The 56,066-nt window shown below is 35.5% G+C and overlaps 2 protein-coding genes across 2 annotated transcripts; both read right to left on the reverse strand.

The window, feature by feature from the left end:
- Window positions 1–571: 571 nt before the first annotated feature.
- ABCB1 (ATP binding cassette subfamily B member 1) lies at window positions 572–24,860 on the reverse strand. The gene is given in 21 exon segments (XM_053982611.1): window positions 572–1,882; window positions 3,259–3,405; window positions 4,335–4,541; window positions 6,225–6,422; window positions 6,730–6,886; window positions 8,018–8,158; window positions 9,133–9,233; window positions 11,080–11,283; window positions 12,359–12,442; window positions 13,833–13,910; window positions 15,174–15,278; window positions 15,603–15,749; window positions 16,534–16,746; window positions 18,283–18,444; window positions 19,637–19,807; window positions 20,171–20,428; window positions 20,568–20,693; window positions 21,772–21,882; window positions 22,198–22,311; window positions 23,940–24,111; window positions 24,791–24,860. Coding segments are annotated over 20 exon segments (3,024 nt in total). The 5' UTR covers window positions 24,045–24,111; window positions 24,791–24,860; the 3' UTR covers window positions 572–1,687.
- A 2,012-nt stretch (window positions 24,861–26,872) lies between these two features.
- On the reverse strand, window positions 26,873–35,962 carry LOC128810073 (ATP-dependent translocase ABCB1-like). Its single transcript, XM_053982619.1, has 5 exons — window positions 35,844–35,962; window positions 35,036–35,096; window positions 33,609–33,756; window positions 30,661–30,721; window positions 26,873–27,068 (listed from the first exon to the last, which is right to left on the reverse strand). The coding sequence occupies exons 1-5, from the start codon at window positions 35,930–35,932 to the stop codon at window positions 26,873–26,875; spliced, it is 555 nt and encodes a 184-aa protein (XP_053838594.1). The 5' UTR covers window positions 35,933–35,962.
- Window positions 35,963–56,066: the final 20,104 nt, after the last annotated feature.

The raw sequence follows: 56,066 nt of genomic DNA on the forward strand, positions 1-56,066 counted from the left end.
TGGTAAATCAAGCATCTTTGAAATGAGTTGGGGAAATAACTCAATCATTCCTAATCCAATAATTAGAAAATGTATCATCAACAATTAAAAATAGTTTAAAAACGAAGTACTAACATTCAGAATTTAATAAAAAAATCACTTTAAGTATGTTCTTACTTGAATCTTCAGACTATAATGTTGAAGAGTACCTATCTCATTCTTACAGTTTCAAGTATAATTTATTTATATTATTATGCAGAGTAATATCCTTATTGATGGACAAGAACCTTATTGTATCAAGCAATGCATAAATAGGAAACAAACAAATTTTCCAGGCAAACTGGTTTGCCTGGAAACAAAAGAAAATAGGTATGTGATTCAAGAGGAATACAATGAGTCTACATCAATCAACATTCTGTAGAGTGTAATTAGTACATGGTTGAGCCTAATTGATATGCCTATCTGCCTACAGACTGGTTCTGAGTGAGTAAATATCTAGGTGGAGGTATGACAGACCATATGTATAAATCTCAGGGAAGGAGAAATTGCTATGATGGAAGTGCGGACGATTGATTAATCAAGACAGTTTTAAACTTAAGAACAAAACTTTACTGCATAAATACTGACTAACAAAATACATTTCTACTGTTTAGTCATTAATAAATATTAGTCAATATTACTCCATGTTCAAAGCAGTTAGCCCTTAACAGCCATCCTGTATTAGCAGACAATATACAATATCCCAGAGCCAATGCCAGGAATTCAGCACTGATGGTTACAGTCCTTGAGATTCTCAGTCACGGCAGCACTCAGACTCAAGAGCTCTTCAACCAAGGATGTCAACACTGAAAAGGATGCCTTCCTTTCCCCTCCTCCAAGTCCAAATCCAGGATTTTCACCTTGTATAAAATATTGCAGTCTTCAGAGAGCTCTTAGTCCTTGACCTCTGACCCCTAGGACTTTGAGAGACTTACAGAGAATACTTTCCCAGGCTGCAGCAGATGCCTTGTCTTGCCCATCAGTTATGATCTTGGGTTTTTTCCTTATCTATTGTTTAATTTCTGTTTCATTTCAAGCAGTCTTTTTCCATCTCTTAAGGTTGCAACTCTTCAATGATTAGTAAGGTACTTACAGTTCTGGGACCTTTGTTTTCAGCCTGTACCCATATTTTCAAGGCCTTTACTGACATCCCAGGCTAAAACTCCACATCATAACAAGAGACACCTAGCATAAAGCTTCAGCTGACCTGCAAGTTCTCATAACATATGGTAATGAGCCTAATAGGCCAGGACTGACTGTCTTACACAGGCACAGCGAGGGTAAGGCTTGAGGTTTATTTTTGACAAGAGCAGAACTGTTTTTAATGGGCATGAAAATATTTCCAAATTGCTTACACCGAATTAGTGTGATTTTTGAAATAGTTCAAAGCTAGCTAATATTAATTAAATTTGGCTTGGCATGCTTCTACTTTCATGAGTGCCATGGGCATCTGCTTTGGCCACATAGAAAAGAGGTTTGAATAATGAAAACTAGTAGTGAGAAACTGGTACACATTTACTTAGTATTTCTTGGGTTTGCATAACTTATGAAAGGAATGAAGAAAACCAAAAGTATCGAGACTGACTGTTGATATTGAAATAATTACAATGACAATAGTAGCCACAGTGACAATTCAGAGATAAGTACTGCCTTGAATTGAGATGTTGCATTATCCACTTTGAACATTGACCAGGGAATAGTAGATGCCTTTTTCAGCCAGAAGCTGCTGGTGGGTGCCCTGCTCTACGACCCTGCCATTCTGGACCACGCTGATCTTGTCAGCATTTTGGATGGTGGAGAGGCGATGAGCTATCACAATGCACGTACGACCTTCTCGAGCTTTATCCAGTGCTTCCTGGACAACCTGCACAATGAACAAACCAAAAGGTGAGCTATTCTGGCAGCTGCCATACATATACCTCAATTGCCATCTGTAAACTCTAATATGACAGTGAAGGAAATGGAATACCTGTTGTTCAAACTTCTTGATTTAGAATTAGCCTGTGTCTTGGCAGAGTCCAGATTGTTAGAGTGGATAATGCTGTGATAGTTAAGAGAATTAGAAGGAATCAAGCTCATTACTGAGATGCATGGCAGGAAAAAAAGAGAAAATTATTTTAAATTGTAGGAGGTGTTCTGGCTGGATATAAAAAGGATTCACTGCAAGGATAATTAGGCATTGGAACAGGGACAAAAACATCTCTACTGAATCTCCTTGAGATTTTCAAGTACCCTACCAGACATAGCATAAAGTAATATAAATTTGAGTTCAGTATTGGCCTTTGTGTGAGGAGGAGGTTTAACTGGGGACCTCCACAGCTTCCTTTCATGACTGATTAATTATATATGGCCGTCAATATTCTTGGGCCAACTGATATCATACTAGCTCTCATGATTTCACAGGGAGTCTCATGAATCATGTTTTCTTAAAGCTATCACTGGCAGAAAGCTATTAAAAACAATCTCTGCTTTCATGTATTTATTCCTTATGCTTATTAATGCAGAATAAAGTAAGAGGTTAAATTTAAATACCTAACTGGCATATAATCAAGAAAGCAATAAATCATGGGATTATTTAATGGCATTTTCCCCTTAAACCTCATTTTTTCATGCCTACAATTGATCAAAACTTAGTAGAAATCTTAACTTTCCAGATTATAATATAAGATATAATATTTGCCCCTGTTAATTTTCTACAGCTGGATTGTACTTTTGTAGTATCAAGATTACAGCTTTGGCCTTGAAAAATAAGTAAATGTTTTAGCAACTTTTACCTAAAATTTTCATTTCAGCCATGAACATGTAGGAAGAATCAGAAAGCAATGGGAGAAGGAAGAAAACTTAAGACAGCCACATATCACAGTTTCACAGGAAAAAAAAAACCAAACAAACCAACAGTGTTCTCTGGCAGCATCCTCAATATTTTTGGCTTCTGTAGTTTGTGTGTCCTGATTCAATTTTGATAGCATTTTCTCAGTTGAAGCCTGAAGACTTCTAGGCTAAGGAATGCATTCTTCATAGCAATTTCAATCTGCCTACTGCCATACAGATGTATAAAATACTCTTTTTTTCCCTCAAGGAGGGATAAGACATTTATATTTATCTATTATTTGCCTAAATATGCAATTTGCATAAGACACCATATTTCCAGCTTTTGGCTTTAAACTGTGGATGTAAAAATAGTAATCATGATCCAAAAAAAAGTTTAGATTCCAGATTCCTGGCTCAGACTTAAGTTACCTTTTCACTTTCTGTGTCTAAGGCAGAAGTAGCTTCATCCAGAAGCAGAATTTGGGGCTTGCGTACAAGAGCTCGGGCAATAGCGATACGTTGTTTCTGGCCTCCAGAAAGCTGGGTTCCCTTGTCTCCTACGCGGGTATTGTATTTCTGGAAAAAATGTATTAAGTTCAGGCTGTGAATGAAAATCAGTTTGGATGAATATTGAAGCATATCAACTCTGACACCAGCCTCCCATAATCTGCATATTCCACACAAGTAGCTTTCTGAAAACACCTGACCAGAATTTCTATCTCTCATAGATCTATAGATCTTTTACTAGTAGACTTCTTTATAACATCAAGTGTTTAATAAATTCAAAGCAACATGCCACTCTAAGGTTGAAATGACGATGTTATTCTCAATCAGACAACACAACACCAAAAGTCAGTGAAAGTTGGTGACAATACTGGGGTTCAAACTCTGAAAAATCATGCAAAGTGAGATGAGCATTCAGGGGAAATGTGATTAAATTTTTAGCCTTTCTGAATACTTGTAATTACATCTTCCTGATCACTGCATAAGGACAAGATTTTGTGCATGGCAAACCTTTCATCTGACCCAAGGTGCTCAGTCTTTTATTATTATGTGTTTGTCTCATGCATATAGGTGAAAAATTCTTTGTAGTTTTTAGACCACAAGAATATTTGAAATTCAAATTCTGGCTAGGTATAACTGGAAGAAAGTGTAATCTCATCAGTCTCGCAGAATCTTTTACATATGCTTGAGACAGACAGGAGCTTAAAAAAAAGTTCAATTTTAAAAACCCCACCCCTTAGTAGCAGCTCTCAGTTTGTTATAATTTTGTGTCTTCTTCCCACAGATCTTAAAAGTTCCACTCTTCACCTGACAATGGAATCTCCCGGAGTGAAAATAAGTATGGGAAACACAATTAAGTAAGGAAAATATTTTAAAAAATGTTTCAAATTTATTTTCATCTCAGACAATTATTATACCCCAGGTAATTATAAGTGGACAGTTTTTCCCTGCCACGTAAGTTCATATCCAGTTCTGAGAAGGAAAGAAAGGGAATAACTTACATCTGGCAGTGAGTCAATGAAGGAATGAATATTGGCTTGTTTTGCGGCACTAACAATTTCCTCAAAGGACACCTCCCGACTGTTATCTCCATAGGCGATGTTTTCAGCAATAGTGAAGTCAAACAGGATTGGTTCTTGTGAGACAATACCAATCTGAGCTCTCAACCACTGGATATTCAGTGCCTTTGCATTTTTGCCATCAAAAAGCTGAGAAAGCAAACATTTTAAAATTAGGCACATGGCTATATATGAACTTGAGACTTACTGTAAATTCATACACAGAAGTTGTGCAATTATAGCTCTTTCCTTAGCTCTTTCTTACCAATTGCAAGCCCACATAATCCCTCCCCCTCCTTCTTGTCTATGTTCCAAAATTTTCTAATTCATAGAAGTGAATGCTGCCTCAGTCCTTTTCTTTACTTCAATATTTAATTAGGATTTTGAAGACAGTGGAAGATAGGATATGCTGAAGCAACTTCAAAGAACTTTGGGTAAAGTTCTTTCACTTGTTTCTTCAGCAGGAAAATTTTCCTCTATTTTGTATCTATAAAGAAGAAATTTACTTCCTTAAGATATCATTTGCAGCCAGTTTTCTTTATTGGCAACTCTCTCCTACTTCTGCTAAATATGCCTGCTGAATTGTTATAGTTTTTTATTAGATAAATAAAAACAGATTTTTTTTTTTTTTAATGTATCAGCTTCATAATTACACAAGTCACCTTAACTTGGACACAAATAAACCAGGACATTAAAAGAGCTGTTAAATCTCCACTAGAATGACCCAGTGCAGCACTTAGACTTCGTGTTAGGTGACAAGATCAGCTGGGTAGTTGAAGAATTTCCCCCCTCATAGCATGGCTGTTGGAGGACATTATTTTACTAACTCCACAGTTGGTGCTAGAACAGTCAATTTTCAGCCAATATAACTTTTCCTTCAATGGAAAAGTTGTCATAATGAACCTGATCCAAAATCCAATGAAATGAGGGAACGTTTGTGAACAGCTGTTCGGACAGTTTCTGATTTAAGCTGAACCCCTTTCACTCAGTTCACAGTGCAACTCAGCTTGAGAACTAGTCCAACACTTTTGTGGTTTCTATGGCACAGGTCTGTGCTTTATCCTTCAGTTTAACTGTTGTTGGTTATTTATGGACACAAGGTCAGAAACACTGATAAGGAAGTTGCATTTTGTTAAACACACGTTTGAGGCAACTATGCTGCTTCTTTCTACACATCACTTTGCTAAACTGAACATTTTTGGGCACTTTTAACCTCAAAAAAATATTTTCTATTATATCTAGGCTTTATTTAAGTATAGTTTTATGTTTTGTGAGTATCTTTCCAGAAACAAGCTCTAAAATCCTTCTTATTCTCACCTCATGAAGGTCAAAATGTGTGTTCTATTTCAGACAAAACCTCTGAGCACATTTACATCAAAAAACAATTATCAGCAATTAACAGTACCACTATGTGAAAAAAAAATTGCAAAGTTGCTGAATTAGTAGTATAGGAAACCCTATATTTTAAACCAGTTTTACTGAAAGTATTTACAATCTACCACTTAATAAGCAGGCATAGTCTTTAAGATGTTTCTGACAAGTTAAAATTATGAAAAAAATTACTTTTGCCAATGTTCACCTTTTTTTTGAAAGAACATAGAGGGAAAATGCTATTACTAGATCAAACAAAAGTAGATACATATATTCATTAGTTTTTAAAATGTTCTTATAAAAACCTCAAGAAATTTGTCCTGAATTTAAAGCCTTCATGTGGATCAGTAATTGTAATGTGGAAATAAAACTAGAAATACCTATTGTACTTATAACATCGGAGAAAATTAACGAGGAACACCCTCATTTAACCTGTTGACATGTTCTTGCAAAAATACTTACCATTTCTCCATCAAGTGGGTCATAAAATCTCTCCAGTAGCTGAACAACAGTGCTCTTTCCACAGCCACTGCTGCCAACAAGAGCCAGAGTTTGTCCCTTTTCTACTTTTAGGTTCAACCCTTGGAGAATTTTGACCTCTGGTCGGTTTGGGTAGTTAAATGCCACATCTTTGATTGTTATGTTTCCCTCAAATGTTTCCTATAATGAAAATATTATCACTGTTACCTCTTTAAGACAATTTCACAGATTATTAGAATAGAATTGCAGAAGTATCCCCACCCTCCCAGAAATCAATAGAGATTTTCAAAACAAATACCCTTTTGACTCTATGTGCGACAGCTGGACTCACAATAGAGAATTTGGTCCATATTGTGTTCAGATAGTCTCAAAGATGCATTGTAGTAAGGATGTAATCAGGAGAGGAAGAATCAGTTTGAAGAGAGTGAGGAGAGTGCTGTCCATATCACCAATAAATAGTATCACCCATCACACATGGCTTACTCACAGGCTTGTCTCCTTCCTCACTGTAGCTGTCTATTGAGGGCACTCTTTCAAACAGCAGAAACAAGTGGGCTGCTGATATCTTGGCTTTGGCATAGTCTGGAGCAAAAGAACTGGTTTGTCCTAGTGCCATTGCACCAAATACAACCGCTGAAAACACTCTACAAAGAAATCGGGAAGAAAATATCAACAGACAATGAAGAAAAGAACAGTGGAAATGTGGCTGCAGTCAACTTTTACTCAGAGAAAAAAAGAGGGCTAAATTTAGAAAGAATAAAGTAGTAATCAACTATTATTGCTTTAATTATTCACTTAGCTCCAGAAATTTCTTTTTATCCTCATTTAATCTCATGAGATAAACATGCCTGCATTCCAAATTCAGTCTTTTCATTACTTATTAGCAGTAATTTCTTTGGTTGTTAATCCTGGTTAGTATATTAAGTCTCTGCTGGGGCTATGAGGAAAGAGGTCAATGGATGGAATCATTGTTACTCTAATGCTGTTCCATCCTCACTGTGGCTTCCTCTCTAGGGTTCAATGACCTTTGGGAGATAGTGATCACTTTTTAAGGCATCAATGAAAATAAGAAATCAAGCCTGTAACAAGGTGACAATAAATATTTAATTTTCTACCACATCTCTGCTGGAAAATAATTACAGGATTTACAATACTGATAAAGATTGAAAACTATGTTTTATTGGGTCTTGATGACTTTCATGTCATTTTATGGAATTTTGTGTAATTTATAGGCTACATTAGAATAGTTTAAGAACCTGTTGTCTTCAGCTATTACTTACTGCCACACACCATAGAAACAAAATCATCACCAAGAACAGCTATTTGAGATATGACACATCTTAGCCTGTTTTAAGGCAAAGTAAAATAGATTCATTTTTATTAGCTTTGTCTTTTTTCTTCAGAGCTACATAAAGTGATCTGTTTTATTCTGTGTTTGAACAGCGAAGAAGGGCTCACACAGTTTTTGCTCAAACCCTCCCTTTTAAATCTAACCAAAATTTACTCAGCTGGCTAGAGATGTTCAGCTAGCAGATGAAATGCAGACACTTTCTATCATCTTCTGGTCAAAATGAACTGTGTTAATTATCTTTAATTAGGTTGGCAACAAAAAATCAGTATGGTTGACCTTCTTGGGTATTCAGGTCACTGAAATCCACGCTGGTGGGATCTCAGTCTATCATATTGTTTCCATAGCCCTGTATTGAACTGTTGCTCTTAAATTATAAATAATTTTTCTGAACAGACAGAAAAGGGATTGCAAAAGAGATACTTACAAAAATACACTTTTATACTCCATGTGTCCATTTACCACTAGATAGGCACCAAACCGGAAACAGCCGGCATAGGTAAAGAACATCATTGCTTGTGAAAGGGCGAAACAAAAGCCAAATATATGTGCCTTCTTCACAGAATTTCTGTACAGAAAGAATGCATATTTTCATCAAAGTGTGCAGTCATACTGAAATCCTAGTACACAAAAAACCACTGACTTCAATTGATACTGTTATGAATGCAAAGTTTACATACACCGAAACATTAACTAAAAGCATATCTTCTCTCTTGTAGGGCAATAAGTTCTTATTTATGCTAGAACAACAGAAAGATGAAAGTCTTGGAGCTATCCCATCAATGTCAACCCTGAGAATGGTTAGGAATTGTTCTGCAAATCATGAGATATGAACTCAAAAGCCAGCAGTCTGGGAAAAAAGTCAAGTAATATCTTTTATGTCCTGCACTGTGCTCTAACCACTCATTTATTATGGTAGATGTGTTAGTGGCACCCCTGCTTCTTTCCTATTATATCTGTGTACATATATTTTCATTTCCTTTGCTTTTCTCACAGATGTCTGAAAATGAAACATTCCATTCTGGAACAATAAAACTTTAATTTGTAGAATCTATTTAGTTGTTTACTTTAAGACTTTTAAATTTTGATTTAGTCCAGACAGACTTATATTACTTTATTTCCAGCCCCAAATCAGTAAGTAATTATTCAAATGTTTTCAATCTTACTAACACTTTAAAAAGTGCCTCAATGTAATATTAAATTTACATTTAAATAGTTTTAAATAAATATCCAACAAATCAGGTGGAAATTTAGATTAGAACACTTCAAAAGCTCACTTAAAACCAACATTTTTCCAAACCAAGTAACATTGTAATAGAAGATACCAATATTATCACAGATAATTAATTAAATCAAATTTTAAAAAATGTTAAGTGGTGGTGCTTGCATTTGTCAATACAGATATGCAAAACATTGACATAAATTCTGAGATAACTAAAATATACATTAAATCATACACACTATTAAAAAAAACTATTATTGTTGAAGTAAATATTTGCAATTTATTACAGATTTTTTTAAGCTTAATTATTTTTATTATACCTGTATGGTAGAATCAGATGTTCTCCATACATCGACTCAAATTTTCTTTCTCGGGTTAAGCTAACAACAGTTCTAATATTTTCTATTGCTTCTGTGGCAATCTGCAATAGAAAAACAAATGTTTTAATCAAAAGTATGTTGCATTTCCTTACTCAAAATTAATAGAAGATTCGGTGGGAATATTATTTTATATTTAATACTGGTTATTTAAATCATAGGCTGTTGATGTAAAAATAAGCATTTTACATTTTTCTTTTTAGGACAATGAGATTTTCTTACAATGCTCAGAATTTTCTGATAAGACCTCTTTAATGTTTTACAAATAAATGGTGAAAAACCATTAGACAGCAATAACAAATATAGAGAAGATGCTCAACATGAAAAATGGCATATTAGCATTCAACTTCCAGTCTGCAGAGTTTGGGCTATAATCAAAATGTCCAGGTTATTTAGGTGCCTTTGAGTCTGAGATCTCAGCAGTAAATATTTGCTCTGACACCTTCTTTTAGCTTGCAGATTCTTTAGACTTGAGTCATTTGTATACATAAATGTTCCAGGGGATATTCACATTACATATTAAAAAAAAAAAAAAAAAAAAATCACTGTTAGGGTGGTCAGGCATTCAAATAGATTGCCCAGGTAGGTGGTGGAGTCACTGTCTCTGCAAGTGCTCAAGAGATGGATGTGGTACTTGGGGATATGGTTTAGGGGTCATTATGGTGGTGCTGCATTGATGGTTGGACTTGATTTTGAAGGTCTCTTCCAACCTTGATGATTCTCTCAAAAGACTCTCAAGGCTTTAATGCATTTTGCTATTGTACACATTTACTGTAATTTTAGTTTAATTAAGGCCATAAAGTAAGGTTTTTTAGTAACCTAAGATCAGCAACTCTTTGCAGAAAGTGAATTTTCCAGGTGAACCACTATTTTTACTGAAAAAAAATTCCCATATTTTTTTAAAAAGTGAGAATTAAATAACATGCCTATAGTCCAGTGCTTGCTTAGGTGGCCTTGAGAAGGGAAAAGAAAATATTTAAGTTTCAAAAAAAAAATCATAAATATTTGTAACACCTGTGCTAATTCTTCACAATATGCTACCTTAAGAAAGTCTTTAGTGTTTATTCCAAGAATTGTCAACTACTTTCTATCACATCTTACAACAAAACAACATAAAATAAATGCTCATCCCTCAGAGACAAACAGAAGAAATGTTCTCAATTGAAAGGAAGAGAATGGAATTGCATGATCTTGGATAAATTATTTTCTTTTCAGCAACTTTTAAGAAGAGTAGGACATAGGAAGAGATTTTAGAAAAGTTTTACCTTGAAGAAAGCAGTATCTGGGAAGTGATGAAATAGTTGTTCTGTCCCAAAAGGATTTTTGGAATGAAGTGACATTAAATGCCTTCATTTAATTTGTTAAACAAGAGTCTAGCCTTCTTGCTTTTCAGTTCTCATCTTTCTCTTCCACGCAAGAAACAAAGGAATGGCAAACAGAAACCAGTGGATATATACATATTATCACTGCAAACATTAATAAGATGAAGAAGGAGGAAAAAAAAAAAAAAGCAGTGTAATAAATGTAAGATAGATGGCATGACAAAAAGGGATGACAGGAAAAAAAAAAAAAAAGAATGTCAAAATGAGAGTGGTTGCAAAATAAGGAAAACAAAGATGTCTAGAAAAGGAATGAGAAGAGAATATGCCTGAATTGTCTTTAGCACATTCCAACATTTAACTACAAAAATATTAATTGGTTAATACCATAAGTCTTCAATCGTTATTGAAGAGGTGTGATGCTCTGTAGGTCTACTAGTGTACCTGGCTGTCTTTGGAACTTGCATATTGTGAAAAGTTCTGTACTCAGAAGTCATTCATCCATTAACAATGCTTTGGTAAATATGACTGTATACATTATACAGGAATAGATTAATTTCTCTAGACCCACCTTTCCTGCAGCTTCCAGCTCTCGTTTATCTTTCTTAGCATGCCCAGCCAACATCTTCATTTCAATCATTCCTGCCACTGCAATGATGGGCACAACAGCTAAAAGTAGCAGGGTCAGCTGCCAGCCATAAATTAATGATATAAGAATTCCAGTCCCCAGGTTGGCTATGTTTTGGGCAATTAATGCTAGTCTGACACCAGTTGCCTGGAGAAAGAAAAAAAGGCATTTCTTACCAACATAACTGCATTTTAAATAAGGAAAGCATTTTCACCCACAAAATTCCTGATTCTCAAAGCACTGCTTAGAAAATCTTAACACAGTTTTGCTATTTTTCAAAATGGCAGTTTCTTAAATGCTTTTGTAAAAAAATATCTAGATCATATTTATTTCTTCTCTCCCCATAGTCTGATTACTTCAATTTACTCTTCAATTTCTAAATTCTGTTCTTGAAGCTGAACAAGCTTTACCCTCATCATATACTCACATTTACATCTAAACATTGAAATCTGTCATATTTTCTAGATCACAGAGCTAGCTTTACAAGTCATCACACAGAGCCCAATGAAGAAGAAAATTAAATATTTAACTTCTCCTATGGAAATAAAACCAAAGATACTTCAGAATCCTTCAGTTTATAAAAAAAAATCAAGCATATAACTTCATGTAGTAAAAATTTTCTTAAGCATACACAAATGATTACATTCAGTGTACTTTAGCTTGATATTACAGAAGCTATCTGTAGTAAACGACAGAATTTACTTATAAAGAATCTCCATAAGGTAACAGAAAAAAAGGAAGTGAATTGCTGACAGTTCTTTTTTCTTTAAGAAATCTGTACAACCAAAAAAATAGCAGGAGATTGTAAACTGAATATATTTAGTTGCATGTCTTTAGGTGAATGAGACCTCTTGGAAAAGACTTCTTAGGTAGGATAGTCCCAATAAATTTGTTTAATAATAAAGATCACAATATAGCACAATAGGTTTTTTTTTTAGAAAAATTTATTTGGAAATTAATCTGTAAATACATATTACCATAATTTTCATAAAGTGCATCAGTACATTCTCTACCAGCTATTGGTATATATATATAATTATTATATATACCAATAGCTGGTATAATAATTTATATATAATTTATTTTATTAATAAAATAGACTCTTTTATAGTACATTTTAGTTGTCAAAATCAAGACTGTTATCCAGCTAGTCAAACCTAATCTGCAACTTCATTACATGCCAAACCAAACAGGAAAACTTCCAACCCAAAATTTTACTTACTCCTTTCACTTGAGAGGCATCATTAGCAAGTCTTGTAGTTAATGCTCCAGTGCTATTTTTAGGATTATCAAACCAGGCCATATCCTACAATAAGAAAACTTATTTTTAAGACCAGGTTTTGGACATTTCAAATAAACTGCTAAATAAATCTGGTATGTGGCAGTGCCTCAGTTCTACATATTTAAATAAGTTTGATTCCATCATTGCACATTGAATATATTTAGAAAGAAGTGTAATCTTGTGAATCATTGATGTATTCATTGTCGCTGCTGAGAAGGAAGGGGAGCAGCTGAGAGATTCCCAAAAGCAAAATTTACCCTCCCCCACTGCTGCTCCGTCACTGAATCTGCTTGGAGGAGAGGACTCTTTGGTCACACTCCCTCATGGCTGCAAAGCTGTTTGGGGAGGGGATAAGTGTAAAGCATTTTCAGGTTAAAAAATGAAATATTCCTTGCTTTGTTTCTTCCCATATTGAAGAGGCTTATTTGCAAGCTATGAGACACTGACAAACCAACAAAAACAGCAAAAAACCCCAAACCCAACCAAATGAAAAACTGTTCTACCTGATCAAAGCTAATTGTTGGGATCAGGTACACAGTTTATGATTTATTCACCACCTGACCAAATATCTGATTTAAACTGCAATGTGTAGTATGCATTTAATGAGGTCCTGGTAATGTATTAGAGGCATTTGCAACCTCAAGACTCAATTGTAAGATTGCCTTTTCATTAGATTTTTAGTATGGCTGATCTATAAATTGTGATTTTTCAGACTACAGCAGTTTTCTGTCACATTGAAAATAGTCATGTTCACATGAATCAAATTCGGTGTCTACATGTTGCTTTATTTGCAAGACTTAAAACCCCATATCTATAATATTTTGTATTTCAAAATCTAAAATACTGATCCTGAAATCATGCAAAATTAAGACCAATTTAGAATTACTTCACAACATTACATTCTATTTATATTTTAACTCCCTGAAAGTGGTTTTACTTTCCAGTACACAATTTTATTGTTGCAATAAATAATAACAATTTTAGATTTGGAGGCTTCCATGAAGACTTCCAATAACGTATCTGTACATATCACAATTTAAATCAGACATTTGAAGTAAGAGTTACAGTGTAAGTTGTGTTGCATTTCTTTAGGGGAAAAAGGGCCCAAAGAAAGCAAAGCAGGCAAATGAACAGATAATGGAATACTGCTGGTGCAAATCAACTTGTCAGGCCCTTGTAACTTGGCTGTAAAACTAAGTCTTTGGAAGAAGTACATAAAAAGCTCTTGTATTGATTTAAGACTCTCCCTCTAAGGATACTGTGCATAACCACATGTTATTTGCCAATTAATCAAATTGGTTTCTAGTCTGATTTAAACAATCTTCTCTGTATGATAGAGTGATGTAGAATACAGTTATTTTATACCAATACCATCAATAACCTTAGAAATCATCAAGATATTTATTATCTTTACCTGTCTAAGCATTGCTTTAAATGCCATGAATCGAAGCCTCATTGTAAGAATTTCTCCAGCTTTGCCAAATGTGAAACCCTTTTTGAGAAAAAGCACAATGCTTAGTTTAGTATTACACTGTTTGCATTTATTCAAGAAATATTTTAGATAAATTGCCTCTACAATGTCAAAATAAAAAATATTGTGGTCCTGTTTGCAGAAAGCAAATGTAAAAGCAGGTTTAATATACATAAATTCTAGTAGGTTCACAGTACTGACATTCAAATACTATTAATGAAAAAAAATATAGGGAGCATAGCAATATTTCCTAGCACTGCTTCACCAGTATGCTTTAAGAAGAAGGTTACTAATCAACACTTTGATTTCATTTTTCTGAATCAATGTCAGATTTAAACAAGTACATTTACTAATTTAAACATTTAGGTCATTCATTTTAGATTAAAGGCTTTGTAAGGCAACCTGGGTTTAGTCAAATGCATCAGTCAAATTTTTAAAATTACCTGAACATTTATAAACTGAGCAAACCTATCACAGCCCTGTACTACTCAGCCTTCCATACTCAAGGCCCTTTTCACTTGTGCAACAAGACAATTCCATAAACAAACCAGGTTTCTGCAAGAGGCTGTTTATGCTGCTGTCCCAAGCACGTTATTATTTCACTCCGTGGGCTCACTTAACAGATAAAATTATACCAACATGTTCCTAAATTATAAACTGGACTATATATGGAAATATTTAATATGATTACTACTTTTTTTTTCTTTTTAAGTGGCACTGTTGTAGCAGGTCCAACCCTTCGTATTTCAGCAGGAGGAAATGAATATCAGAGTGATGAGTGTTACATGACAAACTGGGCTTGGGAGTCTTTGGGGACACCCACGGGAGAAATATGGGACATTCCCTTGGACAAGGAAAGGACTAGGGAAGTAAAAAATTGGAGAAGAAAGGCAGGAGATTGATAGATTTTCATTTACTAAGAGATTCAAATAGGAAGGCTTGAGGTGAGAGGGGGGTGGTAGAATGTCAGGACTGGAGAGGTTGCCTGTTAGCTGGCAATGGAAAATGAGTGAGAAAATCCAGAGTTTGGTGCTGAGAAGTGTCTGACTGATGAACAAGATGGGAATTTCTAAAGTTAAGAGGTCTGAATAGAATCAAAAGACTCTTAAACACAAGCAGATCTAGGTCAAAAAAGTTTCAGCACAAGACATATCTAGAACCATTAATACAGGTTCTGGTTTGAGTAGGAGATGTATTATGAAGATGCAAATTTTTAGTATATTTCAGGTCTGGTTTCTAAAATATGATGAACAATTAAAATAAGGTTAAAATATTAAAACATACCTGAAAAAAGAAAGTAAAAAAGGAAATGATCCCAAGTACTAAAAACAGCAGTGAATATAAGTTGCTCTGTTTTCTTAAGACGTTCTTGTCAGTCTCTGAAAAAATCTATAATACAAAATTTGAAACAAAGTTTTTATAAAATTAACTAACAATCTAAAATACTCTCATCTTTCTCAGTAACTTTTTTTGGTAATCAATTGCATTCCTATGAAATTTGATCATATATTACAAAACATTTAATATAACAAGCATATTTCAGGTTGTAGCAAGATTTTTAGCACTTTGTAAGTGTCATAAAATTTTTCAGATTTTTGCAAGAATGCTTCATCCACTCTTCAGCTTCACTGTGCGGTGATAGTTTTTAACCTAATTTTATTAGAAATAAATATTGTGGGCTTATAGTTTTTTGCTTATTTTATTCCAACTTACCCCTATAATTTCAGAAAATATGACTGCAAATGCAGGTTGTAAAGCTCCATTGATAATTGCACACAAGGTTCCAGCTACAAAGTATGGCCATTCAGTTTTGTTCAACTTCATAATTTTCAGAAATGAAGCTGGAGGTACTTCTTCAGCCTAAAAAATGTGAACTGCATTAGGACAAACATGAATGTATTTGGAGAAATACTGAGAAAAGGAGAGATTAATAATCAATTTCCGATTCCCAGAATCTATTCAGGGGAAGCAAAACTGTATAGTTTTTAATAACATGAATAAATGATTGTACTTTTTTTTTGTTTTGTTATTCTAACACAAGGGAGATCTGTACACTCTGTCTACAGCTCTTGTCCTTTTATATTAGTTTACCCATGTAATTTTAGTTAGTGAATACTTCGGTATTGGTCAGTGATAACTGAGCGACTCATTCTGGGCATACTGCTGTGTGCAATCCGTGGCTTGATTAATTCAAGTAATTCTTCATTAAGCAATTTATAATAGTAAAATAATTGCTGTAAACAGGAATGTAATCATTTTTTTGGGGGGTGGGGCGTTGCAGGTTTTGTTGTAATGTGTTGCTAATATTGAGCTAAATATTTTGGCTTTTATCCAAAAATTATTGTTTAACCCATATAGACTATGTTGGTATCACATGTAAATATATGTGAGCATATTTCTTTTAAAGGAAATTTATTTTTGAGAATAAATTCTTCATCTTTGTTATAGATTTTTAAATTACCATTTTATTTCTATATTCATTTATTTGAGACTAAAAAAGCAAGTTATGAATATTATCAGTCAAAGGCTATTTAATATTTAAAAATTCTCATACCTTCTTGTACCTTTTTTCAGCAGGAGAATAAATTTGGCAAACTTTGTTTAAAGGAATTAAGTTCACTAACAGCTCTGCAAAGATACTTACAGGTGAAGCTTTTTCCTCATCGGGACTATCATTTTGCTCTCCTGGCTTTTTCATGCTTCTCCGAGTAGATCGTCTTCTCAATCCCCTAGTTAAGGATTCTTCAGATTCTGGTTCAAATTCACTGTTTATGACACTACATACATTCTCATAATTTTCTGTTGATGGAAGTACATCCTCATAATTTTCTGATGATGGAACTTCAGCTTCTATTGTCTAAAAGTGGGGAGAACATTATGCTAAAATTAAACATGCATATATTACTTCAAACTTTCAAAAATATGAGGTAAAAAAAGTAAAAGTAACTTTGTTTCAGCTGAAAGAGATATGGAGGAACAACATATAATGCCTTAAGGAGATATGAAAATCTGTATAATATTTATTAGAGCTCTATCTTCAGAGCTTTAGTCATATATGAGTTTTGCATCTCTCATGAAAATTCTTACAGTAAGTGGAAGATGAGGACTGAGAGTAGATGCTCTATTTTTTAATGAATTAAATAAAAAGTTTTAAATTGAGAGTAAAGCCTTTGCACTCCTCTTGGGATCTTATAGAATGAGTTCTTGGGGGATATACATTTTATTTATGAAGTGATAAAACATTATCGCTTTTACTGGAAAACACACTGAACAATTCTTGACTTTAAATGGAATAAGGAAGTTCAGCATGAAACAAGTCAAAAAGATTTTGACTGAAAAATTAGAGCAGCCTGGAAAAGAGCCTTACCCTTGGTGGTACTTTTGCTACTTCTTTGAGAGAATAAATAAATGTCTACCCACCCTAAGGTATTTGATAGCAACTGGATTCAAAGTTGCCTTCAACTTGTGTTTTGTTTTTTCCAGAATTTTTTTATTTCTTACTGCTTTTTGTATTACTAATAAAAATATTTTGCTTGCTTTCAATTTTTTAAAATTGTTTTAAAATATTCTTTCCCTTCTATATTTCCTCATTTTCCCCATATTTGCATTTGCTTGGATACAAAGTTACTTTGAATCTAAGGTAACCAAAGGCATTCTCCTATGAAGAAATATTTTAATTGGTCTGGTTAACCTCTTCAGTGTGAGATACTGAGATGGCAGTTTCAGTTTCTTTAATGGACACAGAGGTTATGCAGTAAAACAAAGGCTACAATGAAAATCTGCTATAGCCTGATGGTCACATGGGACATTGGGATGTAAGTATCAAAGTATCTTGGTCTTCATTTAATAACTAACACATTTCAGAAATTTATTATAATATGCAATCTCTTTTTTTTTCTATCTATATAGGTTAAGAACACATTTTTGGTCTTGGCATAGCTGAATTGTTTTTATTTTATTCTATTCCAACACTTTTTTTTTTTCTTTAGAAAGTAATTCAGTATGAAGGATTATAAATAAACAGCTTAAAATATGCATGCTGTATTCCTCCAGTCAGCTACTGTATTTTACCTTTTATCAGACTAAGAACAACCAATGGAATACCAAACTCCTGTAGTTACCTGCTCTACATTAACTGCATAAAAGGAAAACATAAAATAATCTGTTAAGTTTAAATACTTAGAGGATTAAAAATGTACTATCCTGGGTTTAAACATGTCTTGTAGCCAAACTAGTGGTCTCTCTCAAATTATTACTCTCCTTTCAAAGTACATGAGTTTTTTGCATTATCAAAATATGCTGCAGACCTTCTCGTACTTCGGCTAAAATCACTGTGGGTGTGGGAAAAAAAAAAAGCAAAAGAAAATGAGGCAACAGCTAGAGACAGAAGTACCTGCATGTTAACGAGTTTGTAGTAGATTCCCTTTTTCTCAAGCAATTTAGCATGATTCCCTAGCTCTGTGATAACTCCACCTTCAAACACAGCTATCACATCTGCATTTCGGACTGTTGACAGTCGATGAGCTACCACAACCGTGGTGCGTCCTTCCCTTGCCTGAAAACAGCAACATGTATGAGTATTTATAAATAAATGCAAAAACTGTTCATCTTCATAGCAGAGTTGAATAGGACCCAAAAGAAACATTAAAATGGTTCACAGAAAATAGAACTTAAAAAAAAATTAGAAACATATTTCAATGAGTTCCTTAAAACAGAAATGTAATTTAAAGCTTGAAATTTAATATTAAAGATCATCTTTCACTGTGATAAATACATCAAATTTGATCAAAAATATCTAAATAAAAATCTCAATATATAAAGTTTTAGAATGTTACAAGCCATAAAATTTTTAAATGCTGTAATTTTTTTATATTTAGGCCCTTAGTTGCCCACTTAAACCTTAAAATCCATGGAGAATTTATACTTAGAAACATTAGAAAATATTTTACACTCACTTTTAAAGATATCAGTGTTTTAAGCTCTAAGTCATTGCTAACTCAAGTGACTACAATAAAAGTAAAATTCTCTACAGTTTCATATGAATTGTATTTCAACTAAGTACCTTTCTTTGAATATTTATAAGCATAATACACTTAATGTTTCAAACATCACAGCTTGCCATTTTAATTATGAGGTTGTTTCGAAGTGATCAAGCAAATTTTAGTTTAAATAATGAAAGTAATGATCCCAAGCAGTGGAATTCTGTTGGAAGCTGGATGGAGTTCATCTTCAGTGATGTCCCTCAAGAGGTCCATACTGGGACCCATACTACTCAGTATCTTCATCACTGATACTGACAAATGGGACTGAGTGCACACTCAGCAGGTTTAGGGGTGACATCAAGCTGAGCGGTGCAGTTTATTCACTTGAGGGAAGGGATGGCATTCAGGAGGTCTCTGACAGGCCTGAGGAGCAGGCCCAGGAGAACCTCATGAGGCTCAACAAGGACAGGTGGCTGACAACAATATGAAGGGCAGTAAGACAGATAATGGACGAGGATGGTATTTACACCAAGAAAATGTTGATTTAAGCTTAATAATGCAGAATATATGATTCTACCTTCTAATTTGAAATAAGATTTCTCTCTGTAATACCTACAGGAACTCAAAAATTCTCTGTACAAAGAATATTTGCCAGATCAAAGTTTACATTTTGTGGTTTTATATGTCTCTATTTTCAACAAAAGTCCAAGAAAGAAGTAAATATTAGGCTCCTACTTACATGTTTCATTTTAAAACACTACTGACCTTGTCCAGTGCTGCCTGCACAACTGATTCACTCTCAGTATCCAAAGCTGATGTTGCCTCATCAAGCAGAAGAATTTTAGGATTGCGAACCAGAGCTCTGGCAATTGCTATTCTTTGCTTCTGGCCTCCACTGAGCTGTGCCCCTCTTTCTCCAACCACAGTTTCAAACTTCTACAAGACAAACACATGTATTGAAAACACTCGCTGGCACAATCCTTCCACTAAAAGATATCGGTAATGCCAGAAATGCCAGTAACATCTCCTCCTTTCTCTACAGGAATAAACACCTACTTGGATACACCTGACTAATCATTTGTGTTCCTGGAATTCTAGTAGTTCTTCAAATGACACCAAATCATTGCCTGAAGACATAAAATTAACATTATTCTCAAAAGTTACGAGGAAGCTCTGCATAGCTCTGCATATTCACAGGTCCAGGGATAGCTTAGTCTTAACAAGCATTCCTTCTGAGGAACTATTTGGCACAAGAAGTTTTAGAAGAAATTATTTCAGCAGGAGAGCTTATCTGCTTACATTGGGTAGCTTCATGATGAAGTCATAAGCATTTGCCTCTTTGGTGGCTTTTTCAATTTCCTCCATGGTGACATCCTCACGGCCATAACGGATATTTTCTGCAATAGTAGTGGCAAAGAGCACGGGCTCCTGATTCACCACACCAATAACCTCCCGCAGATACCTTACGTTTAAGGTCTTAATATCCTGCCCATCAATGGTAACCTAAACAAAAGAGAGCAGACAAAAACTGGTTACTACTTGTTTTGATCAAGGAACCTCTCTCTCCATGCCAGCATGTGCCATTTTAGGGGAGACTTCACCATGTCACTGGAAAATTGACAAGAGCAGTGAGGCTGGAACTAGGCTTTCAGCACATGTGACATGCAGAGCAGTCATCGCATTTGAGGTGTCTTACCGTGCCTTCCTTGGGATCATAAAATCTCTGGATGAGCTGAACAGTTGTGCTTTTCCCACAGCCACTGCCACCAACCAGGGCCACTGTCTGGCCAGAATTAATCTTGAGATTCAAGCCCTTCAGTATCTGTCCATATAAGAAGGTTGGTCAAAAACATTACAGTATTTAGAAATGTCAAGGTAAATTTGAAAGACTAGAATAAAATAATCTTTATATTTCTAGCATAATTTGGTAAAAATAAAATTTATAAACATGTAGATCAAAATTTTGGATTACTGATGACTTCAGCTTAATTTTCCTTATAATTACATCACAATTGGTTCATTATCAATGTATTATACAACACACTTCTCAATTACCTGTCTCATTAACCAGTTCATATGACAAAATAATAACAATACTACTATTCATAACTAAAATATAATATAGAAACAATAAAATGTAAAATTTCTCCATTATCTTGCCTCGCCTTTTTCTTTAATTTATCATGCTGACTACAGGGAAGCTATATAAAAGTCATGGTTAAAAGATGAGTGTATTTCCTTTCTGCCTATCAAAAGTAAGAAAGGTCACTTTATCAAGGTCAGTGATTTTCCTTCAAGGTAAGGAAGGAAACAGTTATGTATTGCGAAGACACTCTCCATGGAAATGGAATCATTCATATGTTGTCTATCCTTCATATGTTGTCTATCATCACTGCATTGAGATTCTGAATATATGACAATGTTTTAAAAAGGAAACTTATTCTCTGTCTAGACAAATATAGATTCTGATCTCTATTCCATATACAGCAAGTCCTTGCTGGAGCTGCTTTCTTTTTTTCCTGATTCAGACACAGTCATAACAGACCTGCATTGCAATTATTTTAAAACTTATTAGCTCATTATTATTACTACGCATAAACGCTTGAGCTAGGATTGTAAATTTAGATTCTGATAGAAATATATATTTATAGTTTTTTGCATAGCCACACTAACTAGGACATTAGACAAAAAAATTAATCAAGAAACTGCACATGTTTACCTAAGGTGGAAATAAATCTAGCTAAAATGACTGTGATGACAAGGTAGTTTTATATACATTAGAGAATCAATCTGAAATTGTTAGACTTTCGAGAAAAATTAATTTATGTGACATTTTAATGATTTTTTTCCCAACACATGTGTTCAACTATAATATGTATATAAAGTTTCAGTTACAGTACCTCAACATCTGGTCTGGATGGATAATTGAAGTAAACATTTTTTAATTCCAAGTTCCCTTTTATGTGGTCTGGTTTGTAACCTGTCTCTGAATAGCTGTCAATTTGAGGCTCCTGTTCAAAATAAAATACAAAACAAAAAACCCAATATTTTTTTCATAAAGAAGTCCTTGAGTGCACCATTATTCTGCAGAAACATTAAACATGTGTTTTAAGTAATTGAGGTGATATTTCTGAAAGACCTAAATTGTACAATGTTTTGCTCCCTCACTGCTACATTGATGATATGCTCATGCAAGAATACTTATAATTTTTTTCCATTAAGCTTCTTATAAAATTTTTCCATTAATTTAGTTCCTGTTTTTAAAAAGAAGGGTCTCTTACCTTCAAAAAAAGTTTTGAAATGATAGTGAGGGCAATGATACTCACATTGTCTATTATATTAAAGACGGTGTAGGCAGCTCCTCTTGCACTTGCAAATGCCTCTATGCTCGGAGCAGTCTGTCCAATACTGAAAGCTCCAATCAATACAGAGAAAAAGACCTGAAAGAAATGTTTAGAGAGGCATGTATTCATTCTTATTTAAGCAGAAGAATATATTATTTATTTATTTATTTATTTACATTAGGTATTTTTGGGTAAGGAGCTTCCATGTCTGTTAAGGGAAGTTTAAGGAATCTAGAATTAAAACTGAAAAGGTCTCTCTTAAGCAGAGAAAAACATTAAGAAAAGGGCTTTTTAAGGTTCAGATCAGAACTGAGAAGCTGTACAACATTAATTTTGTAAATACTTTGAGAAAAAGTGAAAAAGTGACTCAGACCTGTAAAACCTATGACAAAAAAATTTAGAATTGCATTTGATGTCTCAGGATTTATTGTACTAATTCATTCTTTGGCCAAAGACCAGAAAGTGTATTATATATTTTCCAACAGAACAACAGAAATGCAAAACACTATCATTCTGCTTTCAAAGAGACAGTGAAAGAGAAGTCTAGAAACACAAATTCTTCATCAAAAAGTAATAAAGGATCCCCTGCTTCAATGAAAGAGTGAAGTGCAAGCAAACAAGAAACAGCAGCAGAAGAGAAAAATTAATCATTTTATCAGAATAGCAGTTTATTGCTTTCAGTCAGTATCAAAACAAAAGCAATTAAACCACCCTGCTCAGAGAACATAATAGCCATAGTAGTCAGAGCAAAGTCTGTCACACTCATCCTCTTGAACAGGGGTTATTCACAGATTTTACACATGATAATGCATCATCCATCATCCATGTTCTAAAAACATTGTTAGATGAACTACAACACAGACAATTTGCAATAGAATTTGCAAATACTTTGTACTGAATAAATTACACATAAGGTCATGAACTTCACTCAGAGGTTCCATATGCCAACTTGTACAAAAGGTTCAAAAGAGCCAAAACACATATCAGAGACATTTTTCACAAACTTCAGTGATTCATAAACAAAACAGGGAGTTTAAAAAATATATAAATATATGCATATGGTCAACTGGCAGGGTTTCATTATAGTTAACAAAATTTTTCTTCTTATCCTGTTTACTTCGTATTTCATACAAAATTGGAATGATTCCCACATCAAGAGAACAATTAAATTATGACTTAAGTGTTATGGTTTTCTTCCTTCAATTAGATGGTGACATATTTCCTAGTCACAAGTATATTTTTATCCCCCTCAATTTCTAAAAATACTGAGAAGTGATTCCAACCTCTCATGGTGCAAAATTTAAGTAAAACATTAAGAAAATTATCTGCTTAGATTACACAACAGCTAAAAAAAAGTATTTGTTTCTGCATCCCAAAAATATATTCAGCCCTTGTCAGGGTCCAGAAAGCAAATAGCAACTAGAAAGGGTATTGTACTTCAGTTTTTGATTGAACTGCTTCTATACTTCGATTGAACTGCATCTGATCTTATGAAAATCAGAAAATATATAGGAACAGTTGAAAATCATATATGTTTTAATTGGGTTCATATAGATTTTGAGATCCTATAGAAACAACATGTTTCTTTTGTGATGAGAATCTTTTTGTTAAGAAGGGATGCTACTTTGCCAGTTTTGGGATATAATTCTCATTACAGTCAAATACCCATTTTTAAGGTTTGTTCTTTATTATTTCTCACTGTTATTGAGAACATTAATACTTACTGTAAGAACTTTGCCAATAGTGTAATCATCAGTTAAGATCAAAGTAGTTCCATACCAGAATGCCAGTGCATATGATGCATATATCAGTAAGAAAGCAGCACCCATAGAAATATTAGCTGTAATAGCCTTTCTTATTCCAATCCGTTTAGCATCTTCTAAATTTTTATGGTATCTGGAAGAAAGATAGATGTTCAAAATAGACTCACACTTGTACCACAGCAGACACCACAAAAGCTCTGTGGATGGATTAGAAAAAGAAGCAGTTAGGTACATAAAATATCTAGCCCTAAGACTGTATAAAGGTAAGCCTGCTAGTCAGGCGTGGACTTTCTAAGTTAACCCCTGAAAATGCCAGCATTAGTCAACTTGGTATATAGAAATAAAGGTTATTGCAGATCAGGTACTGGCATTTAAGCTGCTTCTGCAGATCAGTGAACTTTGATTGTCCACCACTCTTGATTAAAGGTTAAAACATATCACCAGATCTATATTTTACAGTACAATGGAAATAGAGATACTGTTCGTTAGCACCTTCTCAACTACTGAGTAATCAGATTAGATTACCAAGGATTTCATCATCTCTTCACAGAACAGGGTCTTGTTTTGTCTAAAGCTCTCAAGGTAAGATATTTGAAGTAGTTTGCATACCTTTTAATGCAGAGACATCAACTCTAGAAAAATAACTAATTGTTTTTCAACATGGAGCAAACCTTGTGACAGCCTCTAACAATTTTTCATTAACTAAGAATGCAGAAAGCACAAGACTTTCAACAGAAAATATACAAGAAAATCTCAAACCATTTGAAGTGACTATTTTAAAATCCACTGATGAAAGCAAATATTGCTCTTACCTTTTAATTTCTTTTTCCTGTCCTCCAAAAGCTATTACAGTACGGATTGCTGCCAGAACTTCTTCTGCAACAGCACCTGCTTTTGCATATGCAGCCTGCTCTTTGTCAGTGAAAGCAGAGAGAACCTAATACAGAATCAAGTATTTTGACATATGAAAACCAAAATAAACTCAAGCACACAAAATGGCTTTTATCACAATCAGTATGTTCCAATATGAAGCCTTTTGACTATATTAGGCATGGGTGCAGAATGTCCAATATCCAAATTCCTAAGTATGCTGTGAATTCAATCAAATCATTCCAGATTACACGTTGTAAACAACTAAGGCCTGGACTTTCCCTTCTGCTTTCACCTAGTGCAAGAGATAAGAAGAGTAGTCATAGTGAGCTGGTGTGGTTCTTCCCAGGCACATCTCCTTAGCTCATTCTCATCTCTGGCTGCCTTAGCCAGAGGACCCTGTAGCTTAGACTGTGAAGAAGTGGCCACAGTCTGTGAAGACTCAGCCAGCTGAGTTACTTGGCACATACATCTCTAATCCTACCTTTTCTGCAAAATACTTACTCAAGACAGTGAAAGCTTTCATGATCTTTGCAATATAAGGGAAATAAAATACCATAAAAATCTGAAGATTTTAAAAATGTAAGTCCCTCTAGCCCCATGGAAATTTGGACCTTCTCTCATTTAAGTCTGTACAGAATTTCTTACCAAATCTCTTAACAACTACAAAAAAAACCTCTGTGTCTGAGACAAAGTTTTTTTCTAATTTATTCTCTTATTTTCCAGGAGGTGCAATTATTTCTTTCAAAAGAAAAAGTACTTGTACACATGTAAGTTAAAGCATTACAGGTGTGGATTCTACACATATATCTCGCTTCCTTCTCTGTATGTGCTATATTAGCATAAACAGCTTCAAATCAAACAAGTCTACCCAATCTATAGGAATTATAATATTCAAATTACATAGAATTATTGAATTGTAGAATGACCTTGGAAGGGATCTTAAAGATAGCTACTTCCAGCTGCTCTGCCATGGGCAGGGACACCTTCCACTAGACCAGGTTGCTCAGAGCCCCATCTGACCTGGCCTTGAATGAGAGATTAACTGATACACAGTTCATCTAAGAGCTTGTGTGCCTGAGTGTTATCTAAAGCTATAATTGCTCTAAGCTATACATTCTAATACTAAGACTTACAGATATGTAGATTTATTTCATTATCTGTCATTCATATAAAACCTGACACTGTACATGTTAACTTACCTTTGCCCAGAGGGCTGCTGAAAGTCCCAGGACAGGGCTAACTGCTAGTATTACAAGGGTTAATTTCCATCCTCTTATGAGACCAACAATAAATCCTGTCACAAATGTTGTTAGTGATTGCACAAGTAATCCAATCTTGTCACCTATTCCTTCATTAATCTTGGAGACATCACTGAAAAACAAATTATATACAGAGAGGAAGAAAAATGCAGAAAGCACAAGGAAGGTTTCCAGTTTTGTTATGTGTGGAAGACAATCTTTTTTATTCAATTACTGCTCCTAATAACAGTTTTCTTCAAGATAAAGCATCATGTAGTGTGGCCAAGGAAAATTTCACATTTCTTTTGAAACCATAATGCTATAAACCTACTTTTGTCTGAAAAAGTTTGTAGTGCAAAACTACTCTCACTTTCTTAATTCCAAAGTTTTGATCAGTTTGGTACTTGTGGGGTATTTGGAAATAAAAGATAAAGGATTTCATGTAGGCAATGTTATGCAGTTAAAGCTGTTCACATTGCCGGGCTGAGCCAGTACCCTTTTCAGTCCTCAGCGTGCCCAGAAATGAACTGTTTTCTCTTCATGGGGTAATAACATAGGCTGGGCTTTAGTCATCCTCAGAGTGCAAGGGAACTTAACAAAATGCTTTTCTGACATCTTTTTGACAGTCCTGTATCAGAAGTATTAGAAATTCAGTCCTTGAGACTCTCCATGAGGAAATCTGAAAACTTCGTTTCACATTGAAGTAATTTAAAATAAAAATAGAAATTTCTGAGTCCTGCATGTTTAACAAGATAAAATAACATTGGGAAAGGTATGGTGTACTTACTCTAGAAGACGAGTGTTAAGTTCTCCCACATCATTTACATCAAACCATCCAATTTCCTGTCTCATAATTGCATGAAAAAATTTTTCTCTAATTTTCTTTATTTGCCGACCTGCTGCTAAGGTCCAGAATGAAGTCTGAATATAAGCAGCAAGAAGAACACCAGCTGCTATTCCAGAATAGTAGTATGCATATCTATAAGAAAATAAAAAGGCAAGATTCTTTGAAATCAGGTTAAAATTGTTTTAATTACCTTCCTAGTGTGAATTTAACATAATGCTTACTTTTTCTGTTTGACTTGAATTAGGGTTTATATGCTTATACTAAAACTTACACTTCACTGCAAAACTTGCTGAGTTTTCCATGAATAGCATTTAACGTGAGAATTACCTTTTTTTTTTAAATTTAGTAGGTATTTTCTCATAAGATTCTTTTAGAACTGTATTTCTGGTACAATACCCTTTTCACTTAAATTTGTCATGTCCAAAAAAAGTGTAGCATTTTTAACACACATAGACAGACCAAATCACATATATGTATATTATACACACATTTAAATCATAAACATGCCTGTCTATGTAAATAAATAAATAAATAAATGAGTGCATGGATGCAGTAAATATTTCCTCATTTGAGAATTCAGCATTACTGTATTTACAGCTAGTGAAAACAAATGCCATTAGATCAAAAATTCTTTGGATCTCTTATTCATAACTGATATTTTATTTTTACATTAATTCAGCCCTGTGCTATGAGCAGGGTGTCAAATCCAAACCAGGAGTATGTGAACCACGACATTTCTCAAGCTGGAAGTAAATGTGCTTTAAACTGTTTGAAAAGAATAAAATCGATTTTGATTTGATGAAGAATTACATCACAATCAGTTATAATTGAACTTACACCAGAACAGAATAAAAAAAATATAACTTAATGGATTTCATTTGCAAAACACAACCAAAATCAATGATTAAATATTTATGATGTATATTACCTGCAATTATTATAATAATGTAGCTACATAAAAGTATACCATTAGCAAAAAGCTTGACTCATGACCTTTTGTGAACTCTTGTGACCTTCACTCTTTCACTGATTTTATAGAACTTTAACATGAAACTTGGGTGGGGCAATTGCAAGAATCTGTGTGCAAATGCTCTGCTCTAAGAGAGAATGGCTTAACAAATTAAAGTTCTCAAATTTTATTCCAGTCTCTCTTGTGGCTATAATATCATACATGTCAGTTAAGGACTTTGAAACTATACTCATTATGAAATTCATTTAATCAAAACTGTTTAATAAAATCAGGTTAATGCCTAACAGAAAGCTGGTTAGTTGAATATTGACCTCAATCACATTTGGCTCCATCAAAACTCCACAAACAAAAAAAGCCTCTCAAACTAAACCCAAGAACACCGATTCTAAATTCAGCAGTAATTACTTTAGACAATTACTTTATGATGCTACATCGCTTCAATAAATTGATTTATGCTTGGACTTCATTTATTGACAAAGCATATCCAAAGGGATTCATATCTTTGCCAGATTCCATGCTCATGAAACATATTCTGAAAATTCACTGCTGCAACTTATCAGAGAGTAAATGCACATTGCATTGAAAAATAATAGCTCTTTTTCTTTTGAGAAATACTTGTAGTTTAGGCAAACTGTTTGAGTAATAAACTCGACAAAGTCCACATGTATAGTTCAGTTCTTGAACACACCTGTGTGAGAACTCTGTCCTTGCAAACAGTTTTGATCATTATTTGACCTGCTGGCAGGCATTCCTAGAGAAACAAGTTGGTGCAAAGAGCTTCATCACACCAGTGAAAATGCCAACTCAAGGCTCTATCCAGAAACTTTGGAAAAGAACACCTATTCTTGTGCTGCTATTAATACATTTATCAGTAAACAACTTGTTTATAAAGGGAAACTAGGGCTGCTTTTTATTCTTGCTTGTACTTTCAGAGTTAATTTGTGGTGGTTTGACCCTGGTTGGATTCCAGGTTCCCACTGAGGACACTACCCACTTTCCTTCCTCAACTAGACTTGGAAGAGAAAAATATAATTCAAAGATCGTACGTCAAGATAAGGGTAGGGAAAGATCACTCACCAATTAAATAATGGGCAAAACAAATTCTACAATTTCACATGTAGCAATTTTTTAGTAATTATTTTTAAAGTTCTTTTGGAATAAACACGAGACAGACTTTGACAATGTTGTGCAGCTAGGCATCAGGTATTTACTAAACACAGAACAGTTAGGGTAACTTCAATCATGCACACATTATTTCATTTGCAATTCTGCCTTCAAATTTGCTTTCAAATCACTGGGAACAAGTATATTCCACTGAACATTTGTAGGCATTACTTACATTCATGTCATATTGCAGGAGCAAGAAACTCTCCTACAAAGCATAATTGCCAATTCCCTCTTGATTCGTTCTCATTACATACATTCTAAAAAACAGCCTTCTCCTAACTTGTTCATTTATTTTACAGTAAAGAGTTGTTTGGGTATGTTTTGGTTTGGGGTTTTTTGGTATAAATAGTTATAGGTTTTTTATTGCAAAAATTAACTACTGAAGCTACATAAGTTTACAGTCCAGTGTTACCCAAAATTATAATGCACTTTGATATAAACCAGCAAAAGTTATTACAGAAAATGCCTTATCTCCTCCTTCTCTTCAAAAAAGACAATTGCCTTGAAGAGTACCTCAGACATTTTTCGATATCTAATGAGGAACAGAGTTCAACCTGAAGAAAAGAATGTGAAGTGGTACAAGAAACACACAAACTTTAGACATCCTGCATAAACCAAGTGTATGGACAATGGTTAATAAAGCCTCTTAAACAAAACACATCTATTAGCAGCTTATGTTTCTTCTTATTCAATCTTTTCTTTATGGAGTTTTGTAGCAGAAGCACCTACTGGCTATTGTCTTCTGCTGTTTCCACTTCTAGAATGCTAGATTTAAGGTAGCATATAATCTAAATCTGCATTTTCTACAGTCGGGATAATTATAGAATTGTTAGGTTGGTAGAGACCTTTAAGATATTTGAATCCAACTGTTAACTCAGCACTGCCAAATCCATCACTAAAACATGTCCCTCAGTCTCACATCCACAAATCTTTTAAATACGCCCAGGGATGGTCACTCAATTGCATCCTTGGACATCATGTTCCAGTGTTTGACAATCCTTTCCACAAAGATATTTTTTCTAACATCCAACCTCCCCTGGCACAATTTGAGGCCATTTCCTTTTGATGTGTTGCTTATTAGCTGAGAGAAGAGACTGAACCCCATCTTGCTATAATCTCCTTTCAGGTACTTGTAGAGAGTGATTCAGCTGAACTTGATGCTTTGGTAGCAAAGTAGGTACTATCTGACAATTCAACTTTTTTTTGCAAGTGAATCACCACAGCTCAATGTACCAACACATGATCAATATAATTTTTTATCATAACAATTTCCCTTTATAAATTCAGAGGAAGAGAAGAAAGAAAGAAGGCGATGCAGATTTCACTGGGATAGAGAGCACCCCTGAAATGTGTCAGGATGGGTCAGAGCAAGAGATTACAGGGAAATTGTTTGGAATAGCTGGGAATGTTCAAGAATCTTACCAGGGCCTCAAATAATCCCTTGTGCCAATCTTTAGTTACATATATTATCAAATCATTGCTTTTGTATCATTTAAAGTGTGCAAAACATCCTTGGGAGAAGAATGGCTTGACTAGAAATGTGTGGCTACATTAAAAAAAGAAGAGGAAATATCAATTTTCAATTACCTTGTCATATCTTCTTCCAGCTTGTCAAGCATATCTGAAGTGAAATTCAATGAAGTGTTTCCTTAGAAAGGAAGAGAAGAGTAAAAACTTTTAATAGAGCAAGATTTAATAAATTAGGTTCCCTGCATGCTGTTCAGTATATCTGGAGTTGCTACATCTCCTTTTGAATCAAGATGATTTGGAAGAAAGGCGGAAATTTTAATGCATGTGAATGAACATTACTAATACAGGGTTAGTCATAACTCCACTGACTACAAAACTACATCACTGTAATTTGAGATTAAGAAGTCTTCCTGAGCATACACACATAGAAGAACAGAATGTTTGAGGTTGGAAAAGACCTTAAGGGGTCCACCCAGTTCTAACCCCCTACCATGAACAGGGACACCTTCCACTAGACCGGGTTGCTCAAGGCCCCATCCAAGCTGGCCTTGAACACTTCCAGGGATCAGGCATCCACAACATCTCTGTTAAACTTGTTCCAGTCTCTCATCACACTTATAGTGAGGAAATTCTTCTTGATACCTCATCTAAATTGTCCCTCTTTCAGTTAAAAAGCCATTACCCCTCATCCTACAGATTCTTGTAAAAAGTAGCTCTCTAGTTCTCTTGTAGCCCTATTTCACGTACTGAAAGTCTGATATAAGGTCTTCCAGGAATCTTCTCCAGGGTGAACAGCCCCATGTTACTCAGCCTGTCCTCATAAGGGAGTTGCTTCAGCCCTTTGATTGTGTTCATGGCTGTCCTTTGGACGTACTCCAACAGGTATCCTTCTTATGGTAGGGGGTCCCAGAGCTGGATGCAGCACTCCAGAGAGATGTAGAGAGGGTACCTCCATGTGCTGGTCACAATTCTTTTGATGCAGCCCATGATATTACTTCCTGGTGTGCAAGCCTACAATGTTGGCTCATGTTGAGCTTCTTGTCAACAAACACCTTCAAATCATTCTCCTCAGGGCTGCTTTCAAACCATTTTTCTCCCAGCCTGTATTTGTGTTTGGGATTGCCACAACCCATATGCAGGACCTTGCACTTCGCCTTGTTGAACTTCATGAGATTCCCAGAGACCCACCTCTCCAGCCTGTCAAGTTCCCTCTGTTCCCTCAAGCACGTCAACTGCACTGCACAGCTTGGTATCATTGGCAAACTTGCTGAGGGTGCACTTGATCCCACTGTCCATGTCATTGACAAAGCTGCTGAACACTGTCAGTCCCAATACTGACCTCTGAAGAGCCCACTCATCACTGGTCTCCACTTGGACAACTCTTTGAGTGTGACCCTCCAGCCAATTTCTTATCCACCAAGTGATCCATCCATCAAACTCATGCCTCTCCAATTTAGTGAAAATGATGTTGACTGGGACAGTGTCAAATGCTTTGCAGATAGTCCAGGTAGATTATATCCAAGCTCTTCCCTACACACCAATTCTGTAACCCGGTTGTAAAATGCCATCACATCACATTTGTCAGGCATTATTTGCACTTAAAAAGGTAATGTTGGTCATCATCATTCATCTCCTTGTATTCCATGTGCCTTAGCACAGTTTCCAGGAAGATCTGCTTCATGGTCTTGCTGAGCACAGAGGTGAGATTGACCGGTCTGGAGTTCCCTGGGTCTTCCTTTTTCCCTTTTTAAAAATCAGGGTTATGTTTCTGCCTTTTTCAGTCAATGGGAACTTCATCAGACTGCCAAAACATCTCAAATATAATGGACAGGGGCTTAGCAACTTCCTCCACCAGTTCCCTCAGGGCCCACAGATGCATCTCATCAAGTTTCATGGACTTGTGCACCTCCAGATGCCTTAGATATTCTCAAATCTGACCTCCTACAGCAGGCAGTTTTTCCTTCTCCCAGTCCCTGCCTTTCCCTTCTGTGATTTGGTCAGTGTGCCTGGAGCATTTGCCAGTGAAGACTGAGGCAAAAGATCATTGAGTCCCTCAGCCTTTTCTGTATCTCAAATAACCAGGTCTCCCATTTCCTTCTGGAGAGGGCCCACATTTTCTCTGATCTCCCTTTGATCAGTGACCTACCTATGGAAGCTTTTCTTGTTCCCTTGACAACCCTGGCCAGATTTAATTCTATCAAGGCTTTAGCTTTCCTAACCTAATCCCTGGCTGCTTGGACAGGTATTCTGTATTCCTCCCAAGCTTCCTTTCCTTGCTTCCACCCTCTCAAGGCTCACTTTGTGTGTTTGAGTTTGTCTCCTTGTTCATCCATGCAGGCCTCCTGGTGTTTCTGCCTGACTTCTTCTTTGTTGGAATGCATAGCTCCTGAGCTTGGAGGAGTTCATCCTTGAATATCAACCACCTTTCTTGGGCCCCTCTTCCCTCTGAGGCTTTATCCTGTGGTACTCTACCAAGCAGGTCCTTGAGGAGGTCCAGGTCTGCTCAACTGAGGTTCTAGATAGAAAGCTTGCTGTCCTCCCTCCTCGCTGCCCTGAAACTCCATCATTTCATGGTCACTGGAGCCCAGGCTGCCCTTCAGGTTCACATTCCACACCAGTCCCTCCTTTTTTGCAAGAACAAGGTCCAGTATAGCACCTCTCCTCACTGGCTCCTCTATCATTTGAAGAAGTTATCATCAACAGAGTCCAGGAACCTCCTGCATTGCTTATGCCCGCTGCTGTTGTTGCTCCAGCAGTTATTGAGGTGGTTGCAGACCCGCATGAAGAACAGGGCTTGTGAATGCAAGGCTGCTCCAATGTATCTATAGAGGACCTCATCTGCTCATCTGCTTGGTCTTCCTGCTCAGGCAGCCTATAGGAGACTCCCACTACAATGTCACCCCAACCACAGTGTATCTCTATTACAATGAACATGAGCTACTCATTTGCATCATAGTATAGCATTGTGGTTTCTGACATCCGTATCTCCTGTCAAGATGTGCGAATCTGCCTGTTTCTTTTTTAAATAGGAGCCATTGTTCCTGTCATAGCAGATATATTCTTACCTGTAAAATTTTTGTCTCCAGATGCAACAAAGCTATCAGTCATATCACCAAAAATTATCATCGCAAAAGGGAGACTGCTTCCATGGGCTACTGCCAGCAGAGTGCCTAGTATCATTAATAATTTATCTGACCAGCTGGAGTATCGAAACTGTGAGTGAGAAGAGAAATTCATTCTAACTGTTGTATTAGAAAGCTAACACGATGCTATGTGTATAAAGTCAAGAAAGTAAAGAAAAAGCCATCAACTGCACACCTGCTGTCCCAAACCTACAACTTTATGTCTTTAGAAATACAGTTTAAAAACAGTTTAAATGTACAGGACTAAATCCATTCTATGTAAGCACTCTTATACTATAAACTCTCAATATCAAAGAGATGTGGCATTTTAATACACTAGTATTTGCACCTGGATAAGAAAGGCCATAGGAAAGCAAGGCATAAAAAAATTATGCTTTTTAAATATGCCATTTAAAGTTCAAATTATTAGAAATTTTAATGGCATTATGATAACTAAGGCAATAATTGTTTTTACTTTAAACTCAATATTATGCAGCCAGAAAAACTGGATGTACGGTAGACATCATAAAAAGTATTGAAATCTTAAATCCCCTTCCCATTGAACTTTATTAGGTTTGAGCTCATCTATTACAAAATCATTGGTTTTATTCTGTACTGTAAAATACTAAGTTTACTGATGTAAATTATAGTTGTATGATGTAATTGTACTAATGTAAACTGATACAGCAAAGCAAAGAAATTGGGCACTGGCCACCATAATGTACTATAGTTTTATGTCTGTAATTTGCTGTGTCATTGCTGTGTATTACACACACTAAAGCGACAAAATATAAAATATTTCAGTATGACTAAAAGAGGACCTAGGATTTAATAAAATAATTAAATATTAAGAGGTTGTCTTTGGAAAAAAACTTCAGATAATTTTAAAGACTCTGGAACCTTTTAACATACAATTCTTAATTTTAATTTTCATCAGTGGCATGGAATTGCCCTTTACTGCTGACTCAGGCGATTGAATAATGACTCATGGGGATAATTAGTGTGCTCAGTACCTGACTGGTAATTTAGAGGACAAGACCAGACTCAGTGCAGGTATATGGTCACACTTCTCACTGTGAACATGGAAATTCCTGTCTTTCACAAACAAATATCTGGTATGGGTGTATTTAAGATGATAATTTACTAAGGGAACACTCCTAAGAATACTTATCTGTAAAAGGCAGCTTCTTTAGTGTAACTACATTCACAAAAAGAACTGCTTGATTTCTATGCTATAGCCAATATTCTGTAGTATGAACATATCTGGCATATATGCAGGATACTAACATAACTGTAACCATTTTTGTTACACTTTAAAATGTGCCTGTGTGTACATATATGTACACACATATAGAGAGAATAAACCTTACCAGTGTGAAAGGGCTGACCACCTTAGGTTTTTCCCCTTTCTTCTGCTTCTTCTTTGCCTTGCTAAAAAAAAGTGTGGTAGTTTTAGTGAACTTAAAAACAGATCACATTTTGCAGAAATACTAATTCAACATATCAATGCAGTTCAATTAGATTATAATATTGAAATAATTTTACAGTAAAAATTGTGTAAAATGAACATGTTTTATTGAGCATTCTTGAGATGTTTCTATTTAAATCTTCAGCAATATAAGTAGCATCATCTCCTAACTTCTGTAAATTTAAGTCATGTTCTTCCCAGTTCACCCCTTCAAGGGTGAAACAACACCAGTGGGGCTGGTGGTTCCTCTCTGGTCAGGGAAGTTGTGAACTAAAGCACTGTATAGATTTCAAAACAAAAGAGAGGAAAACTTTTGTACATAGTGGATAGGGAAGAGATAACGTGTTCGAGGTATGTAAAATGTTGAATGACTGCTGTACTAAAAATATTAAGATAATTTTTAGCAGATGACATAAATGTGTCCAATATTTCCATTCCAACATAACTTCTGTCATATTTTCAAATTGTTTTTCTAGTTAATACTTGGACACTTAGTCCTTTAAAGGAAAAAATAAATAGTCCTTTTGCATGAAATTAATATGCCAATCAATGCTACTCTTGCGTTGATACAAAGCTTTCTCTTACTAAGTCTTCCTAGTGAAATAAGTTAAAAGAAGATTTAAAATATGAATTTCAATAAAATATGAAGCAAGGTAATGGAGTGTAATAAGCTTCAATACATAATGTTTATTATATTTAAGAATACTTACTGTTTGTCTTCAGATTCATGACCCTGGCTGGATGCAACAATCTCATTACTATTTCCATCTCCAGTATACTTCTCATTTTCAGAATGCATTTTAAATTTATTGAAGATAGTTTCCTGAAAAATAATATTTGACTGAGAAATACACAGTCTTAAGCTGAGGACAGTAATCTCAACAATCATTTGTTTGAAAGAAAAATATGGATACTTATCACAATCAGTAAAGTTATTAATATCATATATTGCAAAGTGAATATTCATAATTCACAAGTATAAGTATATTGAAAGAAGTCCAGAAGTTTGGAGTTTCCTTACAAACATTTATATTCTGTATTTATCCATTTGATAACTCCGTCATTCATTTAATTTCATTTGAATTATATAAGAATAATATTTTCTGCAATGCAGCACAAATATACAAAATAAATGAAAAATTAAATGTGTATTTAAAAGACTAGGTAGTTAATTAGATTTGTTTTAGTTATCTGTGAATTTATAAAATACATCTGATCTAAAAAATCTCCAAACTACTGACATACCGTGAAAGGTTGTTTCTGGTTTGTGTCTACTCCTCTGAAAAATTATTCAAACCTGAGAAGAATTAATATGGTTAAGGACATGCAGCATGATTGGACTTTGCTCCTCTTATGTAAGACAAACATAACAAATAGCTTTCTCTTGGATTTTTTCCCACTCCAATAGCTTCGTTTATCTTGGGTAGTAAAGTGTATGCACTTTGGACTGTACCTCCCTTTTCCTACAGGGAATAATACTAGTCCTTGAATGCATGCATATTTCATTGTCCCCTGGGAAAACAAGCCTGAATACTTTATTTTTCCACCAGAAAAATTTCCCTGTTATAGGTATTGTTGTTTTAATTATGCCCCTAAAACTGAAAGGAACTCCTCTTTACCTTATTAGAGATGTTGCTGAATGTTCGAAGTAACTGTTGCACTTAAGGATGAATCCATTCTTGAATACACAGTGAGAATGAAACCAGATAACACCAAAATTCTTTTAATCTTTTGCTTCCTTTCCCATCTTCTAAGTCTAATGCAGAAGAACATTACCCATCTAGCATGAAAGAAAACAGGATTTTACTGTAGTGCATGTAGTTCCTCATTTGAGTAACTTCAGAACAGCAAGATGAGTTTCAGACTCGGTTTAGAAGTATTTTGTAAATAGCTCTGGTCAGCAGAAATGTGCTTAACTAGTATTCTGATTTTTGAATGTATGTTTATATTCTAAACTGTTTGAAATGGGCAATTTGTTTTATTGTGGAATGTATTGTTTTTATCAGTATCTGTAGGCATTACTTCAATGGAAATAACAAATGTTTTAAACACTTAAATAAACTATTTGCACTTCATAACCCTTATTTCAATGCATGTATTAAAGTAGACATGTTCAACACTTTTACAGAAGTAAAATTTATGAAAAATTAAATAAAAATACTTGTCCTAGAAGACAAGTAGGTTTATACAAATTTTTCTGTAGGTCTTCTATTATTTTACTTACACAAAATTTACTTAATCTGATAATTACCCAGAAAAATTATTTTTGTTGTTTTTTGTCATGCATACTTGTAATCTCAAAATGTTAGTGAACCAATATTTTTATAACATTTTGGAATAGAGATAGAATTATCAGATTGAGGATTTCTTTAGAAAGGGTAGTTTATCATTGCCAGTCAAGCAGAATATAAAGAGTTAATAAATATTTTATGTTTATCAAAAGTCATTGTGATATATTTATATAGAACTCCATCCACAGTTACTGGGAATATTGGGTTTTAACTTGCATGCCTAAATACTTTTCTGGACTTCATCTTAATGGATTGGTCCAATTATTTCAGTGGGAACAAAAAAAAACTAAAGTAAGAATATTTAAAGAAAAGTCAATTGATTAAAAAAAAAACAGAAAAGGAATAGTATATGCAGTTCTTTCACAACTGTTTTGTCTTAAATATAAAATAGAGAGAACTATGAGATCTGTTAGAATGTTCTGTTATCTCATTGCAATGGCTCAATGCTATTGCAGTGCAATCATGATAAGAAACAGAAATAGAAATAAAACAAAGAGCAATTTTTACCAGAGTTTCTCTTGCCTGCATACAGTAATGCAAAGAAAATGAAAGACATCTGATTTTATCAGACTAGGAGCTGAATCAACTAAATTGATATTAAAAAGTGGGACAATTGGGGAAGTACAGGATTTTACATCTACTTAATAAAATACAAAATTCTGTAACTTCTCTATAGCTTCCGTAGTTTGTTCAGTCACATAGCTCCACAATTGCAGTGAATTTGAAATCAGAGATCATTAAATCTTTCTTCAGATCTCTTATATCTTGTTTAAAATCTATATTTTGGGTGAGAGTATACAGTTTCAGCCTTGGAGAGATTAAATCTGTAAAATAAGTCAACAACGGTAGAATGTGAGGTATCACCACTGCACATTACCTGAGTACATAAAAATCGTGTGGGTGAACATAGTAGCTGATTTACAACCAAAATGTACAAAAACACCTAGAAACAACATAGGTGCCAGTCAACCTAATCCAAGGAGAAATACTTTGCCATCCAAAGTCTGGTGACTGGTTTTGCCCTAAATTCATTAGCAGGATTCTATCATAAAGCCAGTGTTTGAAAAACACTGTCTTCCCTCAGATCAGTTATTTGGCTACATCAACAGCTTACCCTCAGCTTTAGCCAATCTTTGATATCATCAAGGGGGAATTTTTAATTCTATAGCCCAAAGACCTGAAGCATGAAATCTTGTATAGACATTGTCTGTATCAAGTAGACAGTGACAAGAAGGATGACTTGAAAAGCAGAGTGTCCTGATCATTTAATAATTCAAGATGAAAGAAAATGTTTTTTTTTTTTCAACTTCAACTTACTAGTCACAAAATTTCTCACAGAAGAGGGATTTAAACAGAGATGACCAATCTCTCTGTTTATGAGCCTTAAATAGCCCAACCTTTGGGCTATTTAAGGCTCATAAACAACTCCAAATTCCTTCTCCACCCAGTTTGTTATACTATGATTAGAAGAAGCAGAGATCTGGTAATATGGGAACTGTTGGACAATTCAAATCTCTTGTTGCAGAAGCAAGTAAAGAATGGTTGATAAGTTTCATCCACCTGGACTGTTTGAAGCTCTGCTACATGTCCATTTCAGGCCTATCCAACAGTGGATCAGTGGGATTTTATGAAGATAATGACAACTGCAGCTCAAAGAGCTACCTTTATTGAGCTATGGAGTAAATGTTTTAAGAGATTTTAGCCAGTTGAAAGTTCACTAAAGTGATTCATGAGATCAGGTATGTTGGCCTTGTCTAAAGCAATGCCTATACAAGAGGAAAACTTCTAATTTTATGCAAAAAATTGCAAGTGGTCATGAGTTTGTTACACCTATTGGCTAACTGCTTCTATGCTCCATTTCCCCTTACATTGTTTAGTTGAAGATAGAACAATACCTCTTGGATATTACAATTTCGTTGAAGCTCTGTGTCATCAGATATATTTCCTATGTGAAAATACTTATATATATTCATAAGGTTTACTCAATCCCCTCTTTATTAGGATAGTAGCCAATTTCCCTTTGTCTAACATAGTTTTATTGTTTCTGCATTATACTCACATATTTTTTTAGAATTTTAAGCATAAATATTTTTTATGTGTTTGGAGCATGATCATAGGCCCCTTGAAATGTTCCGTCAACGCTGATTCTGTAAACTGAAGCACAGTTAATTCCCTTCACTTATATGTTATGAATGCATGGTTTGAATAATCTCTCTTGAGTGCTCCAGTACAATGAGAGACTGTATTGGCACAATAAACTGAACCTTAAATCATTCTTTGAGCCAGTGCTCTTACAGACCATTCACCAGACTTTTCAGTATAACTCTGTGATTTATGTTGTACTTTGCATGATCATAACATAATTTTTGGCCTGCAGTTACATTAGGTATATACAGATCATCCTGTACCACTATTAATTATTTCAGACTGTTTCCATGTGTTTAACTATCTAAATTTACTTATCCAACCCCCTTCTTGTGTCAAAATGTCTTAATATTTTATTAACAAACTGATTATGAGATATGAGTTTCTGAAACTGCAGAAAAAGACATTTGAAAAATAGGGTTCTCGGGTTTTGTGGTGAAGTTTCAACTACTTATGCTTCTAAAAAATAATTGATGTTGAGAAAATCTCATCCCACAAATCACAGATTGGATCTATGCATTTTTTTTTATCCGATGCACATCACAAAGTGACAGATGATATTGAAACTACTGACACAGACATTAATCTAACTTTGATATCAGAGACAAACTGTTGCGAAATGATGGCACTATGCCTTCAAAGTTTTCTAAACAATATCAAGAAAAGCTAACCTTTTTTATACACTTATTAACAAAACTAGCAAATAAGACAAGAAACTGAAGCAAATACTTCAACATCTGCATATACTGTGACCAGAGAAAATCACACAAACTATTTTTTTATTCTATTTACTTTAAAGATGGAAAGTTGGATTTTCTAATAAGAGCCAGGTAGGCAAAATGCTGGAAAAGATTGCAAGAATTCTTTAATGATTCTGCAATGACATTCAACCCTAGCATAGATCAGACCACCTGTGAAGAACCTCTGATTTATGGTACTAGAAGTCCTGCTCTATTTTAGCAGTCTGTTAATCAGGGCTGGAAAAGAATAATAATCTGTAAAGGAATTTTGCCAGCTTGAATACCATTCTAGCAATGAAAATTGTCCTATATGAAGGGAATTATTATACTGTCAGACTGACAACTTTGTGTTCCTTTAACTATGCTGTATGCTCAGCTACAGGATAATGCCTATTGTAGTTGCTGGACATTTTATTTTTGCTGGACGAAGCATGAGAACAAATCAAGTGAATGTAAACATCAAGCTTCTATTTGTGTTTAAAAGGAAAGTCTATTCTGAAAAGCATGTTTTAAAATTACAAAACTCCACTCATTGTCTGTGATTTGATTTGGAGTTAATTTTTTAATCTCATAAGGAGTACTGCCACAAACCAATGTCACTGTATTCCTACTGTTAATGTGCCAGTTTTCAGCTTTACAAACTCAGTCTTGCTTCTGAAAACATAACCATTACTTGCTGGATAGTTGCATTTAAAATTATATTATTACTACAGTTAGAAAAATGAATTTAAATAAATTAATACAGAACATTCGGGCTTTGAAAATTTTCAGGACTTTATTTTACAAATGAAAACTTATGGGAAAAGATAAACAAAATTACTTTTTGTGCAGATGGAAAACATTTTTCCCACTTAAATCTGAATAAAATATACAATACTATGACATGTCCAATTTTTGTCCATATAACTTTTCTGGACAAGGCTATGCCTGGTAACATTGTAACAGTACAATAATCCTTCCCTCACCAAGTGGCTTTGATTGGACAGGCACCTTCCGCCACGCACAAAGAGCCCTTTGTAAACTGAATACGCACAGCTTAAAAGTATTCAGCAGTTACTGATTAGTTACCACACATTACCATTTTTTGATAACTTGAATTAATGAAATACTAAAGTGAGTGTTGGTATATTCAATGCCCATGAGCAAGAAACAGGGAAACTCTTTGTTGGCCAAGTCCTCAGTGAGGTAGGGTAGAGCTGGTTTCTGCTGCCCCTGGAATGGATCCTCATTGGGACTGAATTGCTGTCTTCCAAAGCCCTGCTTTTCCCTTAGGATTTTACTTCTTTTCATGATGGTATTTTTTTTTTCTTGAATCCCTAAACTGCTGCTTAACTCCATTTCAAGAGACTTACCTTTGTCTGCAATCTTTCTTACCTTGCAGAACCCCAGTTTTATCAACTTCTTTGAAGTCTGAAAGATGGTTACACTTCAGTCTTGGATCACAGACAGCTGAACACCTGAGAAACAAGGAAAGGAGTTTACAAACTCACTACGTATGAAATATATAACAGCATTGATATTATATTTTATACAGAAATCAAATCTATTGACTTATTCCCTTGTACAATACTATTCAAAGCCATATTTTCTAAATGCTGCATTCTATTCCATACTATCTGTGAAATGTTTAGATCACACAGGAAATTATCTGAAAAACCTCTCATTCAGCTTCTTCCCAGTAATACTGAATTTCAAGTTTTTGTTTATTTCTATAGCCACACTTCATTATATGTGGAAGACATATAATGTCAAAATGCCATCCTGTCCATCCTCCTTCCTTTAGATCACATCAAATATCACGTATTAAATTCTTAACAGGTGTTTGAATTCTGTACCTCCACTGTCAGTTTCCAAAAGCAAAGATGGAGAACTTCAGACTATCTGAACTACTTGGAGTTTTTTTGGATGTCTAAAATGAATCGTTCTTGATACAAATTAGACCCTTTACTCCTTCCCTGTCCACAACAAATAGGAAGAACTTCTTCTTCCACTTCATTTTACAGTACTTTCAAAATTTTAATGCTGCTTTCACACGTGGTGCCTGTCATCTCTCAACAAAAAAACCCAACAAAAACAAAACCCCAAACCAAAAGAAACAAACACCGCTCCCCCCGCCCTGCCTAGTTCCTATAACCCCTCTAGGCAGAATTGGTGCTATTGATCTTTGACATTACTATTCTCTTGACACAAACTACTTCAAATATCTGGGTTTTTTTCAGGAAAGTAGACCCAAACTAGGGGTTATTTCAATAATAGGCAAATACTTTTAATTTCTGTAAGTAATTTGACTTCCATTTTCTGTGGCAGTATGGAAGTACATTTATTTATTTTATTTGATCTTAGACATTGGATTTCATAGCTGTGGTGAAATGACTAAAAATAATCATCTCACATAAGACACTGATTATAGCACTGTGACCAGGTTCTGCATGTTATCTTTAACCACAGTCAAATTGCCTTTTCCTTTTTTGATGTTTACTATAAAACAAATGATTGTGCACTCTAAGGTAAATGTGTTTCTACAGGCAATTGGATACAGTGCAGAAACATGTTTACAAGCTCCAAACCTTTCAAACAGCCATAACCATAGACAATAGAGGCAATGCTCCCTCATATAATTTCTGCTTCCAGAAACATCTGCCACGTGCCACACCTCTACCTTACATGTCAACACCAATGATGCCTGACAACAATCGAGGGAGACTCACCAGGACTCACCAGTTATGATATCAAGATATGTCTTCATGTGATCGTTTTGCAAGAAACAGTTCTAAAGAGACTGGAGGAAATAACTCTTCACCATGTAAGACTTCAGCAATTAGAAAATCAGATTTCTCTATTTTGTGGCCAGCTACATTGTGGCTACAGTAACTGAAAAGGCAATTACCTGCAGTCTTTCTAATGACTCAGATTAGATGCTCTCACATCTGATTAATCTACCTGCATCTTCTCTAAATCCTCATGTCCATAATTCTATAAAGGATCTTTAATCTTAATTTCCATAAATTCATCATAAGATGATTAAAATGTATTTTGATTGCAACAAAGTTTATAGCTCCATCTGCAGATATTAAGGGAAAAACAACATTTTCCCATACATTTTCCACTGAAACTTGAATGTATTAGACTTTGCATTGCAAATCCAGATTTCAGGGTATTTTTCCTATTTATTTCTTACTGATATCTAAGTATAAACTTTGTGTAAAAGTGACATAACATATGAAACAGTAATGCAATCAATGAAACTTAGGCAGTGCTAATCATGGCCAAACTCATATGAGTAATATTAGTAAATTCAGACCTTCCTGCCAAGAAACAGAAGAAAGCACTCATATAAGATATTTAACTAATCAGCAAGCCTCCTCAGTGTTCCTCCCCTTCCCTGTGTGGACAGTGAAATCACAACATGATTTCCTACTTCCCAGACAGAATGGGAGATAAAGGCTGCAGGTCAGAGCCAGAAGGACAGGTAGGTGGCTCCCCAGATGTTGATACTTATGGGGACCCTTGAATCACAAGGCTTTGGACAGTGAGTGTTGCAGCACCACAAAATGATAATTGAAGGAACAAAGCGATCACTGCTCATATTCCAACTTCCTCACTCTTTGCACTCTAGAGATCCTCCTTTGTGACTCAGCCCTGTCTCATGACCTCTGTGCAGTTTACATTCTGCTTGCATGCAATGACACGTGACCCTTTGTGAGTGCCACGATAGTAAATGTAATTCCTTGATTTCTTTTTATTGTCAACAATAAATTATGAATGATTAACAGCTCACCCTGATTGAATAGGGTGTTCAGAGCAGTCCTGTTTCCATAACACCACTCACTGAGAGCAAATGAGTTTGTTAGTATGAGAAATGTTCAAGGAATTTCAGCATGATGCTCTCAGCATCTCATTCAAGCACCTAGTCAAACCAAGATACCTCCTACTATAAGAAGAAATCCACTTGCATTCACTGTCTGCACCTGGCACACAAGGAATGCTGTTCCAGTAGAAATTAGAGAACCTAAGGCCAATATCCTAAGGATCGAGAGATTCCCTGTGGACAAAGTATGATTATTAAATGCTACTGAGATTCCTCAATGGGAGCATCCTCTGGGGTTCTTTGAATAATCAGTACTATGAAGCAGAACCAAATTTAGAAAATTGATCTTTTTCTTAACTAACTCTGGTGAGTATCTACGGGTTAGGATTAGGGTTAGATAAAAGTCTTTTAGCTAACCTTTTATCTAACCAATAGAGGAAAAAACCTGGCAGTGACTCCATTTCATGGGCCATTTGCAAAAGACATTATAGGATTTTTCGTAGTGTCTGAGGATGGATATATTGCTAAATTATCCCACATCCTAAAGAAGACACATGATTTCTGCAGTGATCACACATGGCTCACAATCAGTTCATTAAGACATCCACTAAGCTGGAAGTTATCAGCTGTGAGCAGAACCAGGACAAATCCTATAATGAAACTGATTCCATGGCATGGTGCACAAGAGGGAGGATAAGGTATATAGGTTATTAATGGAACATCCTGGCAACACATTAGCAAAGAAAGATGTTTATTACTGTATGTGACAGGACCAGAAAAATTTCTCACACACTAATGGCATCATCTAATGTGCATATGAAATGGTATGTTTACAAGAACAAAAATTATTGAAACACAGTACTTCATTTTGTTCCAAACATATATGTGACAAAATCTCTTTCTGAATACTGGTGTGGTGCATTGTTTCACAGAATAGACTTACAACCTACTTTCCTAATAGATTTCCACTTACATTGATATATCAAGTAAACAGAACTATTCAAGAGTGGTAGGTCTCTTAGGGAAAGCATGTGTACATGTTTCCTTAAGGCCTAAAAATGAGGTCTGAGTCATCATGAGTGCATGGTCTTTTCATGCACTGGGGGTTGGATTGTGTTATCACATTTAATTTGTTGCAGAGTTCACCTCGCTCCATTAAATCCAGCACTAGAACTGACAATTTCCTCTGTTTCACAAAAGGGTGAAGTTGAGCAGGCAGAATAATGCTTACCTCAAGATTTCATAGTAAAATGTTCCCCATAAACATTTTAAGCCCAAGAACAGTAAAAGTTATCTTGTTCCTTTTTATGTGCCACCACTATGGTAGTCATTAAAACATCCTTTGTGCTACCACAATATTCATAGTAGTGGCTATTCTGACAATGGTAAACTAAGCAAACTGATCTCCTCCCAACAGATCACATGGATACAGATAAGGACCTGATTGTCATGCCATATCAGATGACTCATACATACATCAGTGTTAAACTGTGATAGGAAATAGAAGAAAAGAATAATGACATTGTTCAACTCTGAAAATCCCCTTCTTCTTCATATATATTCAGATGAATACATTAAAAAAGAGGAGTGAACAACAGAAAAGGAAAAAAAAAATGTAACTTCTATATCAGCAAAATATGAGTGGAAATAATGGCAAATCTTACAAAAAATGTTACCTCTGTTTTGCATCAGTTTTGATCTAGCTGATAATAAGAACATTCAGGTTTTTGTCTCTCTTTGGATCTGGGTGTATAATACTGATCTAATGATGTTTAAAGTTTCTGATTACTAGGTTTACCTTGTAGATTTTGCAGTGAACCATTTACTAACTTGAAGACACACCCTGAAACCTCTACTGCACAAATGGATTTCTGCACACTCAGAAAGCCATTTTACTTCATTACCAGTCACCCAGAACACAACTGTCAACTATATATACAAGGATATAAGGGAAACTCAGGCCACAACTATACAGGTTAAAGTGACAACAAAATAGGTTTTTATGATCTAGTTATGATGTTAAAACCAAAACAGTGGCAAAAAAAGAATGCACCCCGCTGGTTACTCCTGCTTGGGTTGTGCTGCTCCTAAAATGTGGGAGATTATTATAACAATAGCAACTGGCCTGACTGCAGAGCAAGCAAGAGCATTTGCTTAAAACTTGAGGCCACTGAATTCAGAAACTTTTAAAATGGGTTTTTTGGGGCTAAAGGATTAGCTTTCCTTAGCTAGTAAAGATTGCACAGCCTCAGAATGGAGCAAGATTATCAGCTCTACTGCAGGAACAATTTCCTGTAAGAAATTTAGTAGGTAGATGTCTCAGAACAGTTATCTGAGCAATGACAGGAGACTTGGCTGTCTCCTTCTGTTCCACCTAGAATCCTATGAGATTGTAAAATACTGTGAATCCTGGGATAATTGTTGGTATTGGCATCTGGGAATGTATCTGATCAAATAGAACCACTGTCTTTCATGCAGCAGTCGTACAAGACTTAAGTTAGCAAGAGTAATTATCAGACCTGTGAATCAAGCAGAGCTACAATGGAAAGAGCTGCAAATTTGGCTTCAGCAGGTATGGACAAGGAAAATGGACAAGGTAATGGAGGTAAGAAAGAATACAAGGAAATCCGAGTCCTGTGGATCTACTAAAAGGTCTACATACTGTAAACATTACAGACTGTAATTTTCAGAAATACAGCCTTAAACAACCCACAGCCTCCATTTAAAATAACAATAAAAAGGAACAGAAAAGGAAAAACAGTCTTCAGTGTGGGTTAAGTTCTTTATGTAAAAAGAGGTGGTAATGGTAACTGCAAAATATTCTTGGACAATATGATAAAAATTTCCTTTAGCAGACACCAATGAAACTGCAGGAAGAAAATATGGTAAAATATGAGAAAAAGAGGCAAAGATTTTAGAAAATGGAATAGAATACATAAATTCCTTGCTGGCTCATTTTGTCAAGCAAATAAAAAATCATGAGGAATAAAACTACAGAAAATAATAGGTCCCTCTCAGCAAAGCCCTCAGACATCATCTCCTCAGTAACAAAGACTAGGGAGACTCTGCTGTCTATTTGCCCTGGTGGTAAAATTACAATATAACCAATGGAAAAGCCAATAACCATATCAGTACTGGGTGGTCAAGGGAAGAGCATTAACTACCACTAGTGCCATGATGTTAATTGATACTATAGTGTCAATAATCACTCTCCTCAACAAACATTTGTTCCAGCTATAGCCCAAGAAAGAGGGAAAATGATACTGCACTGTATGCATGAATGGATGTTCAAGTACCTGTATTAAGATCTCTGCCTGCAGTTAAATAGCTGCCAAGTTCAGGAGTCTCCTTCTCCTGTTTCTTCAGGAATGGGAGGATCCCTTTTAAGAACACCAGGGAATTATTGGCAGAGCCTTGTTGAAACAAAATGGATTAGCTACAGATTTTGCTACGGATGTTTGTGAAATTGGGTCTGACCAAGCGGGAGGTGAGGGTGGAGTGATTCCTGCAAGTCATTGATGTTTTGTTATTAAGAATCCGGAGGAAGCAAAAACAGTGGATATTTGGGTAACAGAATTTCCTCAAGTTTTGTGTGTCTGTAATTTAAAATGTGAAAAAATAGAAATTGTGTTTTAATGGCAGAGGAAGGACTCCAATCCACCATCAACAAATTTACTGGTAAGCAAGATCTTAGTACAGAGACCTATTATTTTAACATCCTATTTGTCCAGGGTTAAAAGCAAAGAAAAAAGCTAAAAGTGAGATTTTAACACTTAAATAAGGTAGCCATCTCTCAGGTTGTCTGTATGCCTGAAATCTGTGTAACACTAAAGAGATTATTTGACTGTTATTTTGTTACTGGTTTAACCAGGGCTTTCTTTGCAATTCTACTAAGAGAGCAGAGCTGGTAACAACAAGCATTTAGCTGTTAGAGAAAGTAATGTTGTTTTATCCACATTCCTCCAGACTTTTAGATAAAATATAATACAGATACATGAAATTATCATCAGAATGTGTTATGTCATACCATACATGAATGATATGTCAGTACACGGAAAAACTGAATGTTTGGGAATATATTCAAGAAGCAGCCAGCATTACTCAAAACATAGGCTTCAAAGCTAATCATGACAAAACTCAGGTACAATCTAAAGTGAAATATTCAGTAATAGTTTTAGGTCAAAGGAATGGTGATGCTGGCATCAGCAAAGGGTAGAACTGACTATGAGAGTCCTTGCATGTAAAAATTGCATTTGTTTCACTTTTGCAGTTGATTACATTTTTGTGAGAATCATATTTGCAGAAATGAGTAAACCACTAATCAAATTAGTGAAGAAATCTCACAAAAAAGAATGGAAGGAAAGAAAAAAGAAGCAAAACTGCACTAGTTCAAATGCTGGCCTTTGGATGCACATTACTGTAAGCTGTTTCATGTTCAGCTGGTCACTACCGGTCTACATGGTGCTGTTTAAAGAACACAGAAATAAAATGCTTTTACTTTGAGATTCTTAATATTTGTGGGGAAAAAACTGTATTCCTTATTAAAAACCAGGTTTAGCATTAGTATAGGCAATGCTATCACTAGAGGCTGCTTTGCAGCAGTCCATATCACACATGCTCCACTAAAGTTCATATCATGCATACTCCACTGGAGTATCAGTAGAAAAGTACACTGAAGTACATAATCAGTGGAAAAGTAAAAACTGGATATATATCGAGTCTAGGCTAGCTGGATACACACTGGCTTTTATAAATAAGAGCTTTCTGTAGAATGAGACAAGACTTTATCACTAGCTCTATAGGGTTTTTAACCACTGGAAAGAATAGAAGTGCACTTTACCTTTTTACGTGTCTCTCACTGGATAAAAGCTCCGTTATTGTCTTCGTGACACAGGTTATTCTGTGTGGTTCACAAATGGCTCCAGTTTTTATCAAAAGAATGGAAAATCCTCTATTAGATATGCTGGGAAAACTAAAAAATAGCTGTCTGCTTTCACTCTGTATGAGCAACAGAGCCACAACCTCTGCTAACGCTGTTAAAAGAGAAACTCTAAGGAAATGACCTAGCTTCATACTTAGTTTCAGACCGGATACATCAAGCTTTAACTATTTGGCTACCAAAGTAGAGTAAAAATTATCTACAAACACAGAATGGAAATCTGGTAGCCTCTCCATCATGGAAAGGAAATCCTGAACACAGTTTAATAAAAGCAGAGAGAAAAAAATGCAAGTCATTTAAAGCCTACCAAAAAGAAACATATAGAGGTAGCAATCTTGGAATAATAGCCAAGCACACACCCTTGCCAAGGTTGTGGTAGTCCCAGCAGATATGACATTGGAAGAAACACCCAACTTGCAAACAAACCGAAGAAAATCTTACAAAGCAAGGTATAAAAAGATAGAGCAACTTTCCAACATGGAAATGAGGAAATTGAGGGTCTATTACTATAGAAGCTGGTAGACACATGGAGCATAGAGAGTGTAGTGTGGCCAGGTAAAAAACACTTGTACATAACAAGCACTATGTACAATTTAAATAGATTTGTTTCAATAGATGCATGAGCAAGATCATGTAGGTGGTGCTTGAATGCAAAAGGGAGTATTAGAAGGCAGCTAGTTGCCCAAACATGAAGATGGACGGGTACATAATTGCTTCATTTGTGCTGTGGTGAATACCCCCACTAGGAGAAAAATAAAATTAAAACATTAGAGAATTCATGAACCATTTTTGCCATGGTTTAATTCCAGATGGCAACTAAATGCCACACAGCCACTCAATCTCTGCCCAGTTCGATGGGGAGCAGAACTGGAAAAAAGTAAAAACTGATGGGTTAATGTAGGAAAAGTTTAATAATTGAAGCAAAGTAAGATACAACAACAACAATAATAACAGTAGCAATAATAATGAAAGAGAGAGAGAGAGGGAGATAAAACCCAGGAGAAATTAGTGATGCACAAGAAAGTTGCTCACCACTCACTAACTGATACTCAGCTGGTCCCTGAGCTGCGATCAGCTCCTCCCAGCCAACTCCCCCACCTTACAGGACGTTCTGTGGTAGGAAATATTCCTTTGGCCATCTCGGGTCAGCTGTCCTGACTGTGCTCCCCCTGCTTCCAGCTTCTTGTACAGCTCTTCACTGGCAGAACATGAGACACTTAACAAGTCCTTGACTTAGGGTAAGCATTCCTTAGCAACAGCCAAAACATCAGTGAGAAACATCAGAAGAAGATGAACTCTATCCTAGCCAAACCCAAGACAACGGGCTAGGATACAAACAAACTACACCAGAATTGGTGCAGTCCCACCTTAGTTCCACATACCATGCAAAATGGGAGAAAGCATGGTTTCCTAATTCTAGACTCACTGACAAAGTGGGTTGAGGTAGTTCAGTAAAGAAAGCTATAGCCAAGTGTACCACCATGCAAGCATTTATCATTGTATTTTCCAGATGCAATTTAAACCAATACATTTATTTGAGACAAGGAATGTATATTCCAGGGAAAATCATCAAGGAATTATGTGGAAGCCTGTGAAGAAAAGAAAGGCTCTGTGTTGCTGTGAACTTCCAGTTCAAGGCAAACTGAATGGTCCAATGGGACTATAAAAATAGCACTAAGCCAAAAAGTGAAAAATTACAGAAAGGTTTGAGATATTGCATCATCTTGTCATTGTAATGACCTGTGAGCCACAGCTTCTCCCAATTTCATGTGATTTAGAGTTGGAGATAAAAAAAGTCTGCCCAATGTTTTAACTGAAGAATAGCTACTGACCCTATCTAAACACATGGGAAGAGATTAATGTTGCTATAGTAACTCAGATGGGAAGGAATGCTCAATGCAATAATAAACAAGCAAGAATGAACCACTACTTTGCAGAATGGCAAGGAGGATGGTAAGTAATGTTGCATATTTTCCACACAAGTTTACAGGCTAAACTGTAAATGAGATGAACTAGCTCTAATTATAAACAAAGCAGGATCTTATGTATCTCAAGATAAACTCATAAACGGAAAATAGCCTAAATAGTTCCAGTTTCAATTTTAATGATGGCAAGGTAAATAAGCTAACAAAAGCAAGAATGGTATAAGTGTTGCTATTAAACTTTAAGAGTACATAAGGGAAGTCTCACCAGAATTATAGCCAGCAGAAAGGCTTTTAAAAGAAGCAGCATAAATTAATTATTTAGTTTTGTCTGAGTGAAGTTTGCTTGTTCTTATTTTTATTATTAACTGTGTTAGGTTCAAAATTGTGAATATTTGCTTGCATAACAAGGGAAGTAGTAAGCACCCTGTTCTTTATTCATAATAGACCTTATCTGTAGCGACAGTGGAAAACTCTTTGGTACCAAAGGCAATGAAAACATTAGATACATGTCTCCACTACTTTAAAATAGTGGAAAAAATTTTGTGAGGGCTAAACACAAGCATCTGTGTTCCATGATGCCAAAAATAATCTTGTGATTTTAATGAATGTCTCTGATTTTAAGGGAATGCATTATGGGTGCTTGAAGCAGCATACAAATTTAACTTGCATATTTTATTTCTATTTACTTGGATAAAAATCAAAGTAATGCACAACAATTGTGATGGAACCTGGACAACCTCAGCAACTGAAACACAAGTCGAAAACATCAGAGACAGCCTAAGAAAACCAGAATTGAAGTAAACAAAGTGTGAAAACCAGAAGTAAAATAGGAAAAAAAAAAAAAAAAGAGGTCAAATGTTTACTTCACAGCATTTTGTTCTTGGTGTGGTTAACTTTTTTGACTAAAGATTCCAGTTGAGAGAAAATTCAAAATTTTATGTATACAAATACTATACAGTAGCAACAAATTAATTAGAGGGCATGTTACTGTGAACAAAGCATTTACTCTGACTTTTCTAAGGTAGAACAGATATTCTGCTTTTATTAAAGGGTCATTGCAGCACTGACCCAAAAATGGATTTCGTGTGACTGAGTACAACAAACCAAGAGTTTTTATGGGTACCATTTTAGAGGGAGTAGAAATGATAACTGGAATTTTGAACACAATTATATAGAAACTTTGACTTGTGAGTTATCAAAACTGGAGCATATTATAAGCAACATTCAAACTCCATGAAATAAAAATACATATAAATAAATAATTGAATATTATTTACCTGAGATGTAACAATTTCACAAGGGAATAGAAATATGGATAGAAGTAGCAAAAATAAAAGTTTTAGAGAAAAAAAGGCACTGGAAGTAGAAAGCGCTATTAACATTGTTGAACTACTAATATCAGTAGACTCTTTAAGCAGTAATCACCAACATACACATTATGGGCCAATCAGAGTGTAGGATGACCAAAGTGCCAACTATTGAAATGGAATAGAGCTGTAATTTTAGGAGAAATGAAAGCCAAGATCCTATACTGAAGAAGGCATAGAGAGGATTGTAAAACAGCACACACACAAACCTCATTGCTATTGCCTGAAGAGATGTTATCAGTCACCGTGTGGAAGGCAAGGGGAATTACTGATGGGCTATTAACAGATTCAGAGAGGCATGTAAAAAACAGGGTTATAGTCACTGCTCCTGTCCCATAGAAATGCAGTCTGAAGAAGGCTCCACAATGGAAACAGAGTATTGCTCCTACAATAGCAGTAGCTACTTGAGTGTGGACCCAAATAGTTAATGATTCTAGGATCCATGACACCTGATACAGATACACGTAAATGTTTCTTTGTATTTCAGTAGAAATTGTCAGAAGATTGTGCTCTGTGTAGAGAAACACATCTATACAATTTTGGGTAAACATTTGCAATGTTCACCTACACCAGCAGAATTATAATACCCAGAACATTGTCACCCTGGGGTAACTGGAATCTTTATAAAAAAACATTAAGGAATCACAGAAAACTGAGCAGATAGCTTAAAAAAAAGTCACGAGTAAGCACCAAGCAGTGAAAGGATATATTGCTTCAGAGAATCAACAACAACTAAGATCACAAAAGCATGAAGAAACCTTGTATCTACTATGGTAATTTTAGAGGACAGTCAAGCACTGTTACAAGAACACAACATTTTAGCCATAAATCATTACTTGTGTATTAACTAGATGTCTTTTTGTTACAGCTTGCAGTATGTCTTTTAGTGTGTGACAGAAGACTTGGGGCTATATGGAGTTATGCAATTGCAGAAAGATGTACATAGATTTTGCAAGAAAATCACAAGACTGAAGCAGGGTGACAGTGCACTTACTTGCTCTGAGGCAGTACATAGCCTTGAGCCAGCAGAGTGTGAGACTGTGGGCTCAGAATCACAGAATCACAGAATCACGGAAGGTCATTTGGTCCAATCTTTCTGCTTACAGAGGGTCCCCTACAGCCTATTACCCAGTATTGCATCCAAGTGGCTTCTAAATAGGTGGTTTCCCTCACAGAGAAGGAGACTCCACAATCATTCTGGGAAAGCTGTTCCAATGCTCAGTTATCATCACAGGAAAGAAGTTCTTCCTCATATTTAAGGTGCAATTTCCTGTGCATTGGTTTCTCCCCATTGCCTCTTGTCCTGTTGCTTGGAACCACCAAATGAGCCTGGTCCATACTCTTGACCCCCCCCCCCTTCAGATACTCATAAACACTGGTGAGGTCCCCTCTCAGCTGCCTCCTTTCAAGGCTGAACAGCCCCAGCTCTCCCAGCCTTTCTTTGTAAGAGAGATGCTCCTGTCCCCCAGCCATCTTTGTTCTCTGCTGGATGCACCCCAAGAGCTCCATTTCTCCCATGTACTGATGAGCCCAAAACTGGACACAGCACTCCAGATGTGGCCTCACCAGGGCTGAGTAGAGGGGCAGGATCACCTCCCTTGACCTGTTGGCAATTCTCTTCCTAATGCACCTCAGGATTCCATTGGCCTGCAAGGCCACAAGGGTACTGCTGGCTCACAGACAGCTTGCTGTCCACCTGGACCCCCAGATCCTTCTCCTCAGAGCTACCTCCTGGCAGGTCAGTTCCTGGCCTGTACTGATGTGGAGGGTTATTCTTCCCCACGTACAGGACCCTGCATTTGTCGCTGAATTTCAAAAGGTTCTGCTCTGACAATCCCTCCAGCCTGTCAAGGTCCCTCTGAAGGGCTGCACAGCACTCCAGAGCATCAGCCACTCCTCTCAGCTTTGTGTCACCAGTGAACTTGCTGAGGAGGCATCTGCCCCTTCATCCAAGTAACTGATGAACAAGTTAAACAATCTCAGTATCGAACCTTGGGGGACATCACTAGTGACTGTCCAGCTAGACTCTGTGCCACTGCTCAAAACCCTCTGAGACCTGCCATTTAGCCAGTTTGCAATCCACCTCACCATCCATTCATCCAGCCCGCTCTTGCCAAGCTTGCAAGGCATGGGGAATTGACAAGAAGCTTGCCAAGGCAGAAGGTTTCTATGAGTAAGTGTCCTAAGCATGATATAAAAAATATTTGCTTGCCTTGAACCCAGAAATACACTAAACCAGCAGACCCAGCAACAAGAAACTAGCATTTTGTAACAAAGCTAATCATACAAATAATATGGAACCACAGAGGGACAGAGACTTGGGGTATAGTTTCACAAAAGTGATCCAGAAAAACATTTTCAAGTAATAAAATCTGAAAAATAAGAACTAAGGATGCAGAACAACAGGAAAGAAGCCTGGCAAAATCAGAACAAACTCTAGTCCTAAAAAGAAAAAGAGAAGTTAAATTACTGGTAGCAGACAAGATCCTCTGCTTGTTTTGATTGAGAAGGAGTGTGGAACATTAAAACTTCAAGGATGGGAGAGGAAGAATGGGGAGAAAAATCATTCACTTAAGTTCTACCCTTACTGAAGAGCTCTTCATTCAGACCCTTAAGAACTACACAGCAATCACCACAGCACCCACATATTCATTGGAAAAAAGGATATATTGCTCCTGGATGTGTAGAAAAATCAAGTCAAGGTTTGAATTGCACACCTGTGAAGAAAAAGGATCTTAAATTACATTTTTTATCTTCTATTACTGATCAAATGAGGCCACCAAGTGGCAATGTAAATATTTTAAGTCACAAAGGAAAAGTGTAATAACTTTTAATAATGTAACTCTAGAATATGTAAAAAGAATAATCAAGAGAAATGAACACAGATGAAATTTTATGTGCCATGGCATAAAGCAATAATCTCATTTATCTCACAAGTAATCTCACAAGCATAACTTTCAAAAGCTACAGTGTTTAAGTCATTATGCCTTCAAATATTGCTTTCTTACTCATTTCAGGCAAGCAACCTTAAACCAACTTGCAACAAGTTTTAAAACTCATAGATTGAAATTTACATATTTCCAATCCTAAATCACACACATGCTTCATATTTCAGTGTTTCATATTATTTTCCTTGGCCAACTCTACTATGACATAATTTTGTAAAATTCAGGTTTTGTTCTTATTCTCCTTCTGTTCATGACTGTCATCAAGTATGCTCTAAAAAGGCATATGGTACTCTGCTTTCCTCAATTCCTTTCACTCCTTCCACAGAACTAAGTATCAGCAATATGCCAAAAAAAGAACGTGAGTAGAATTCCATGTTCTAACATGCCCTCAAATCTTTCTTTTAAAGGCTCCTGTAGAGATTTTCTAAGACATAAGGATAAGCAATAATGCCAAAGTGCAAGATCTACAAATAATCTGAAAAATGGACACATTCTGAGAATTCTCATAGGATAGAGAAATTTGGAAAAGTGCAACTACAACTTCAAATTATACCTATCATTTACAAAGATGTTGGTAAATCGGATATTCGTAGATACCCAGATATGCTGCCAACAAAAAACCAAAAAAAAAAGCCCAGCACAGCAAAAAATAAGCCCAAACTATTTCAAACCATGAAATTAAAAAGAGCAAGTGTGTATGCCTCCTACATATACAGAATCACAGACTTGTTCGTGTTGGAAAGGGCCTCTGGAGATCATCTTGTCCAGAC

This window comes from Vidua macroura, chromosome 1, assembly GCF_024509145.1.
Source record: "Vidua macroura isolate BioBank_ID:100142 chromosome 1, ASM2450914v1, whole genome shotgun sequence".
NCBI classification, from domain to species: domain Eukaryota; kingdom Metazoa; phylum Chordata; class Aves; order Passeriformes; family Viduidae; genus Vidua; species Vidua macroura.

Coding starts and splice junctions, on each gene's coding strand:
- LOC128810073 (XM_053982619.1), bottom strand. CDS start 35,932: ATGCATTCTGAAAATGAGAAGTATACTGGAGATGGAAATAGTAATGAG. Junction 30,722..33,608: donor TGGAGACAAAAATTTTACAG/GTAAGAATATAT, acceptor TTCCTTTCTAAG/GAAACACTTCATTGAATTTC. Junction 27,069..30,660: donor CTGGAAGAAGATATGACAAG/GTAATTGAAAAT, acceptor ATTTTCTTATAG/ATATGCATACTACTATTCTG.